The following is a 69,981-nucleotide window of genomic DNA, read 5'->3' on the forward strand; positions in this document are numbered from 1 at the left end:
ATGACATCTATCTCATCCACAAGCATGAGGCAGAGAAAGAGAGAGAATGAGAGAGAGAGAAAGAGAGAGGCCAAATGACTTGGGCTTTTGAGACCACAAAGCCCAACCCAAGTGACATGCCTCTTCCAACAAGACCACACCTCCTCGTCCCTCCCTCCCAAACTGTTTCACCAACTCAGGATCAAATATTCAGATATATGAACATATGAAGGCCATTCTAATTAAAAATGGCCACCCAGGGTAAGTCAATGTGACACAAAGATTGTTTGTTAAAGTGAAAGCACATACTTTAGATTAAGCACTGTCCACCATTAAGCAAGAGGTAGACCTGTCTTAACACCTATAGTCAAGAGCCAGATGTGGTAGTGCACACCTTTGATCCCAGAGCTTGGGAGGCAAGAGCAAGTGGATCTCTGTGAGTTCGAGACCAGCCTGGTGTACAAACTGAGTTCAAAGACAACCAGGGCGGTTACATAGAGACACCCTGTCAAAAATTAAAAAAAGACTATAATGAAGATTAAATAAGGTTTAAAAATTAGGTAAAGCTCAAAATTAGGTTAAGAATAAAAGCTGGCTTTATTTAATTCTCTTAAAGAATTTCCTCTTGTAAATGAAACTGTGTGGCAGTTTATGAAACACAATGTTCAAGTACAGGAATGAGAGAGGAGAGCCAACAAGATTAAACTCAAAGAGAGAGTAGGTTTTGGCTTTAGGCCTGTCCATTTTCACAGTCTTGTTCAAGATATTTCTCAGAAAAGAGAGTATTGTTTTTATATAGTCTACATTCACAGCAGGTTTGAGTTTGTGAGATGTGTAGAGAATTGCTGACTTTCACCCAAGAAAAGAAAACCAGATTCCTGAGGGTGAGGAGTCCTTCTCATGGGCCCCTTAAATTTACCCATCTTTCCTTCCTGCTCAGGAATCTTGCACACCTGTCCATTCAGAAAGGGAAATGTTTACCTAACTAAGGCCACAGGTGAACCCCTAAGGTGTGTTACATATATAGCCAGGTTCTCTACCACAGGGCCTGACAGGTTCTCAGTTCTGCTGCTTGAGTGGCTTGAGTCACTGAGAGAAATAACCATGACAATCAAACTTGCTGGGCACAGAAAGAGCTCTGAGTGTGCCTCTGCCTCCTTTCATTTGAGTAACCACTCATCTGGGTAGGAAGATACATGCACTATTGATGGCTTAACTGGGAGCAGAAGGGCTGTGATTACGCCAAGTAGCGTCTGTTCCCAAACACATTCACACTTCTGAGAACATCTAGCATCATGCTTAACTCTATCTTGGTTAAAATCTTAGCTGGTCCTTTCATTAGCTGTGCATAAGTTTAATTAGTCCTTGAGTTTTTCCTTCCTCCCTGGAAAATGGTCACAGTGTTAGGCCATGTCACCTGCCTTTCAGGAAGGCTGTGATGATTAAATGGGATTGTTCATAGAGGACAAGGGTTGCTCTGTGCAGGTCAGGAACTTGGAAACTTCTCTCTTGGTGGAGGTGACCCTTCATCAAAGCACCACATAGGGATCTAGTGTTGGAAGTGGATTTAATCTTTTTGCTCCTTCCCTCAAGTGCCTTTGTACAGGCCTTAAGCTGCATACCTGCACAGAAGCCCCAAGCAAAGGACTTGATACAATGCTTAGTTATAACAAAAACTCACCAAACACTATCCAACATTATGCTTATTAAGAGACAAACCACCCAAAAACAACAATGCTGAAGTATAATGTAGAAGACTACATGATTACATCTGTTATGGAAAGAGACCAATATTTACAATACATAGCTCCATCCTGGAAGAGCTCAAAATACATAATTGGGAAACAAGCTGAACAGAAATCTATGCTCATGTGTTCATCTCCCATTAGATAGTGTTGGCTTTATTGTGGGAACAGCATGAGCTTTGGTGAACTCTGGCAGACTCTACTTCCCTTAAATTGTCTTCTATTTCTGATAACTCCATAGCCGCATGATACCTATCTCCCCAAGGCTTTGAGCTCTTTGTTGTGGTGGCTGTATCACATCTCTCACAGAGAGTGAATGTTGGACAGTATTCCTAAGCACAGCCTGTGGAAGGCTATGGATCTACAACCGGTGTGCAGAAACTCTCTAACTTCCCAACACATAGAATTTGAAAACAAAATAGCATCAATAATTCATTTATGAAATAACTTTCATTTTTACTATTGTGATCATTGATAATTGAGTAGAGGAGAGGTGTGGTATAACCATTTAATCATGCAATTATAAAAAAATAAATTTTCAGATGCCTACATTCAGGATACAGAATGGGATCCTGCCCTGCGAAAGTCCTAATGGTATATTTTTGTATCTTCAACTTTTGATGTTCTGGCTTCTAAAATGTTTATGATGCTCTCTACATGATAGACAAGTTACTAAATATCTTTTTTAAAAATTGTGTGTGTGTGTGTGTGTGTGTGTGTGTAGAGCTCAACACTGAATGCCTTCTATGGATGTCTACCTTTTTTTTTTTTTTTTTTAAGGCAGCATCTCTCATTAATATTGAAGTTCATTGGCTGGCCAGAAAGATTCAAGAATCCACACCCTTCCTCCTCCTCCACAGCGTTTATACAGGTGCTGGAGCTCAGAGATCAGGTCTCCCTGCTTCATGGCAGGCACTATACCGACTAAGCCATCTCTCCAATCCTTAGTGTTCTTTGATTTGAACAAATCAAACCATGAGAACTTGTCTTTGTGCCTGACACATAGTAATTAATAAATGCATGCTTAGTAGGTGAATGAATACCTTGTATATAAGCAGGAGGTGCATCTTATTTAGGTGGCCAGAGGTGATGAGAGACTTAAGTAAATCTTAAGAAATTATTAGCCTCTTATTCAAAGTATAATTCATACAAAAGGGTAAGACAGGGTAAAGAACATATAATCATTTTAGCAAAATCTCAAACTGTAAAATAGGGGGTGTTTGGAAGGTAGAACTTCAAACAATGACATTCTAGGTCCTAAAATTAAAGAGAAATCCAAGCTCATCGAACTCCAAACCCAACAAAAGCCCAAGCATTTCATGTGAAAGAGAGACTCCAGCCAAGGAAGACAAGGGCCTAGACGCTCGGCTCTGATGATCTTAGGAGATGTTGTTAGGAAGTGGAGACCCTTCTTTCTTCTCTGAGCAGTGCCTCTTTATTTTTATTGTTTGTATGCTCACTTTATGAGCTTTTTCAGAAGGCATGCTAGTGTTACATGCTAGCTTCTTGTTCAAAAATTTTAGTAGAATCTATCCTCCCTCGATATTTCAACACACACACACACACACACACACACACACACACACACACACACACACCCTTTTGACATCCGTAATGCTGAGACACTACACACAAAGAGAAGTTAAGGAAATCCACCTGAAGTCCTTAGACCAGATAAGAGTTCTGAAAAGCAACTGAGTGAAAATTAGTACACAAAGAAGGCTAACTTTCAGTATATGGAAACCCATGGTTTCAGGTACTTTAGAGAATGACAATTTTACTCACAAAGTAGTAAAAATTACAAAATACTAATGAATAAGTAAGGACTGTTCACTCTTTCATTAAGGATCTTTGAGACTTTATTAATTCAAAATAAAAATTTAAATAAAGTGAGACATGTAGTTTTCCTGGGGAGAAGTCAATATCTTGCACATGTCAGTTTTTCCCAGATGAATCTATTTTTGGTGTATCTTCAGTTGCAATTTCATTTTTATTACTGGAAGCAATTCTGAAAATCATGTGTAAGGAACAACGTGTGACATAAAGAATTTTGAAATAAAAATAAAGGCCTGCTCTCCCAAATGTCACACCATTCTGTGCTACTGAGATGATTAAAATACTGTGACACAAGTAAAGGGAATAGACAGGCAAATGAATGTGATAGCATTCTTCGGTGGGATATAATTAACTGAAGAAAGAAATCAAATAACCAAAAAAAAAAAAAAAAAGAATAAAAAATATGTCAAGCTAAAAAAAAAAAAAAGAAGAAGAAGAAGAAATCAAATAACCTTGCATTCGAGTTATATACACTTCCCCTCTTACAGATTCACTGTAGTAGACTAACGGTTCCGAAAAGTAAACTGTTTATTCTTGTTAGAAGTTGAAGCAAATTTATTCATACAAGAGAGACAATTCCTTCCCCTTTGCTCTAAAGAAGAATTTAGGAATCACTAGTATAGACCTATCCTGGGTAAGACTTCATCTACAATACAGCTAAACTAACATTTGTACTGTCTGACCTGGGTTTCAACCTTATTGTCATTTTAATTTTTCAAAGATTTCCAGCCTGAGGACCCCACTGGGCTTCAGTTGGTAGTTCTAATCCAAGGGTTACACTGATGGCCCTGGGTAAACTAAATATGCCATAAAACTAAGTCAAAAGTCATAACCCTAGAAAAGGGATGAGTAGTGGTACCAGGGGCTGTGGGGCCAGCAGACCTGGGAGGGAGATAAAAGTGGGGATACATGTATGAAATTGTCAGATAACAGCATAGATGGGAAATGGGCACAAAGTCCCACTCCTAACCAAGAAGTTATTTGCAATTGATACCTCAAGGGAGAGGGAAAATCCGTTTTCTTCAATGTGTCTATCAGCTACACTTTAGGGTAGACCTCATGCTCACGAGTAGTTGACCAATACAGAATGGACTCCATAGTATTTTGTAGTTGTGGTGGTGGTAGTGTGTGCGTGTGTGCGCGTGTGTGTGTGCACGCATGTGTGTATTGTTTTGATTTTTTAAGAGGAAAAGCATATGGAGCATATGGAGTTGTCTGGGTATGGAGGTGAGGAGGATCTGGGAGGAGTTGGAAAAGGAAAAAAACATGATCAAAATATATTGTATGAATATTTAAATTAAATTTTAAAAAACACTTTAGTTTTATTAAGGTCCCATTGACAAATGAAATTTGTGTAAACTTAGAGTATATAATGTTGGCAATTTGATATATGTAGATAAGTAAAATTATTACCACAATCAAACTAATTAATATCATTTTCATCTGAGAATTGTTTATGATGAGAACATTTATGATCTACTATTTTAACAAGCTATGAGCATATAACATATTACCATGTTATACATTAGAATTCTCAAATTTATTCATTTACAACTTGAAATTATATAATTTGGGGGGCATCTTCCTGACCCTGGAAAACACTATTGTACTCTGTTTCTGTAAATTATGTTTTTTAGTTTCCTCATGTAAGTGTTTCCACATGCAGTGTTTGTCTGTCTGTATCTGGATTATTTCACACAGGTTCTCCTAGGCTCATCCATCTTGTTTCACAAAGTAGGAATCTTTTTTTTTTCTTTTTTTTTTCTTTTTTTTTTTTTTTTTTTTTTTTTTTTTTTTTTGGTAAGTCTGGATAACATTCCATTACAATATGTACTGGACATCTACTGGTGGATATTTGGCTTGGTTGCATATCTTGGTTACTCTGAATCATGCTACAATGAACACAGGTAGGCACATATCCATTTGAGATGCTGCGTTTTAATTCCAGAGTCCGTATGCTCAGAAATAGGATGCTAGATATTGACTCTTCAGCTCACCCGAGCAGATCCTGTCTGCTGGTCCTGGGATCTGAGGGCCTAAAAGGATGGGACGGACTAAAGTCAAATGCTGTAGACAACCTTGCTTTGGTTTCAGTGTACTTCCATACATGAATGAAACAAAGGAAGGTTGAGTTCAGAAGAACATGTAAATAAACATCAGTAAGCGCATACTAAATATTAACAGAGCAGCCCTTCCCCAGAACTTTCTTAGGACAGACCAATTTAAACACAATGCCCAGCACATACTGGAAAAGCGCAAAAGCCAGGCAGGAGGCCATGTCCAGACTCGGGTACATTGACCAGATAGAGTTCTATTGCTATTTCTGACATCCAAAAAGAACAAACATGTCTTATGAATTAAACATAAATGTGTGCCACGGGAGGCACGAGATCACATCCAAGAACAACCCAGGGAACAAAATGCACCTGAGGTAAAAGGTCCTCTGCCTTTCTCCTGGAGCCTCCCTCACAGTTCCCCAAGGCATTGTTCACCGTGGGCCATTCTTTAGACAGTGATCTGACACTGGACCACATGGATTTTTATTTTTAATTTTTTGAGAAATTTCATTAAAATGTACCTCCTCCATTTGAGTTCGTGATGCTGCTTGTCAGTAAAATGGCCAGAATGATGTCAACAGATGTAAGATGTGAGCACTCCTGGAGGGGTTTGGTGCTAAGGCATTTGACTCCGTGTCAGCTCTTTGGTTTTCAGCCTGAGAAAACAAGGTCATTATCCAAGCACTTGGAAGCAAGCTGGAAGCTGATGGCTTTCCTTCCTTGCATTTCTAGTTTGTTCGGAATGGGAAATACACAGGTATTGCTTACTGTCAACACGATGCTAGGGTAACAAACATAAAGTAGGACTGGCCCACAGGTTTTTCAGAAGACAGAGGTTAGTTTGCAGATATTACAGGGCTTTACAAAAATGAGCTAGTCTAGTGGGAGCATGAGAAATGGCTCTGAGAGACAGTGCGTGGATTATGTGTAATGATCGCAAGAGACGTATTTCATTTCGTGATGACAAGCCTGCAGACCTCACACTTGTTTTCAGGGACACACAGTATCTGTGAGGCATTCAGGGCCAGCAGGTGCCTAAAATCTGAACACAGGGATGCCCCACCACCCCTTTGGAATTCCCATTCAATACCACTCAAACCCCCTTATTCCCTAAATAGAAATGGCTGAGTCCAAGGGCAGCCTCTAACAGTCCGTCTCAGCCGTTCTAACCTGAGATTCTCCATGTCCTTTGCTAAAATTATCATCCTGAACCAGGACATGCATGTGTCCCTAAATATAGAGAGAAGGGAGGTGTCTCTGGTTGTCATTCTCATTGCACCTTCATCAGAATGGTGCTACTCAAAATCCTTTGCTGTCCAGTCATACCTCTCCCAAAACACACCCTCTACTAGCAAAGTAAAGGCGTGTTAAAAAAAAAAAATTACTATTTCACAATTTCACAGGTACATTGTTTGAAATCTGAGACTTATTCCGTTTCTACTTTGAGAAAATGCTCAGAAAAAAAATGACACTTTAGAACAAGCCAAATGTGAAGGTAATTATTAATACCATAAGAAGATCACTCTTAACTCAAAGGGTGTTACTACTTATGTGTAAGGATGGTTCACTACTTAAGGGATAGGCCTAATAAAGGTGGTGACCAGTGAGTGATGTGGATGTGGTCACATTATTTTTACAGTTTCCATAATACAGATGAATATATTAAGTATCACTATTTTTTGTTCCTTGGGAAAGGGTCTTAGTCTGTAACCCCAGCTGGCCTTGAGCAAATGATCCCTCTGCCTTTGCCTCCCCGGGCATCTGCCACTACACAAGCCTCAAAACATTAAAGGAAATCCCAGGTGTCAGAAACCATGAGAGAAAACAATATTTATTTGTAAGTCTAATTTTCAGTAGCTTGTGTCATTCACCTAACCAGAAAGTCTCATTTTTGTCCTTTATGTGAGCCACTTAAAACACTAAATATGATTTGGAATAGGAATCTACAGTAACTATTCTGTACATGTGACAGCACAAAATTATTTAAGAGCAAACACATCACTACAGTACACTGAATCAAGTTTTGAAAGTGTTGATTTGTCATTTTTCCATAAATTCCACTAAACTCTGAAGATTTATTTGGAGTTTTAATATGGGCATTAAAGCCGAGTTGTATGAAAATTGAAGTATTGAGCATCTCTTGTGCCTTTTATAACAATTTTTATGGAAAAGTCCCATCAGGTTAATAATTTAGAATATATGCCTGCCTCTTTATTCCCCATCCTTTTATTCTTTCAGTGTTCAGTTAACAGTTATATGAATGTGAGTTGTTTTTCAAAGTTTTGCCCCAAGGATGACAGAAGCATGGCTTGTTTATCACAGCTAACTAGGAGGCAGGAGGACCTCTCCTTTCATACCTGTGTTTTTCTGGAGTGTAGGAACAAAGGCAGATTGGCTACAAAATCCATATTTACTCACTGACCCCAAAGACAAAGAGATGAAAAGAAAAACAATGGGGTCTAGCATGCAGAGGCTTCCAGAACCCTACAGTAAAAGAAGCAGGAAGAGCAATGCCAGTGAATCCAACTTGGAGCTGTGAGATGCAGAATGAGGAGTGCCACTTGGCCCCAGAAGCCAGAAGGCCCAAGATCCTTGGGCAGGGTTGTGTCAGTGGGGGAAGGGAGAGGGACAGACAGAAGCCAGATGGCTTTGTGGATGTTGACAGTGGCCTGGGTAACACAAAGATAGCACTGTCAAAATAAACTCAAGGCAGGTTGTTCCCATCAGGAAACTGGTAAGGTGGCAGATTTTACTGGTTGTAATATTTTTCTATTTTTCTTCTAACATTGTGGTTCTTTAAGGAGATGGCCCCTTAAACTAACCCCCCCCCTTTTTTTTTCTTTTTTCTTTTCTTTTTTTTTTTTTTTTTTTTTTTTTTTTTTTTTTTGCTTGCTTTACATCTGTTACAATGTATTTATTTGTTTTACTATTCCATATACTCACTTTGTTGCCCTGTGCATTTGGGGTCAGAATAGATACAGCTGAGAGCTCTGTCTGTGTTTGTGGTTCATAGTGGCAGTTCCTAAGAGCAAGTCACGGTGAAGACAGTAAATTGGTGTGAGAGGATCTTGTCCACTGTCATTTGATTTGGTTCTAACAGTTGAAGAATAAAAAGAGAAGCAAACAGTGAGACAGTGATCCGCGGACACACAATTTACCTCCTACAGTATGCTTTTGCTTGTGTGGGTGGAAGGTCTGGTTCTGTCATCAAGAAGCCTCCCTGCAGCTGAGTTGGCAGCTCCAGTTTTCTGTAAACTCACTGAACCAATGAGAACACAGTTAGTCTTATTATTCTTCCAGGCTTGTGTTTCTTTTGATGAGAGTCAGCAGAAGTCATGTGTAATTCTTTCCCGTGTGCCAGGGAACACTTGTGTTTTTGCTGCACAAGGTCAGATCTTAATTTAAACACCGACTGGATACTTAATTTTAGATACACTGAGGAACACATTAGCTCCAAGGCGCTTCCCCTGGTTTAGGAAAGCAAGGCCCTGGATAAGAATAACAAGACGATCATTCCAAAAGGTGAGACTATGAAATATTTGATCTGTACCTTGCCAGCTCGCTTATGGAGTACCAGCATTGGAAATATTTGGAGCAGATGGATACACAGGGTGCGGTGGAAACTCATCCTTTGAAATCTGACTAATCACCTATGGGCTCACCTACCTAATTATAGCTTAAACCATGGATTGATTCATTGATTCACAGAGCACCAACTCAGTAATTACTGTACATTACAGAAATATGTCATGAAAAAACAGATAAAGTAGGAATATACTAACACTGAACACCCATGTGGATAATGTAGACCCCCCCCCCAAGGCCTTATCCGTTCCCATGGTTTCTGAGGAGATGGAAATGACTTTTGTGAGTAATTAATACATATTCTATGAGGGCTTATTTTGATCATTACATGCAAAAAGATAGATGTTTGTGTTCAGATTTAAAAAGTCCTTTAAGATGTAAAAGAAAAAAAAAAGCAGAACTCAGTAGAACTGGAAAGTTACTCCTGCAGATAATACCAGAGAATGATGAGGCTGCCAGTCCTACAAATGTAGGAGCTGCCAATGCTCAGTGAGTCTTAACTGAAGAATTTCTGGGAAACAGTCTATGTAGAAAATGGTTTTATTTCCGCAAAATACCTATTACTGTTTCATAGTGGAAGCATTAAAAACATCATGATTTCGTACTTTGCTTTTATAAGAATATCTAATAATTTCAAATGAAAATGTGCCTAATTTTTTTAACCTGGAGTCGGTTAGTTTGTGAATTGTGAAATTGAGAATTGTGAAAACAATTCTTTTATAAAACTTTTATGAAGCTTATGTGCTTTTAGGTTATGAAATGAGACTTGCACTTCATGAGTCCCTTCAGCTGTAGTGAACCAGCTAAACCCATGTGGCCTATTAGAGATGACCAGACTTATATCCGCATCCCCACCATCCGTTTAATGGGTGAGCATGAGCACACCTTCTGGCCAACTTGACTTCGGTTTCACCTATAAAACTGGAGGAGTGTGCTGTGAGCTCTGAATACTCAATCCATTCAATGCATACAGTGCAGGAGACACACAATAACTATGGAGATGGTTAAATTCATCAAATACATAGTTCTTGAGGAGCTACAATGTGTTTGTCTCAGAGCTAAAGCTGAAAGAGAGAAAAGAGAATGGGGTGGTGTCTACCATGTATTGCTTCCTAAAGGTTTTATTTCGTGTGTGTGTGTGTGTGTGTGTGTGTGTGTGTGTGTGTGTGCGCGTGCTGACATCGCACACTTGTACAATTCAGAAGAGAACTTTCAGGAGTGGGTTCTCAACTTCTACCACATGGAAACCAAGGATTGATCTCAGATAATTTGGACTTGGCAGTGAGCAACTTTACCAACTAACCCATTTTGATAGCCCAATTTATTATGTATTTGTACATGCACATGTGTGTATGTGTATACATGTATACATGTCCATCTGAAGGCCTGAGGTCAGAACTGGGTATTTCCCACTGTCATTCTCTACTTTGTATTTTGAGACAGGATCTTTAGCTGAACCTGGAGAATGAGCTCCAGGAGTCCACCTGTCTCCAGTTCCCTAGGGTGCTAGGGTGTTTTGTCTGTTTGTGTTTGGTTTTGTTTTTATATGGGTGCTGGGTATTCTAACTCAGGTCTTCATACTTGTGTGCAGTAGTTGCTTTACTGGTTGAGCCACCCCCCACTATTTAAAATCGGGAAACTAATGATGTTGGTCCTGATGGGTGAGTGTGGTCTGGATAGCTCTGAGTCTGAAACACAGCCAACATTGAATATATATTTTTGAATGATGGATAGCCTGAATCCCCTTGGAAATATTACTGCTGGGAACACATCGGCCTTGGTGTCTTTGTCCATCAGTAGAGAAATGTCCATCCATACTCTGTATCTGTCTTTCAACAAGATATTGAACATGAGTATCAAAAAAAGAGACATGAGTACTAGATGGTAGTGTCTTTAAGAGGATTTGTAAGTGGATAAACAGCTTTTCTCAAGGGTGCTAAGTAAACAGACCCATGCCAGTCTGGAGGCCTCTGTCCTGTCCTAATTTCTATTTCGCATTTGTCCTTGTCAACAGAGCACAAGAACATAAAAGGCGTGCTTACTCTGTCTGCAAGTAGAAGAATAGTTGGGAGGGTAGAAACACATTCAATCTTGGTAGATGGGGATAAAGGTCATACTTTAACAAGATGAAAGACAGCAGGAATAAACAAGGAGTGACATGCAGCATGACTCAGCAAATAGTGTGAAAAATATAGCTTGTAGAATTTGGGGCAAAAGAAGTTCATATCCATTGTGCAACATCATAGTCTCCGAGCTTCTTTGACCTGGCTTAAGTTAATAGATGTGTAATATATAAGAAGAGAGAGGTGAGTGTGCCTACTTGATGGTGTGTCGTTCTGCACACCTGTTGGGCTGCACTCTTAAAGCCTGTTTTAGAAAGCAATGGTTCACAGGAAAGCTGTCAAGACGACAAGGGTTGTTTAATCCTATCACAATGAGACACACTTGAAAAGAGAAGGCTCGGGGAAGTCCTGACAGCCTTCAAGGAGGTTTTGAAAGGCTCAAGAAGAGCCATGGTTTCTCAGCACAGTTCTGAAACAGAGAACTGAGCCTATTGAGTTTGGGTTTCAGGATAGGCATAGGGGTCTGATGCTCCTCCAAACCCATAAACCTAGTCAAGGCATCAAGGGGTCATGCAGAGATAAGGAAGCTCACTGTCACTTTACTAACGCTGAAGTTAGACATGCATTGGGCATGTTGAAAATGGGACTTTTGGTGGACTACATGGTGAGTTTCAACTCTGCAGTGGCTGGTTCCATGGAAAAGGAAGGAGAATAAAATATCAGAGATACTAGAGGACCTGTCCATGGATGAATCAAAATTGCTCAAACATGATAGGCACCTCCTTCCTCATTCCAGAGAAGTCCAGCCATCCAATGACATGCAGTGTTTACTGACTTCCAGGCTGTTGATGTGGGCAGGCTAGGACTGGAGGAGAGGTTCAGCCTCCAGCAGGAGGAAATTAATGATTTGTGCATGGTTTTAACACAGTTATTAAGTTATGCAACAGCTTGGTATTGCTTGAGTGAATCTGAAATAGACTTGAGTACTGTGCTGGAATTTTTATGTCCAGCAAAATGAACCGTGCCTAGCAACAAATATTTGAAGAAGATGTGTATATACCCATGTATGTATGTATGAGTGTGCATATATGTATATGAATAATAAAAGGTTTGAAAATGGCTCAGTATATACAGTCCTTGCCACACAATCATGAGGACTAGAGTTCCGATTCCCAGTACCCCCATAAGATCAAGGTGGCTACAGAGGCCACCTAATATCCTAGCCCTCTAGAGGCGGAGCAGGGGATTCCCAGGGCAAGTTAGCTAGCTAAACTAGCTAAAGCATTCAACTTCAGAAAGAGATTCCCTCAGTGTAAGTAAAGTAGAAGACTATGAAAGAAAACACTCTAGCCTTCACACACATACACCCCTACACACACACACACACACACACACACACACACACACACACACACACACGATACTCTTTAAGAAGTGTTTACTGTGATTATAACTCATTTATGCACTCACCCTTTCCCCAACTGTGTAAGCCAAATGTGCTTTTTCAATTATTTAAAACCGCATCATCTCCCTTAAAGCTACCTCTCACTAACCATCAAAATATAAAACTTTCTCCCCATGCAGACATCTATGCTTAGGTGGATTTATCTGACAGGTTTCTGTTGCTCCCCAAGCCAAGACATACCGTCACCTGCTTTACTGGAATACAGGTAGATCATTCCTCTCAGCTGTCTCCCAAGAGGTATGTGCTGACACCTTCTCAAGAGGGCTTGAAATGTTATGCTCCAAAAAGTTTATCTTGGTTCCTTTGACTATTGATGATCAAAACACCTGAGACCTACCTTTGTACATTTCAAGTGTAGGGTATTGTGTTGTTAGCTGTAGACTCATTGCCATATGACAGATAGATCCTCGAATTTCTTCATTATGCATAACTGAAACTTTATACTCTTTGAAAGATATCTCCCTAAATGCCCACTCTAAGGCCCCTGGCTATTATCATCCAATTATGTTTCTGGGAGTCCAACTCTTTTGGATTCCATGTGTTGAGATCTTCCAATATCTTCCCTCTGGTGTTTTATTCATTTTATGCAATATAATGCTCAACAGCTTCATCCTACTTGTCACAAATAACATCATACCCATCTTTTTAGGACAGTATAACATTCCACAGTAATATTCAACACGTTTTCTTTATCCATTCACCTGGCTATTTAGCTTGATTCCACCTTTGTTTATTGTGAATAATGTCACAGTGGGCATGAGAGTACAGATCTCAGTTTCTCTAGAGATTCCTAGAAATACACCTGATCATTTATCTCTATTTTACTTTTTTTGTGGAACCCCCACACTGTGGAACCCCCACACTGTTTGTATGATGGTAGTTCCAAAAATAAATTAGGTAGCTATGTAAGATGGGGTTTTCAAATTAGCTATATTGTAGTGACCGTTGAATTCTCCAGTTACGTGGCTGTGATGGTTTGATGAGTGTTGCAGATGACACAGCATGGATGGGGGTTTACTCAGGTCCATTGTAAGAAGACTCAGAGATACTTTAAGAATGAACTTAGCCACTGCAAGGGTCCCCAGACTCAGTGAACTGAACTGCTTTCCCTATGCCCAGGGCATTTTTATTTTTCTCAACATTTACACTTTAGCCAGTTGATTACTATATGCTCTGAACAACTTGAACGAGGCTTCCAAAAAATACAATTCCATGTGCAAATTTTCGATTCATCAGGTACCACATTTTTCCGGATTTCCTTAACCAAGTTTTGCATAGGCTTTTGTATCCTTGTGGAACTCTCAGACATGGCTCACACAGGAGGACAAAAGGTATCTGCTCAACAAAGGATGGGTTATGGCTAGATGCTAAGCCAGGTGTGGCCCAGTTGGGGTTAGAGCTAATTGCTATCACTCTGGCACTGGCCAACAGGATTCTGCTTCAGATGAGATGTTCTCCATATTCTCGAGTATTGGAATACTTGGTCCAGACTTTGTGGCACTGTTTGGGTATGATTAGGAGGTGCAGCCTTGCTGGAGGAAGTGTGTTACTAGGAACTGGCTTTGAAAATGTAAAACCTATCATCATTTCAAGTTTGTCCCTACTTTCTGTCTATGGCTTGAGATATGAGTTCTCAGATGTTCTTGCTGCCGTGTTTAATGCCTGCTGCTACACTTCCCTGCCATGATGGTAATGGATTCTTATGCCTCCAAAATAAATGCCTTTCCTTGTAGAAGTTACCTTGGTCACAGTGTTTTATCACAGCAGTAGAAAAGTAGTACGGTGCCTTAAGGATATGCATTTCCAAGGTCATCTTGTTTCCCTTTATCTTAGTAAAACTGAAGGACTAAAAGTCAATCTCATTTCACAAAAGCGTCTGCTTGTATTTGGTTAAACGGTTGTCATTCTTGAGTATGACACCAAGGATTCTTAATATTATCTTTAATAACTGTACTATATCCATTTATCATTGACCATTTGAGTTGTTTCAAAGGTTTTAGATGTTCAAATTCAGATATACATTCTCACATTCCAATCTTTTCCTACATCCTGATCATTTTTATAAGACAGATGACTAGATGGAGAGTTATAAAGGAATTTTTTTAAAAATCTGTGATTGCTTTCTCTTGCAATGGGAGCCCATTCATCCCTCAGTGTTCCTTAGCGCAGAGCTCTTCCCTTTCTGGTAACCTTGCTTTCCTCCGGAAGCCCTTGTGTGTAGGAACAGAAAGCTCCTTCCTACACTCTGAGTCATTTCCTAAAGCTACCATGTTTCCTCCTACCTTTCTGTCATAAATGAATTTGACTTAGAAATTAATAGTGGAGAGGAAAATGTCAACATTTGCAATGTGAAGCTTGAGATGAACAAAGCTGGTGTAACAGGTCCTATTGACAGAGAATCTACATGAAAATCAAATATGCATCAGCACAGTCCCAAAACTGGAATTTGACAAAAAGCAAAAAGTATGTATGACACAAAGAAAAACAAGATAAATCCACTTCCAATCTCATCTTAAGAGTAATGTATATCAACTTGCTTGAGTATTCATTCATGTAGCCAATTCTTACTAAATTCTAACCACATAATCAGCTGTTACATTAGGATTCATTGCCTTTTTATTTCCTCTGCCTTTATTTCTTTTATCTCATGTGCCTTTTTATTTATTTTTCCAAAATATTAAGTTATGTATCTTTAAGGCAACACGAAAGTGATATTTGTTTTCTGGACTAAGGTCTGTGTGTACATGTGTGTTTGTGCATGCTACTGGTGCGTGCATGATATATTGGTGTGTGTGTGTGTGTGTGTGTGTGTGTGTGTGTGTATCACATGTCCCAAAAGGACACCTTGTGCTTTTAAGAAAGACACTATTTGAATTATCTAGTTATTCCCATCATTCATAGGCTTTCTTTTATAGAAAAAGCAAATGTCAAAAAGAATTGTTTCACTGTGCTAGTTATAAAGAAAGGTCATGTGTGAGGCGGAGCCAAGTTCTGACAGGTGTACCTCTCTCTGGAACCACTTCATGGCTAGTGAACTCTGTTGCTCAAATCAGCAATTTGCTAGTTAGTGCTAAAGGGCACTGAGTGAAGGGACTGGAGCCAGCCAGAGCATGGCAAACGTGGCTCTGGCAGACCTCACCCTTCTCCCCCATTTCCTCTGCCTTGCTAAAAACAGTTAGATTAAAATTTTCCAAGCTAGTCACCAAGCTCCATTCCCTTATTTGGTGACCTCCTCCTCCTGAGGCTGACTACCAAGGTCCGGCCATCAAACTATTGATGTCCAGCAATCAGAAACCCCCTTTGGTCACCTAATTACCATGCCCAATACAAATTAAACACTTTGTACCAGCATGGGGTTCCACTTTTATGTTATAAACTGCCATTTGCCTATGAACCACATCTGTCTCCTCTCTATCCAGAGGCAGTCCTTTGTCCCTCTGGAACAAATATCCCTGCCCCTCTCCCTTGGTCCCTTCCCCTTCTCCCTCATCCTCTATCTCCTGTCTTTGTCTCTTATTCCCTGCCCTCTGTCCCTCTGGGACAAATAAATCTCCTTTGGTCTGAGACTTGGGGAATCCTTTCACTGAGAAAATAAGTGTGTATGACCACCAACAAGTATCAATATCATAAAAATATTGTATTTACAAAAATGGCTGTTTAAAAAAATCACAAATACAAATGACATAATGCAGATAAAATAAACATAATATAATATAATAACTTTTCTTAACAAAACCAAAAATTTGAACTATTCCTGCTTAACTCTTGCCTTTCCTCTGGTAGGGTGAATACCCATGTTCCTCTCTGGGATGCCAGGAGACCAGCTAACCAATTGAGAATCCCAACCCTTTCAAGGTAAAAGAGAAATCCCTCTGTGACCAGGCTCAGCATTGCATACAGCAGAAACCCACACTTCCTTTGGAAAGCCAGGGTCTAGGATGGGATATGCGTGCATATAGAAGAAAACCTAATTTTTCCAGGGTACCCCACTGTATTTCAGCCAGTCGCCTCCTGCCATCTTGCCACACATGCTATTCCTGAAACTCTTTCTGGAAATCCTGGCTCTACAGTGGAGACAAGTATGGTGCCGTAGGCATTTTGCTTTTTGATTTGTTTGTGGTTCTTTTAAAATGATCTCTGCTGTATGGTTAGTTCAGGCTGACCTTTGGCTCTCCTGCCTCTCAGGCACTCATATGCTACCTAGGATCAGAAGACTGTACCCCAGTGCCCAGCTGCTACTGGCATTTTCGAAAGGATACTGGAAGAAGGACACTGTCCCTTGCAGGACAGAGTCTCTCACTAATGTGACACAATGATATTGACAGGTGTTGAGAGCAGTATGATATTGATGGATATGGAGCTTTTCCTTGCATCATGGAAGCAACTGTCCACTGAGCTGATTCCCACATCACCCTTGTTATTGACTGATAGAGAGGATTTTGTCTTGTTACGCACAAGACGGAGTCATGGCAGATGGGGCAACAGACTGGGATGTAACCAGGAGTGAGCCTAGAAAATAATTCATGAAAAATGAGATTGTTTTTATCCTCATTATCGGGGAATGGAAAACAATCATTTCATGACACAGGACCTAGCACAATCCAAGGAATGCTCTGATGGGTGTCACGAACCTACCAACCACCTGCACAGTAAGGCATCAGTGCAGTTGTAGGACAGGAGACACCATGCCCTGGTGCTCTCTCCTGAATCATGCCTTGCAACACCATCCCAACCTCCTGACCACTTCAGTCAGGCACCAACCGGCATGACGATTTTTATTTATTTTTTATTTATTTATTTATTTATTTATTTATTTATTTATTTACTTTGAACAATGATTTTTAGACTCCAAAACAAAAAGTATGGAGTGAAGACAAGCTTAGGAAACCTCAGACCACCCTATGCAACACAAAACCTCCCTGCACAGAGCCAAAGGAAGGGATTTACATGACTTTGGGAGCTAGTGTTTATTTTTGGAAGTTATTGTCACCAAGTGCTGACTGTTAAGAACAGGATCAAAGTGTTTTCGTCAAAGACAACAGACTGCAGCTTCTGAAGGCCTTGAAGAGCATGTTCTCCTTGCTCTACTCAGGCGGTTATCATCTGAGACAGTTTAAGTGGATTAAGGCTCAACTTCCACTTCTCAGCAATGATCCGTAATTGCCTTCCACATACAATTAGAGTAAAGGACTGAAAACAGGCGTGTACGCAGAGTGCTTTTTTCTCTTTTTATAATTCGTTAATTTTTATTTTATGTGTATCTGTGTTTGCCCACATATATGTCTGTGTGAGGGTATCGGATCACCTCGAACTAGAGTTACAGACAGCTGTGAACTGCTCGTGTGGGTGCTGGGAATTGAACACTGATCCTCTGGAAGAGCAGCCAGTTCTCTTAACTGCTGAGCCATCTCTCCAGCCCCAAGCAAGGTTCTTGAGACCAATCCAGGCCTCCATGATTTATGGCTTATGTTACTTTCACTACCCTTATTCTTTCCAAATATACTCTACAATTTTCATAGTCACCGAACTTTCCTTTTCTCTCCATCTCAATTGGGGTTCAACTCAGCCCATCTGTAAAAAAATTAATAGCCATTTAAATCTTAACTAAACATTTGAGACTTAGCATTTAAAAACCTGGAATTTAGCTGTTCTTTGTGTGCTTGTTTTGCTATCTAAAACTTAAAAAGTCTTCGGAGTGTTCATGAGATATCTTTACATTCAAAGCTGCATGTCCTCCCTTCAGAGAGAGGGAGTACATAACTTGCCACTAAATGTATTTCTGCTCTTAGCAAGTTTAACCAGTGTTTTAAATGAAATCAATTTACATAAAAGTTCCTTAACAATTGGGCTGGGAAATTGATGGGTAGGTTAGTGCCTGCTGAGCAAGTGTGAGGAACTGAATTCAGATCCCCAGCACCCATATCAAACACCAAGCACCGTGGTGAACATCTGTAGCCTCGGTGCTGAAGAAGAGGGATCTGGATCTTGAGGGCTCCATGGCCAGCCAGTCTATGTGAGAATGTGAGCCCCAGGTTTAGTGAGAGGGTCTCGCAAAAATAATGTGAGAGCCATAGAAGAAGCAACCATCTTTGATTGCTGGCCTACACACACACACACACACACACACACACACACACACACACACACGTGTGCGCACAAGAGTGGGGGGAGCAGGTACTCCCACTATTGGCTTTTCCGGAAGAAAATTAAGTGCACTATGACACATTGTTCTTAAAAGAGGACCAAGTCATTTCTCTAGACTAGACTGAGAAGTGAGGCACTGGATGCCAAAATGCTATCTGGCCTTTCTTCATACTTGAGAAGCTCTTTCTTCAATGATTTCTAATTGATCTGTCTTCCTCCTCATTTCAAGTTTTCAATACAGATCAACCACTCTGGGCCTGCCCTTCTCATTGTTCCTTAATACCTCCAGACTATCCCAACGCACCCCTTCAGGGACACTCTGACTTCACCTCTACAGAACTAACTGTCGTCTAAATTGTCAGCTCTGCTGGAGACAGCTAGTAGGTTGGAGGTGTTCTATCACAGTTTTCCTGTAATTTCATCAGGTTTTTATTATTATTATTATTATTATGGCTGTAGAACAACCAAAAGTATTGGTAGCATCTTCCACCGCCGCCTTTTTTTTCCATTTTGGTTTTTCTAGACAGGGTTTCTCTGTATAACCCTGACTAGCATAGAACTGGCTCTAAAGACCAAGCTGGCCTCGAACTCACAAAGATCCTTCTGCCTCTGCCTCCAGAGTACTAGGCCTGGCAGATAACATCACTCTTGATGATAGTTAAAAGACTATTGAAAAATGTTGGGAAGCCATTTCACAGACAAGCTCCATCCTCGAAGTGTAGAGAGCCTTGCTCCAAACGGCTCTGACAACCTGGGCTCGAGGGCATACAGTGTTTCATGCCTGAGTATTTGAACAAGTGAGAGAGGCTCTCCATCCCATACTGATCTGGTGACCACCCAAGCCCCATCTCTAAACAGTTACATTAGCAAAAAAGGCAGCATCGTGCAAGGCTTAACTGTGTCATCTAATTGTGTTATCTGAAGAACTCACTGCATACTTGTTGGAAATGAGCCAAGAACTTCTGTCCCCCTACTGAAAAGTCATTTGTCACTTAGAAGAGCAGAATAAATTAGGAGTGGGAATAATGAAGAAAACTCTGTAAAAGAGAAACCATGGCCTGTGGCCTAGGGAAACGGTGGAACGTAGCCTAGGGTGTGGTTCAGTACTAGCCTAGCATGTGTGACACCCTGGGTCACTAGCATTGCCAGATAGGTATTCTCTCTCTCTCTCTCTCTCTCTCTCTCTCTCTCTCTCTCTCTCTCTCTCTCAGGAAAGTAATAGTCCAGTGAGAACAAAAACACAAACGTGTGCAGAATTTTCAAAGCAGATATGCAACGCGTGCAAATTCAAGTGACAGGCAACGTTACATAAGAAGAAATATTCACAGAAAGAGGGTGAGAGAGGAGGTGGGGAATTCCAGCAAAGGGCGGCTCTAAGGGGCAGCTTCCCGTGCCAGGCTTGAGGCAGTGGGGGCCAGGATGAAGAGCAGCTGGGACAGCCTTGTGAAGAAACAAACAGATGTAAAAACACAGACCAGAGGAAAATGAAGCAGATATGGAGTCAGCAGCCAATTTGTTCAGTTGGGAAAAAAAAAAAACTGCATTCCTGAGAGAAATGGTCATTTGTAAGTAAGAACAGGGAAGAACTCAGTGACTCCTCATTCATTTATTAGCTCCATCATTTATCATCCAAGGCACATATAAAGACCCCAGACCATGAAGATGTGCTATCCTAGTTCTCTGATCTTTTATAGTCAGTCTATAGACAAGAGACAATGGACCAGCTTAAAATGAATGAATGAATAAATAAATACCATTTGAATGGATTTGGCAAGGAAGATCCCAGATATGCACACTGACCTATGAGGTCACAACTATGCCAGTGTTAGGGAGCATGCTCAGTCGGGCATGGACAATCTCTCATTCAGTCTCATAGCATCACAGTTTATGTCTCTGTTCTAAAACAGTTGTAAGGCTCCTTATACAAAACAATGTGTTGGTGCTGTTGGTGGTATTTTAGTTGTTGTTTTGAGATGAGGTCTTATTACTGCAGCTTAGGCTGTACTGAAACGTAAGGCCATCCTATCTCAGCCTCCTGAGTGCTGGGACCGCAGAGGGCATACCACCAGGAGAGGCTCTGTACAGAAAAATGAAGAACAAAATCCTCACAATGCCAAAGTTTCTGTGCAGTCTGTCCAGAGGCCAGGGACCTTGGCTGTTAGCACCTCTAAAGCTGTCTGTCAAGATTATGTGACCTTGACTGAGAAGACACACAGCAGATGCAACTGTGTCTGGAAATTGCTTGCAGAACTTTGTTTCTGTTTCTCCCCTCAAAAAGGCACAGTGCCGTGTCAAATGTCAGAAGGAATGCACTGGGCTTGGGAATACTGCTAACTAATGATAATTTCATATTGCTTAGTCACATCACAGTCAGACTGTTTTCAGCTTCTATACTTACTAAACATCGTGCCTGAACCGCAAGAGCTGACTTAACATTAAAGATAGAAAGTTACTCTTCTAATTTGATATTTAAAGCAATAAACCAGGGAGCCTTCTGTCTTTCCATTTTTTACATATTATCCTCAGGGGAGTCAGACTAGCCAAAAGCAGTGGCTTGTGATAAGTGGACAGACATGATTAGGGGAATTAATGGGGCATCTGCAGAAGCCCTGGTCAATAACTGACATTAAGATGACCCTCATCTCAAGTGTGCAATTGATCTGAGAGCAGCAGACCTGACATGTGAGGATGGTAGGGAATACGAGAGGATCACTGTTGATGGACCCCTTCTCCTCCAATTGAGGTCTAAGGTTCTAATGTGCTGTGTAAATTGATGGGCCTGAGCACTAGTATCCATTAGAAACTTGAAAAGACAACAAGCCCTTCTGCAGATAGTGCTGGAAAATCAAAGTTCAAAGACCCAGACATTCAAGAGACAGACAATTAAAGGTTTCAACAGAACATTTGAAGTGAATGAGATGGAGTTTGCACATACATGGTTGAGATCTCAGCTATTTGTATGTATGTACCAAGGAGAGGTGAATGAATTCTGCTTTTCATTTTGCATTTGTGACGTTAATTGCACCTATTGTCCTGAATCCCTTGCTGAGAATAGGAAAATCACCTCTTTCAAACTTATTTGCAGATATGGATATTAATGATGACCCTAATGAAGACCATCTTGCAAGTTATGACATTCAGCTCTGTATTCAGGAGTCCATTGAAGCAAGCCAAGCTGTAGTCCATCCTGAAAGGTAGCATTCTAACCAACTACCCTCAACAGATTTCTTTGTGGCAGTCATTTTGCTATAAGACTCACACCTCCTCTATAAAAATGCTTGCTTTCCCCCCCATAACACACATACTCTTTTTTCTGGTATGAAGTCTAACAACTTCAAAATGTCAACTTTGCACATATTTTAACAATCTAATCTCATGTAGAAAATGGAAATTTCCCAAGTGGGAAACTCCTTAGCTGAATTTTTTTGGAGATTGCCTGTATTCTAAATTAATGTGGAGTTAAGAAGGATGATGAGTAGAGTTTGAACAAATTTGTGAAGACAATGTAAAATAAACAGGAGTTTGTATGTAGCACATCTTGCCACCTTGCCAGCTAACCTTTGTGAGTAGACACATTATGAAATTGATGCTACAAACGTAGGAACAATAGAATCTTAAACTGCAAAAATTAGTACCTGCTATTCTTGACACATAATGTAAAAAAAAAAAAATAGACCTTAGGTTACCTTTACATTCTATTTTCACACTAAGACTTTATACTCTGGAACTTAGTATTGCTTGTACTCATTGCTATGAAATTGCTGCTTTTGAGCTATGTGTGTGCAGTGTACTTGTGTGTGTGTTCAAGCATGCAAATTCATGCTCGCACATGAGCTCAGGTGCACATACCTCCGAGGGCAGAGGTCAGTACTGAGTGGCTTTCCCTTGCCTTTCTCTTTGAAAGAGTGAACCTGGAATTCGGCCAGCCTGCCTAGCTAGGCAAGCCCCAGGTATCCTCCTGTCTCCATCTCCACCCCTACTGCTGGGACGCCAGGCATGTGCTTAGGGATCAGGACTAAGGTCCTTACACCTCTGCAGGAAGCACTTGACCAGCTAACTAGTTCTCTGACTCTTCTGCTCTTGAACTTTTGAAAGTGAACTTGTAAGACTCTGGTCTCTCTTCAGATTGTAGAAATCTTTTAACTTTTAAGCATGTGCATGCTACATAAAGGCTCTGGTGTTTGACTGAAACCTCTGAGAGAATCTAGAACCTCAGAGCTCCCACCAGGTATTTACTACCCTACAATGTTAGCAGATGTTTCTGCCTAACCTTTGTTATGAAGAGCCTGTTTCCATTTAAGAAGCACGTGTGTCAGATAATTGCCATTAACTCCTGACCACTGGGCCACCCACCAGGAGTATATTTAGTAAATGTACTACATACTGATCAATTGATTAAATACTTCTAATATGCTCATGGACCATAAACTCCCAAGTGTCTCTCAGCAATTACTAAGAGCCAAGTATCATTTAGTGAGCACACAATTTTGAAAGTTGGAGGAAGGAGTCTTAGCAATATCCCTATTTAACCCCACCCAGATGAAGAAACCAACACCCAGAAAGACTATCGGATTTTCCCAAGGCCAAGAAGTCAGGCCTGCACCCAAACCCTTGACTTTGACTCTAGCCATTTATTCCATTTCGATTGTTGAGAGAGATCTCCCCAACCCTCTTGTATTTGCTCTCTTCACTAGTATACTCTCTGTCTGACTCTTGGGAAATTTTAAGGTGGAGAAAATCAGCTATATGATTTTCTTACAAATTTCGATTATGACAGATATTTACAAAAACTCAAGTATATTGTTCAGATCCTTAAAAATACATCACCAGTACAAATATGTCTGGATTGATTGGTTTGTTTGTTTTTTCTCTGCTAGACTGGTACCACTAAGTGATCAAAACCGAAAGCTTGTAGAAGCCATAAGGCAAGGTGAGTAGGCATGTGATCTACAAAGAGAAGGAACTGAACGTTCACCTTGTGAGGGCCAGTGTGTAACAAGTCCACGCATTTCACGCAGGTCACATTTTTGAGCTCCAGGAGTATGTACAATATAAATACGCTCTGGATGAAGCTGATGAGAAAGGCTGGTTCCCACTGCACGAGGCTGTTGTTCAGCCCATTCAGCAGATACTCGAGACTGTTCTGGATGGTAAGGAATTATGATAACCTTTGGGCAAAGCCAGAGAAAAGGGGAGTTCCACATGAACATAACAAGCAAAAATAAAAAGCAGAACAAAAAAAAACCCAAAAGACCAGCACAATGTGTGGCATCTGCAATTCAGCTTTTGTATCCATTCACCTAAGAATGTTGTACAGGATGGTGGAAAGGCGGTGTTGCCACCTGGGTTGATAAATCACAAACCAGGTGACTAAAATAGGAAGTGTTTTTTTTTTTTTTGTTTGTTTGTTTTTTTTTTTTTTAAGTGAATTTGAGGGACTAGAGAGATGGATCTGCAGTTAAGAGCACTCGCTACTCTTTCAGAGTGTGGTTCCCAGCATCCATACCAGGCATCTCACAAACACCTGTAACTCCAGCTCTAGGGGATCCAACACTCTCTTCCGGCCTGAGCAGAAGAACATATGTGACATATACTCACATGTATTAGCATGCATACACAGACATGCATATTAATAGAGAAACAAAAAGCAAAAGATTTCTAAGAGTTAATTTAAAATATTTCACCTTCAACTATTCTTGATATAGTTTCCAAAAGAACATATATTATATATCTATACATATATTATAAAAAGTGATACAATTGTCTTTATATTACATTAATCTTTTCATAGTGTAAAACATCACTGTGATAAATCAACACATTGTGTTTTAAGTGTTTTTTCACATCTCAGCATTTTATAGAACATATAAGAATGTCTTACCATGTAAGCTTCAGTGTTGCTTCCTAGTTTTGCACTTTGAGAGATAAGAAGTATTTGATAATTATCTAGCCAATTAGAGAATTAGATGACCAGACTAACAGATATAGATAGCACTGATGATATTTCTTCTATAACACAATGAGCTGTCCATTCAAATGTGTTTCTCATTTACATTCATGTGCCAAAACCAATCTCATGTACAATTTGGAGAGTTAATTTACAATGTATTCAGAAATGAGAATAAGTAACCTGTTTTAAGGAAAAACTTGTTGAAGCATTGGTGTTAGTTTCCTAGCTTTGAACTGGATTAGCAAGTCTGTGTGTGCCTGCTACTCTTTGCTGTATTTGGAATTTTTTTTATTGTATATTCTCTTATCCGTACATTTATATTAATTACTTTGCTCAATATTACATGTATAATATTAGGTAGTTCTAATTTAAATAAAATCACATAAGCAGATATGTTTCTTAACTTTTCAACAAAATGCTTTCACATCTCAGCATCCTATAAGACAGTCTGGGAATTCAAGACCTGTGATGGAGAAACACCCTTGACTTTGGCAGTCAAAGCTGATCTGGTGGAAAATGTCAAGACGCTGCTAGAAAAGGGGGTCTGGCCTAACAACAAAAATGACAAAGGAGAGACACCCCTTCTAATTGGTAAATTAGCTGTTTCTAGAATGTTTATAATTGGAAACAAATATAAGCATTTAACAAGTGTTTATTAGAAGCCACTGCACACTGGCTATAATTTGCTGCCTGAATGTCTTCCCTTGTCCAATGTTTCCAGGCTCCCAGCCCTATTGCACCTGCCCATGAGTTATCCTGTCACAAGATGGCCACATAGTTTAACTCTCAAATAGAAAGTACAGATAACCAGTAGGGACCTAAATTAGTTCAGTGACGAGTTGTCAAGTCTAAAGGAATACCCTCAAGCTAGGGTCAAACTGAAAGGGGGAGGGGGAGGGGAGGGGAAATTGTGTGTGCAAGATGCTGCCAGAAGAACAAGGTAGGAAGGAAACGACAAGCGGAGGAATATCAGTTCCACATCAGAGCAGTCACACACGACTGAAGGAAAGAGGCAATTCCGTGGGAGGCACCGAGACTGCTTATAGCAGTGACACTGCATCAACTTCGCAGGCTTTTGTCCTCTGCTAATTGCTGAGCAAGAGTCTGCTGACTGAAGAAGGAAGGTTAGACTGACTGTATATGTATGATCCAAGATGGCATTGCCTTCTCTGGGGGATGGAATAAGAATGTGGGATTTGGTACCTGAGATCTGCGGACTTATACCTTAGCTGTGAGACTGTAATAATGGACTTCACGTCCCCACATATGATGGTTGCCCAGGAAAAGAGAAGTCACATTGAAGCCAGATGCTTTGTCGGATATAAAGATATTGATTAATCCTTTGCTTTAAATGTGTAAGAGAACGAGATAAACTTGAGGAAAGTTAATGCTACAATGAAGCCTCAGTATTAAAGTAAGGGAATAAAAAAGTCATTGCATCTGCAAAAACTCCACAGGGATTTAATCCCCTGACCTGTCTTTAGTAATATTGCGACATCAGCAATAGGACTTTTCAGTTTTCCAAGAAAATGCATCATTCATGTCAGTATATCAGTTTTGCTACTTTGAAACTTGCTACTCATGGCTCATTAACTTGCAAAGGAGAGGTAAGAGGGAGAATGTTCCTGCTTCCACGTAATTCTGGTTTTGACATTTTTCTTTACTTAATTCTTCATCATTTCATGAGGTATGCTCAGATGGCAGAAATAAAACGGTCATAGATCTAGCCAGGGCCCCTCCTCCAACTCAGCCACCTCTCTGACTCGCAAGGCTCTGTGCTTCACAGACGTGTGACCATTCCTGGATGAGTGTTATGTATCGGATTTGCTGTGATCTAACACTGACTGGGGGTTTTCCACTCTTGGATGGACTCCCTGCTCATCCGAGGAATGTGCTGTCACCTTTCTCCTGCTGGACAGTCATGCTTAGCCTTTGCCTGGTTGGAGAAGAAGCCCCAGAAACTGTTTCCCCTGGGGTCTCAGATCTACGGTCTCCATTCTCTATGACTTTCCACATTCACACAGCTCTTTATATCACCTCTTTCTCAATGTGTGAGTTCCTGTCTCTCAAATCAAAGCACACCCTCCCAGGCTGTTTCCTCTCCTACTTATCCAGTCTGTGTCCAGATGTCTCAGAGCTCCCATCCCTGTGATTTTATGAGTCAGGAAATCACCAGAGCTACTATGTAAATTCCATGAATGAAATCCGTGTATTCAGAAAAAAGGGAGAAAGTGACAAATTAGAAATAAAAAATGGAATGCCAGAAAACCACAAATTTCCAAGAAAATCTTAAGTAATACTAAACCATTCTAAATTGGTGGTTTCCAAATTCTATAGAACTTGTATGTAAAGCATACATAAAAGACTAAGTATAAAACTGTATATATAAGTTCATATTTTATTATCAACTATATTAAACTAATAACATTAATTACTTCAATTGGTTATTTGGTTAGACCATTGGTTCTCAACCTTCCTAGTGCTGCAACCCTTTAATACAGTTCCTCATGTTGTGGTGACCCCAAAGCATAAAATTATTTCATTGATACTTCATAACTGTATTTTACTACTATTCTTAATTGTTAAGTAAACACCTGATATGCAGGCTATCTGATATATGAGCCCTAAAGAGGTCATGACCCACAGGTTGAGAACAACTGATTTAGATTATCTGTGAAAGATGATGACTCCCCACTATTGGCATCAGTATTTCTATGGAAAATGCATTCTTCCACAGTATGAAATAAGTGAAAATTTTAAGGAACTGCTTTAAGTTGAAGACTCCCTGCATACACTGCTGTTTTCATAAAGAAGTTAATCTTTCTACCAACATTTTTCTCGAGTGAAGCAGAAGGGTGGCATCCTAAATGGGAAAGCATCATTATTGTGAGATTTCCCCCCCCCCCAAAAAAAAAAAACATTTTAAACCTGAAACAGTAGCACTAAGATTAAAATCAGGCTCACTCCTCTCTGCAGTGAGACCAGCTAGCATGAGGTAATGCACCACAGTTAGAACCACAGTGGCAAATGGACAGGTATCAACACATGGGACATGAATTTTACCTCCCTCATCTGAGGCAGGGTCCAGTTCTTCATCTGTTGATTGTCTGAAATACAATATGTTGACAAATACTGTCTTTGGTGGGGAAAATACTTTGTGCTTCTATGGGAGCACCAGAGCTCTAGATAGGATGCTGGTACTAAGAATCATGTATTGTGTTCATATTTTATACTGGGTACTATACTAAATGGTTTACATACATTATTTAATTTGTATAGTATGTTCCCATTTTTTTTAGAAAATTGGTTGAGGTTTGGAGTATACAAATGTTCTTGAAGTTGAACATTTTTAATGAGATTCTTACCCCACTCTTTTTCTTGAAGACTTAAACTTCACAAATAGAAATTTCAACAAAAAGAAAGTGTTTAAGAAATATAATATCCTTTTAAAGAAGAAATAGAATAACTTATACCTATTTTTATATTAGTTTAATTCCATATAAAGTACTCATGTTGATATGACAACTTCATAATAATATTCCTGTTCTTTTTTAAAAATTATTTCAAGCTATAAAAAATGGCTCCTATGATATGGTATCTGCACTGATTAAATACAATACCAGCCTTGACCAACCCTGTGTCAAGCGATGGTCAGCAATGCATGAGGCAGCTAAGCAAGGCCGAAAAGATATTATAGCCCTATTACTGAGCCAAGGCGGCAACGTTCACCTGAGAGATGGATTTGGAGTCACACCTTTAGGAGTCGCTGCTGAGTATGGTCACTATGATGTATTAGAACATCTGATCCACAAAGGTATGTGAAATGAGTTATTTTACCCTGATCACAGACTCTCCTCTTCATTGCCCATGGGCTCTTTCTACTGAATTTAACTGGGCGAGCCTTTAAATCCTACCCCCTCATTAAACCCTAAAGCCACCACTGAAGCCCTGTTAACTGTGATTTGCAGAGGTCTGTATGACCAGCCCTAATTGCTTTTTGCAGACAGCCTACTTTCCATGCAGATTGATGGCAAGGGTTTTACTGTCATCTTTACTGAATTCCTCCTCTTTTGCCACTTGTTGATGTCATGGTCTCTCTTAACTGGGACTGGGCGGGTTAGATCTACCTGTAAATCTTCTATCACTTTCTTTCCAAACTCAGTTGGTTGCCAAATATCAAAGTTGCTCTTGTGTTCATGTTGCCTATCATCTTGGCCAGGTCCTTCCCATCTTCCCTGGACCATGTAAGCATTTGCTAACAATTCTCCAGGTTTCCATTTTGCCTGTCAGAGAATCCGTATTATGTACTATAACTTAGTTCCTCTCCCTCAAGTACAACCTCAATAATGTATTCTACTCAAAACACCACTGCAACTGTGTAACTTAGAATTGTTTTTTCAGGCTTATACTTCACTATTCCAATCCTGTGTGTCCCACTCCAGTAAAATAGAATATGAGTGTTCTCTCTGCCTCCATTTGGGTCAGATGCTTGCTCTCAGTTGGAATCACATTCAGCAAAATTCAAAGTCAGTCTCTTGAGACATTTTCATAAATTCTTCCCTAAGTCTCTCCAACAGATAGTGTCATTCCTCCCTCCCAAGACCCCAAACACTTCAAGTTTACAACCAAGAATGAAGAAGCTCACCTCCTCTTTATGAGACCCTTGGCTACTTAAGTGCCCAGCCCCAGATTCCTAGTCTATAAGTCAGCCACATGATTCCCAAAGGATCTTGTATGGGTGAAAATTGGCATTTTTGCCTTCCAAAAGCAACTTAATTGAATTATCCCATAGCCCCTAGAAATATGCTAACTAACAGAAGAAGAAATAGAGACACATAAAAACCCTGTCCCAGTGAAGTACGCAGCAGATCTACAATCAAAGATCTCTCTTCCCGTACAGTGTGCTCCTGCCAAAGCTGTCACTCCAGTGTCTATACTGAATGTCCTCTAGTTACATCTTCACTTGGTCTTTAAGCTCCTTCAGTCAGGCTAATTCAGCTTAGGGTTGCACGTAGTGTTTATATCTCCTAGGTGTCTGTAAATATTTGTTGGATTGAAAGAGTGCTACCTATTGTCACCAAATTAAAGTCTCACGATCATAATTCTGCCAGCATGCACCCATCATCGTAGCAGCTGACTTTTATTCAATTGTGCGTTTGTGACTACCTATCCCTGAAAGTATAATAAAATGAAAGATGTTGCCTAGCTGTTGTCGAAACTATTAAAAACAACAACAACAACAAAAGCAAGCAAACCAAAACCAAACATAGATGGTCAAAAGTCTATATTGTCAAGCTTTAACCAGAAAGGAAGATGACAGATGACCTTAACAGACTAACTTAACACTACTCAGCCATCTAAGCCACATGCTTTACACTGCCAGGTGGTGATGTGTTTGCTTTGGCGGATGATGGGGCATCTGTGTTATTCGAGGCAGCAGGAGGTGGAAACCCTGACTGTATTTCCCTCCTGCTGGAATATGGAGGAAGCAGCAATGTGCCAAACAGAGCAGGACATCTTCCAATACACCGAGCTGCCTATGAGGGACATTACCTGTGAGTAAAATACTAAGTTGCATGTGTGTTACAGTACAATCTCATAACATATGATACTCCCCAAGTCTCAAAGGGAAATACTCACACTTTTTATATTTGAATGCTTAGAGTTGACTTGATAGCTTTTCCTCTTTCATTTACCAACTGGCAAGAATGTATTTCTGTGTTAAAAAAATATGCTTCAACAAATGGCTATAAAGTTTCTAAACATTTTGCCATTGACTGAGCATTAGAATCTGTAAGGATACTGTGTTTTATTCCAGTTATTTCTTGTCATTGTCATATGTACATAATACCATATGGCAAATACACCTCTGGATAGAAAAGATTCATTATACATTTCTTTTTGCCACACAAACAGTTGAGTGGACTTTTTCCAACCAAAAAGTATGTCATAACCAACACAGTAATAGAAGTCTAGAATCATAATATTAAATTATCCACCAAGAGATAAAACTTAAGAATATAAGTTCAAAAGCTTTGAAGTCGCTAGTCTTTACTGGCAAAGTTAAGGGGCCAATGACACATAATTGATGCGAAGTGACATGTTGTTAAAGTTTACCTGGATTTACTCCCAGCGTTCATAAATTCACACATGAGAGCTCTGAATTAGGCACAAGAGATCAAGTTATCCTTGCTTGTGGCTCTCGAGGATGTCTAAATGGTTAGTGGAGTGTGAAATTCACAAGTATTCATCACATGTATTTAGAAACATGAGCTATGGACAGTTACTTCGTCTGGATGGAGTTTGATCAAATCTTAAAGATTCTTCTTTTCACTAAGAATTCACTTGTGAGCTGCATAGGAGAGAGAAAAACATGGGCAATATTAATAGATGGCTTAGGTATCAATGAAAAGGAAGTAATAAGAATCAAATGGAACTTAGGACCTTGGATAGGTCATGCTCCCTCTTAAGCCTCCATTTTGCTCATCTTTAACTGAAAGGGTTGTATTGATGCTGTCCAAGATCATTTGCCAAGACTACCTGGTTTCTAATGGTCAGAATTATGTAGTGCATTTATTTCTATGCCATCAGAGGAGCTTGCTCTCTTTGGCATTTTTACAATCGCACCCATTGATCATACAAATTTTTATTGTTTGGAGACAGAATTGTAAAGTGGAGAGAGTTCTAAGGACTCAAACCTAGAACCAAACACAAGATCGCAGGCTGTTCCTTGGGAATTTCTAGAATGGGAATCTAAATTAAAACTCAACTAAATTATATTAAACAGGAGAATCTTGATTTGTAAAAGCTAAACAAGTCCATGCAGGTTCACATGGAGGGAATATGGAAAAGTAAACCAGCTGAATCCACTTACCTAACGAGAAAGTTTTATTTGCTCGCTTGATTTTCTTTACGCAATGGGTGTGTTTAAGGAGTTGTTTCTTTGCTCTAGTGCTCTGAAATATCTCATCCCAGTAACATCCAAACGCGCAATCCGGAAAAGTGGCCTAACCCCAGTTCACTCAGCAGCAGATGGACAAAATGCCCAGTGCCTGGAACTGCTCATTGATAATGGTTTTGATGTCAATGCCTTACTTGCTGACCACATTTCCCAGAGCTACGACGATGAGAGAAAGACTGCACTTTATTTTGCTGTCTCTAACAATGACATCCACTGCACAGAAGTCCTTCTGGCTGCAGGTGCAGACCCCAACCTAGATCCCCTCAACTGTCTACTTGTGGCAGTGAGGGCCAATAGCCATGAAATTGTCCGGCTGCTCCTCTGCTACGGGGCCAACGTCAATTGTTATTTTATGCATGTGAATGACACTCGTTTTCCAAGTGCCATCCAGTATGCCCTGAATGATGAGGTTATGCTGAGGCTCTTGCTGAATAATGGCTACCAAGTGGAACTGTGCTTTGACTGCATGCACGGAGACATCTTTGGGAATTCGTTCGTGTGGTCAGATTTAGAGGAGGAGGTACTGCCAGGATGGACATCTTGTATCATAAAAGATAACCCAGTGAGTTTGCATCTTTTCCTTCATTTTGGGTTGGTATCTTAACTCATATTTGTCTCAAGAAATCTTCCAAGTTCTGATCTTTTAACCCTTTTGATTTGTTAATTGACTCCCCCAAAGTTGATCAAGAGTATGTTGCTTAACTTTTATTTACTTTTAAACTTCCACATTTCTTCCTGTTACTGATTCCTTGATATATACCACTGTGGTATTAAATATTATTGAATGACTTTGGTATTAGAGGCATTAAGCCTTGTTTTATAGCCCAATGTATAATCTATACTGGAAGATGTTCTATGTTCTAAGTAAAATATATAATCTACCATATAAATCATAAAGTTTCACTCACTTAAGGATGTTACAAGCAAAGAAAAAAATCAATTTTAATTTATATGCTTTTTCTTATTATACATAGATAAGCAAAAATGGGCCAAGAAATGAGGCTATCTCTTTTCTTGGATTGGAAATAGTGTCAAACAGTTTTCAAATGCATGCAATTATTCACTTGTGTCAAGTTGGTGGGATAATGGCGCTAGAGGGAAAAGGCTTGGATCTCTCATGTCATGTTCACTTTGATCCAAAGAGAACCATCAATATGCATTTAGCATTATTATTTCAAAGAAATAATCGTGACAGCTTTTCATTTTTTGTTCATCATAAGCAGGAGTAATTTTCTTTCCTGTAACAAGATGAAGAGTAACTTTTTACAGCAATACTGCTTATGTGTATATTAAAAGTATCGCTACATTAACTGTTATCAATTTTCTCAGTTCTGTGAGTTTATTACGGTTCCGTGGATGAAGCACCTGGTGGGCAGCACTGTCCGTATACTAATAGATTACATGGACTATGTCCCCCTGTGTGCAAAACTGAAGTCTGTGCTAGAAGTGCAGAGAGAATGGCCAGAAATCCGGCAAATAATAGGTAAAAGCAAATGTTTCCTTTAGTTTAAGTTTTTTATCTCTGTTTATTATTTACGTGTGGCTGAGAATGTGATTGTGAGTGTGTGTGTCTAGCTTTAGCAAAGCTTACAATTAGCAATGACCATAGTAGTTCCGAGCATCCCTCTCACACAGAATTTGGTGTGGTTATGCCAATACCTTCAAAAAGAAATTGTAAATGGTGGGTCCCTTCCTGAGGAAGGAAATGCAGCAGAATGAGTCTGGAGCATCTGCTCACCTCGGGCAGCCAACAAACTCAGTGGCTACCAGAATGGGCTCAGAAGAGTCCACGCACCAACTTGAAGAAACTCTCAGTGGCCAAAGAGGACCGTTCAAGTTTTAAAAACACAGTAGTTCCAATGAGTAACATAAATATTTCCAAAATGTCTAAATGCATGAAACCTTAAAACCAAAAATGATCATTCCAAAGGAGTTATAGAAAATCAATTACCTTGAAATTAAAAAAACAAAACAAAACATGTAAGCCATTTATCCTGCCTTGTTTAAAGTATACATGCCCCAAATAATCAAAATAGATGAGCAAAAACTCTTCATGAAAATGCCTCAAATAATACATGAAAATTTACATAGCTATCATTTCATACCCTGAATAAATAGAAGGGTATGTTTGTTACACCTCAGCTATTGTCATCATCATATTATAGAGGTCCCAGACAAGAGAAAAGCATTTGCCAAATAGATCAGATATAGGAATGCTCAATCTCTGGATCCAACTACCACCTTCCAAAAACTGAAAGAGACAATAGGACATAGAGCTACACTACTCCAGCCATGGGAAAACATAGGCATTTGGATTCTTCAGTGGTCCAGTGATGTGATTAAAAAGATGGATAGAAAAAGAGCTTGAAGATCAAAAGATATTTAAAGGGTATTGGCTAATCCTCCAGATATAGGAAAGCCCTGGAGGAATGACAGCTGATGCTGAGACTTCTGGCACACACACACACAAACACAACAATGTAGGTACACACACACACACACACAACAATGTAGGCACACACACACAAACACAATAATGTAGGCACACAAACGCAGCACAACAATGTAGGTACACACACACACACAAACACAACAATGAAGGCACACACAACACAACAATGTAGGCATACACACACAACACAACAATGTAGGTATGCACACGCAAACACAACAATATAGGCATACAAACACAAACACAATAAAAAGAAATGGTAGGACTTATTCTCCTCAACAATAAAAGTTGATCCCATTTTTGTTATTTGATTATAACATTTCAAATTACATCCTTTTAATATTAAAACAAATTTAGCCTTGGTGACTTATGCCTGTAATCCCAGTATTTGGAAGTCAGGGCAGAATGGTCACAGTTTTTATCCATCATATAATTAGTGTAAGGACAGATCACTTAGATGACAAAACTTTAAAAATGGGTGATTGCTCTACAAATGAGAATTATGGTGATTTGGAGGAGAAGGAAGAGTGAAGGTTGGCAAGGTTGGGCAAGCATCCCCTATGGCTGACAAAGTTCTATTTCATAACCTGAGAGGTAGTCAGAGATGCTCATCTACTTGACATTTGTAATTTATGAAACCATGCATGTATGTAGGTAGTCTCATATTTGAAAACTTCAAATCCAAAAGGCTTAAATGGTTTGGCTATTTAAAAATGAAACACCGCTAAAGCATAAATTTATTTATTTATTGGGCCTGGGGAGCAACAAAGTCAGGATTTGTGACTTGTTTATCTCAATCGGTAACATAGGGCTTTTTCTGCAATAATCACTGATATTTCTGTCATAAGGAACATGGATTTTGCTAGGAAATGAGAATTAATGGCCCATGTGTTTTTATGGCAAATGAATTCTAAGTTGTGATGCTTTTAGAAAGATATTGCAGGTAAGATTGAACTTGGGATTCTTTTCTGCTATTTCAATAGTTTACTTCAGCAACCAGCTAGCTGGCTGGTTGCTGTGAGCCTGCTAACCACTGGATGTCAGGGCTCCTTCAGCTATAGAAAGGTGGTTGGTTTGTTAAGGAACAATATAAAATTGCTGTTCTATTAAAACGTGGGAGGGTGCCTACTTTGATGATATTTTTGCCTCAAGTTTTTAGAAAACGTCCTAATGTATTTTTGAGATGAGTTTTGCTATGCATCCTACTCTAGTCTGTTACTGCCTCCCTTGCATTAGGGTTACAAGCATGCACCACCATGACTTTTTCCATTGGTTCCAGAGATACCACTCAAAGCTCTATGTTCTCATGGCAAATATATTACCTACTGAGCCGTCTCCTCTCTCCCATAACATTTGTTGAATGTTATGGTCCAGTGTATCAAGGATTTTTCTAGTTGTTTACATGAACTATTTAGCCTCAGTCGATCCTCTATAGGAGGTACCTTGTATAAATGAGAATACTAATGATATGGGTTAAGTCTCTTGTGCAGGGTCACACAAAATAACATAGGCAGGATCTTAATCTCAGCTGACTGGGTCCAGGGCCAACATTTACTTGTGTATTTGTAATTGCTGCCTCTTCACTGGGTCTAATATAAAAGAAGATTTAAATAAATATATTTACATATCAACAGACATGTAAATGTTAGTATGTTATGTAGCAGACACAGGAAACAAGCATCTGATTTGTGAATGATTTATGAAATCATGTAGTGATGTTTTATTGATAATTATTCATCAGAAAGACTAATAGAAATGAGGGGAAGTAAAGAAATATGTCTGTATAATATTTAGCTATAAAAATGAGAAATATGTGACCATTTGCTTTTAAAAATCAAATCCCTTTGTTCACAAACTGTAGTTGGACACCCATTGGGAGCCATGCTTGGCTCCTGGCACAGATGCAAATGGAACTCCCATCCTCTTGGAGCTCAGATCATGAGCACAGGGCTAGGGTACTTAATTGAAATGCAAATTGGGTCATAACCATCAGCTGCTGATGTGTGTGTTTTCCAAATAACATTCCTCATGCTACTCTGAAGCAATCTGTATCTTCAATGGACTTCTGAATTTCCTGCTTGTTTTCCCATTTCTTTCAGAGAATCCCTGCTCACTAAGGCATCTGTGCCGGTTAAAAATCCGCAGACTTATGGGACTTGAGCGACTCTGCCAGCCAGCCTCCATGGAGAAACTCCCTCTCCCAGCAGCGATTCGAAGATACTTACTATTTAAAGAATATGATCTCTACGGACAACAGCTAAAGTTAACATAACTTTTAAAAATGATATTTTAAAATGTGATTCTTAAAGTACTTTAAAATGTGATTTCCCCTAGAAAAGTCATTGGAATCTTTTATATTCTTAAGTGTATCCAAATCCGCTGAGAATTTTGTAGTTGTGTCCTGTCCTTATGGGAAGAACAAGGACACCCCTAAAGACTTTTAGGTTGCTAAGATAAGCAATATCCTGTATTTGAATTTCTGTTGACCGTCTTCACTTGTTACAGGTCTTCAAATTCTCCCTATCAACTGAATGTCAGTGATTGAGAGTCTAGGCGAAACAGCAAGAAACCACTTTCTCAGACCCCTGCATGTATCTGCCAGCTGTTGCCCAGTTCTATTGTTAGAACCCTGTTCTATTGTTCTAGAAAAGCACCTGCGTACTTGTAGATTCACCTGTGACCTGGCTTCCTCTGAGCCCTCCTCAGATCACGGTCCCTAACAACTTCTTTGTTGCTAAATTTGAAAAACAACTTTCACTCCCTCTTCCTGTTGATTCTTGCAGCATCTGACTCCATTTCCTGTACCTTCCTTGGTTTCCTTCATAGGGCTATCTCACTGTTTGCCCTCTCAGCCCTCCTCCCTGGCCTGTGTCTCTGCTTCTTTATGCTGTTCCTCTTCCTCCAGTCCTCTAGTGACATGTCCTCTGCTCTTTTGGGTCATGCTGTGCTCTCTGGGAAACCCCATTCACTTGCATGGTTATAATCATATTGCTGGGGACAGAAGAAGTTCAACCTTTAAGTCTCCTGTGCTTCAGACCTGACAGACATCTAAACACAAAGATACCTTCAATTCAACATGTCCTCAAATCCTTCCTTCATGAAAGACTTCTCTTCACATTCGGCAGTTCAATATTAGCACAATCGATTCAGTTTCCAAACAAAAAAGACTTGACATCAGTCTCGGCCACCGCCACCCCATTTGCTCACCCAGCATGCCAACTCACCAAATGCCAGTGAGTTTCTCTCGTAAAGCTACCATTTCCTATTCAGTCCCACAAATTCCACTCTACAGCTCACTGTGATCTTCCTTTTCCTGAGACAATACAGTGCTGCTTATCTGGCTGGCGTGCCTTCGTCTTTCACGGAGTCTACTACACACACAGCATTCCAGAATGATCTTTCCTAGACTTAAACATAGCTCATTCCCTTGCAGAAAATCACTCCCATTTTTGTGGGATGTAAATCTGGAGTTCTTACATGGCCTCCATGCTTTAACTATCTCCTTCCTCTCTAGCCTGTCTGCATCTCCCCCCACGCCCCTTAGCAGTGGCATTGTTACTTGACTTTTATATTGATTCCCAGGTTTTATAGTTTTATAAGACCAGAGTTTCTGTTTCATTAATAAAAAAATAAGGTCTTCATTATTATTATTATTATTATTATTATTATTATTATTATTATTATTAAGTATGCCATCTATTATCACCATTTCATTTTTAAAGGGGGTTTATTTCTTAAATGCTAGAAAACAAGATAGTGGTCAGCTCAGCTTTTAAAATGGATTGACATTAGCTTTGAAACGACTGACCATACTGTTCTCCTCACTGACAAGCAAAACACCACTCTGGTCTACAAGTCAGTGGTCCCCATCCAACCTCAGGATCTTTAGGTCTCATCACCCTCTCCCTGAAGCTCTTTTTTTTTTTTTTTTTTTTTTTACTCCCTATGCCCTGCTCCCATTGATTATCTCACCCTAACACTGCAGATCTTGGCTCAGCTGTTGCTTCCTCTGGAATGGAAGCCACTGTCCAAAGCTGCTCATACGGTATTGTAGTAGTCTATGTCCCACTAGACTGGAAGCTCCATGCGGGCAGGATCATGTCTGCTTTGTTTCCCAGTGTTTGCTCGGATCCAAGCTCATTCCTTAGAATATGAATATTATACAAGAACTAGACAAAAGCAGTCAGTGACTTCATGGTGAAATCATGGGTTTGAATTTCTGACTTGGCGTGTAAAGGTATTAATGTAACTATTAAAATTGATTAGTCTGACATTTTAATAGAGTATTTTTTTCATTTATTTTATTGTAAGAGTGAATATTCTCTTGGTAAAAATATCCCAGTAGTTTGTAAATTTTCTGCATTGCATTTGCCTTCGGTTATCTTTGAAAAACAAGTTTGGAAAGAAACCTGTATAATTAGGGTTTATGGTTCTAATGTATTTTATTTCCTTGAATATTTTTAATATAAATTATACCATAATGTACTTACTTTGGACTGTGATGCTTCATGTACAAGATTTCATAATTATGTTGCTTTCTTCATTGTGCTTAAAATTTATTCTTCTTATAAATACTGCTCTAAATAAATGAAAAATAGAGCTGAAGTTGTAAGTGTTCTGACTGATATTTCAGATATTAAATGTGTTTGGGGTAAATAAGTACAAGGACCACTTGGATATAAAGATATGAACTGGATGCACATGGTAAAGGTTTTAAAAGTTATTGTCTTGACTTTTTGAAGGGCAAAATTTATCGTAAGAGTTAGAAATGATACTGTATCCAAAACACATTACGATTTGGACCTTTCCAAGAGTGTTTTTGGTTTTGAGAGAGCTAGGTGGAAAGAGGAGTGAATTTCTATCTAACTAGCACTGTGTATACCCTCCCGTGTCAGTTTATCTGGAAGAGGATAACAGCTGCTCCCCTTCAACCAGGCTAAGAAGCCAAGTTTTCTACAGTGGTACCAATGTCCCCTCTGTGCACTGACAAGACAGGATATGGATGCCAAACTGCTTGTGGCTGTTTTAGTCACTGTAGCTCTTGTTTAGTCTCATTCAGAGAATCTGGGTGAGAAAGAGTGGAAATGATCTCTCAGCCAAATGAGTTGTGGATTAATTTTTCTATAGGCTATAGTCAAATCATACTTCATTTCTGGTTAAACATGTTTAGTAGTCATGTTGAAACCTTGTTCTTCTTGAAGAATATTATAGTTTAATCATTTTATGTGATTATACGACATGTTTTCAAACAAAAGGAAGACAATACAGAAAATGAGGAAACAATTATTTAAATATGCAACACACCACTCAATGCAGGCTTTTAAAAACATCAATATATGCATCAGACAGCATAAAAAATACAAAAGAGTCATGAAAGGGAAAATATTTAATCTTTTTATAGTACCTTTTGTTAGAAATTCCTACATAAATTTGGGGTTTAAGTCCCATTATTCTTCAGTATGCACCTACCTCCCAAATCATAAATTATTTAGGATATATTAAAAGTTATATCTGCTTCAACTTATTTTTTAAAAAGTAACATTACACACACATATGCTACAGTACCTGTGTATGATACATGTGCACTTAATGGAACACTCATGTACAAATATGCATTCTAGATATCATACTACTATGATGCCATATTGCCTTAGTTAATGCTTAATTGATGTGATAAAACACCATGACCAAAAGCAACTTCAGGAGGAAATGGTTTATTTTCTTATAGCTTGTAGCCCATCATTCAGGGAAGTCAGGCAGGAAAGGTGCAGAAGCTATGGGTGAATGTCCTTTACTGGTTTGCTCTCCATGGATTGTTCAGCATGCTTTCTGTGTCATATGCAGGGGTGGCACCACCCAAAACTGATACAGATCAATCTATAATCAAGAAAATGACTGACAAGAGTTGCCTATAGGCTAATATTATTGAGGCATTTACTCAGTTGAGAGTTCCTCTTCCAAAATGATTCTAGTTTATGCCAAGTTTACCAAAATTAACCAGTACATGTATATAATACAAGAATACGCACATTATATTAAGCAGCTATTACCTTAAGTGCAATAAGCCAGACACTGAAAGACAGAAATCAAATGATCTCATTTATATGCAGGACCTGAAAAGTTAAAACAGAAGCAAAGAGTAGTAGTTACCAGAAATTGTTTGCTGAGAGAGGGCATTGGAGATATCTCAATCAAACAATACCAAATATCCATTAGACATGACTATTTTTTTAAATGCTTATTATACTACATGGTGGTTATCATGAATAACAACGCAGCATAAATTACTTTTCTCCTTTCTATATTCTATGGAATATTTGAAAGTAGGCAACATATGGAATGAAGGGTTTATTTTGGCTCATAGTTTGAGAGGGTCGTGTTCATTTTGATAGAGGAGGCATAACCATAAGAGCATGAGGTTGTTTTCTCACATCTGGATGAATGAAGAGTTGGTTGGTACTCATCTGGCAATCTTTTGGAGTGTTCACTGAGTCTAGATCCCTATCCCATGGGGTAATACCACAAGCTTTAGGGATCTTCCCTCCTATGTGAATCCTCTCTAGAAATACCCTCAAAGACATGCCCAGGGTGTGTGTTTTCTTCTCCTCCTCCTCCTCCTCCTCCTCCTCCTCCTCCTCTTTCTCCTCCTCCTCCTCCTCCTCCTTCTTCTTCTTCCTCTTCCTCTTCCTCTTCTCCTTCTTCTTCTTTTGTTTAATTTAGAAACACTCTTATTTTACATATCAATCCCCCATTCCCTCTCCCTCTCATCCTCCTATGCCTCCTATCGAACCCCCAACCCATCCCCCTACCCACTCCCCAAGAATAATGAGGCCTTCCATGGGGGATCATCAAAGTCTTTCACATCATCTGGGAAGGGCCTAGGCTGAAATAGGGTATCTGGGCTGAAATAGTAACCCTTCATAGGGAACGGGCTCCCAAAGTCCATTTGTGCACTAGGGATAAATACCAGTTCCACTGTTGGATGCCCCATGGACATCCCAGGCCTCCTGAGTGGCACCCCCAGCTTTAGGACTGGGATCCATGTTATCTCACTTGCTCAGGTCAGCTTTTTTTGTTGGTTTCTCCAGCACAGTCTTGACTGCTTTGCTCATCCTGCTCCCTCCCCCACCCCCAACAACTGAATTCCAGGAGTATGGTTCAGTGTTTAGCTGTGGGTGTCTGCTTCTGCTTCCATCAGCTACTGGGTGAAGGCTCTAGGATGGCAATTAAGGTAGTCATCAATCTCATCATAGAGGAAGGGCATCAAAGGTGGCCTCTCCACTACTGCCTAGATTCTTAATTGGGGTCATCTTTATGGTTCTCTTAACATTTCCCTGGTGCCAGAATTCTCTTTAAACCTATATTGGCTCCCTTTACTAAGGTATCACTTTTCTTGCTCTCCTCTAACCCTCCCCTGATTCAGTCTTCCTGGTCCCTCTTGTTCTTGTCTCCCTCCTCCCCTTCTCTTTTTCCTACCTCCCTCCCCTTTCCCCCCATGCTCCCAATTTGCTCAGGAATTCTTGTCCCAGGGTGTGTCTTCTAAGTGATTCTAAATCCAAAGAAGTTAACAATGAAGATTAGTCATCACAATGTAAAAGCTACCAAAAGAGTTGTCCTACCTGCACATGCATCCTCCATGAAGTCATCCACTTTCATGGGGTGTAGAAGAGTCCCAGTCACAGGTTCATACTCCACGAAGCAACCTGCCAGTATGACTCCTCCACTTTGATGGGGTGTATCTCTTCAATCATGAGCCAAATAAACTCTGCATCTCTCACATTTCTTCTTGTTTGATATTTGGCCACATCAATTAGAAAACAACTAATACAAAAAAAAAAAATGGTACCAAGTAGTTGAGTCATTGCTTTGCTAAAGCTGGTGAGGTGGGTTGTAGACTTTCTGAACTGGCTTGTAGGAGAAGTGAGAAAGTTTGGAATTACAGGCTAAGCATGTCAAAGAATACTCCAGAGCGTTGATTCTAATGACAGCTTGAAAGCTGGAATTTCAACAAAAAGACGAACAATGCAAACTTCTTCATGAACATTCATGAAGATGAAGGACTATATCTGGACCTGGGATAGAGAGCATTGGTGTTGAATTATGGCAAAGCATCTGACTGCATTCTGCCCATGTCTTAAAATTTTGAGTGATGCTAAACTAAAAAGTAATCAACTAAGTATTTCAGCAGAAGAAATTTTAAGACAGCATAATATTCAGGCTGTGGCACAGTTTGTACTCACTTCTTTTAGCCAGATGATGTTGAGTAAATAGAGTGGAAAGATAAAAATGTGATGTTTGACAAGGAAAGATATGTGGACCTAAGACTAGGTCAGTGCAGTAGATACAAATGTTATAGATTTTAACCACTATAGCTATGATCTAAGAGGCCCACATATGTCTGGAGCTGGTACCGAAACCTGATGTAGTGCTGTATTTACAAAATGCAAGATGAAAGACTGGGAAAAACATGTAAGCTTCCTTCAAGCTTCTGAGACCAGACAAGATGTAGCAAGTTGGGATTCTCTACAAGAACTCTTGGATAGGCTTGTGTGAAACTGTAGATAATGTAACCTAAGGTACTATGGAGTTCTTAGGATACTGGAGATGCCAAAATTTGGATATGTGCTGAGGAAAGCTGAAAGTACCAAGTAGAGCTGGCCTGAGGGATGCAAGCAAACTACGTGTAAGGGAAGGACTGCCTAAATCCATTAGTGCCCAGATGACACCACATGACCTGGACCAGGAGCTGCAATGCGTAGTACTTGCCTTGCTGGATTATTCACTTCCTTTGGTGTGATCTTTTCTCGTTATGTCTCTTTCCTCCCTTTCAGAATGAGAACTTTTACTCTGTGCCATTGTTTGATGGATGTATGTGACATGCTCTGTGATTTATTTTTAACATGGGTTCACAGTTAAGAGATCACCTTGAGTCTTAGAAGACGCCTTGGACTTTCAAACAGTATTAGAACTATAAGACAAAATTGGATTAAATACATTTTGTATGATGAGATGGTCATACAGGGGCAGGGCGAGAATGCTATGATTTGAATGTAAGATATACCTCACCTCCTTGAACACTCATATATTTGAACTGAGGTGTAGCTGTTTTGAATGTGGAAGAATTTTTAGAAGATGAGGCTGAGCTGGAGGAAATATGGGGTTACCTTGAGACTTTTATAATCAGGTCCATTTTCCCAGTCCAGCTGCTGACCCAATGTAACCAGTTCCTGTGTACCCTCATTGCTATGATGTCATTTGTCAAACCTATCCCAACATGGTTGACTATAATCTCTCAAACCATAAACCAGAACAAATTACCCTCCAATCCCTCCCTAAAAAAAGAGAAAGAAAAGGGTAGTTTAGGTTTTAGGTATCCTCACCATAGAAAAAGGTAAGTGTGCGAGACACTATATATGCTAATTGGCTCAATTTAACCATTCTTATATATAATTTTGTCAACTAACAAGCTTAAAAAATATGTACTGCTTTAGCACTCTTAGATGAAGCATGCAAATATGTCCGATCATTGAGACAGACACTGAACCAGATTGAATCATGCTTTGAACATTATTAGCTTCTTGATTTTGCACAAGATATAAGCATATCGTCATTACACATACATAAAATAGGTACATGAGAAACCTGCTTTCCATTGCTGTAACAGAATTAGCACTGAAACAGCAGACGTGAAAATGTTCATCTTAAGGAACAGGACTGCAGACTGTCATGGTGACATCGGAGAATATTCAAACCTATGTTAGAGCCATATGTGGTACCTCACTGTTATCGCTAAATATTTTGACAAGATTCACAGGATGAAAGTTTAGCACTGAACTTTTGAACCCAGCACATAGAAACCTCACATCATCTTTGGTTTCATGAAGTCCTAGTCATCTATTATCGCCAAGGAAAGAAAGGGGGTTTTGGGGGGAAGAACATGTGTAGGAAAAGGAAGAGCAGACTCATTTGACCTCAACAGTCCATGTTATATAACCTTAGGGATTGCTGAGGATGTCTGGGGATTTGCTGTTTTTATCGGGAGACAGTCTAGTAATTTGAATCGGGGCACTGGGAGTGCCTGAGTTCTAACATTGGACTGACGAGCAATTCCATCACACGGCCTGAACAGGGACACACATTCTGCACTTCAGATTCCAGGAACAAAACAGCTACTACTTTTACCTTGCCAGTTGCCCCTGCTGGGATTTCCCCAGGAGATTCAAGCTGGTGTGTTCTAGAAGTCACCTGTACTATTTAAGTTCAAAAGTGTGGGGACATTAATTGGGACACTTATCTTTGAGGTAAGTGGGAGATGCCAGTGTCTAATTCTTTCTGTTTGAGGTCAAGTCCATGTTCTCATTTCAAGCACAGTATTTGTTATACTCTGAAAATTAAAGTAGGCATGACATCCAGGGATTGGCAATCTCTGTTCCTGAATGTCTGAGCACCTCTGAAAATTTGAAACTTAATTGCTTTAAAATTATTTCAGTGCAGCAACATTTCTAACCACCTTTGGATAGAAGGAGGCTAACTTTAGCTTAGGCTTTGCTTTGACTCAGTGGGCCCCCTCAACTTGTATTCTGGCCCCTCATTGGAGGTACTTAAAAGGCTAATGGGTGGCTGCAGGTTGAAGGATGTCCTAATAAAGCCTGAATATCATTTATTCTGAATTGTATAATCTATGATTATTAAATATCTGCTCTTACTTGGCAGAAAGTTTAGACCAAGAGTGGTCGCATTTACCTTTAGTCCCTGGACTTGTGAGGAGGGTCATGAGTCAGAGACAGGCTTGGCTAGCCCATGCAAGGTTGTGCTGTCTCTAAAATCTTAATAAAAATAATTTGAAAACCAACAAATTATTAGAAAGTGAAGGGTTTCAAAACCTTTAAAAACAACAGGTTTTGCAAAGAAAGAATGAGAACTCTAAGGCCATCAAAGATCATAGATTTTTTCCAGCACCTCAACAGCATCATCATTTGATCTGCAAATGAGAAAGGAACCTAGAGAAATACCCAACCTGTTCTAGCATATGCTGAAAGACCACCTCTGTGCAACACCCTTCACCTGTCCTGTGGCTCGCAGGTCACAAAGCACTTCACAATGTCCCTCTCATTCGATTATTGTTACTACTCTAAAAGCAGAGCAGGACAAGGGCTAATTACCTCCACTCCATATGAGGAACTATAATTAGTAAGTTTGTGAAAAACAGAAATAAGACTGTACCTTAGAGCTCTGAATGCAAAGCTCCTTAGTTCATCAAGACTCAGGAGCCTGTCCACTCGAAGTGTTCCAAACAGCAACAGCTCAATGTTCTTCAGCAGAATATACACAAAGTGGTGAAAAAAACCTTCAGTCAACATGTCCTAGGTAGGTGAATTGAAGATGCCAGGTGGCCACAAACTATATGGTTACAGTTATTTAAAATATTTAAACATTGGAATACTCACATAAAACACATTAATTTGTCTGGGTCTGTGTGTTAGGAAGAGAGTTAATTACAAATGGGCATAAGAAAATCTTTTGGAAACAAAAGAAATGTTCAGAACTTGGTTTTTTATGATGGTGAAGCAACTTGATTAATTTGCTTTTTTTTTTTTAAGTCATTGAACTTACAACTGGTGAGTTTTATAGTACATAAATTGCAATCTAAGAAAGTTAGTTTAAAAGAAAGGCCCGGAGGAACACATCTCTGATAAACAGTGTTTATAGCCTGTTCAGTACCCGTCTAAACAGTGGGATCTTGTGGCTTGGAGGAAAGTGTTTGGTCTTTGTGCTGGTAGCACATGATTTAACTTTTTTTTTTTTTTCTGTGCTGATAAGATCACTAAGAGCAGAAAGGGCAGCATGCGCCAGTTGTTTTCACAGATCCCATTTGTCCCCAATCCCAGATAACAAAAGTGGCTTTCCCAGCCTCTGGTATTTTCATACTTGTTCTAAAAGAACATTTACACACACACACACACACACACACACACACACATCCAAATACATGTAAACTGAAGAGCTAAAAGTGAGGGTTTTCCATCCTGTGAAGGGTGTGACTTGGCAAAGACATATTATAACCTTGAAAAGCAGCTCCAGATAGGAAACACAGGAAGATGGAGATTACAGGAGCAAGTGTTGAAGGAGAACCAGTGAGGCCTGGATCTCAAGAAGTCAAGAGAACTTCGGATACAAAGGTCGGTTAGAGGCTTGAGTCTGACAGTGCAGTGCTTTGGATTTTCCTGACGGAACTGCAAATGAAAGGGACCCAGTGTCTGTGGAGAATTCGCATTCCCCACATTCCTGTGCAGTGTGCTGATCCCAGTGCCCTCCCACCCTCTTCGAAGCAGGATCCAAGTACTTCAGCTGCTGTTTCCCAGCTGGACTGGCTCCTAAACAGAGGCTGTCGTGAAGCCGAGGAGAAGGCTGCCCAAGGACAGCATCCATGGTGTAGATAACACGTCCTCCATACTTTCCTCCTAACATCACAAGAGAGCAAATCTTCCCCCAAGACTCTTGGTTATAACTCGGGTTGCTGGGGAGACAATGAAGGAGCTTCACCTCCACCCCAAGCAAAACTTGATCATTAGAACTTCAGTTGATGACTATACCAATCAGCCTGTCTCCTAAGTGGAACTTCACAGGCCTGGCATGGTCTGTTGTAAGCGATGATAGGCTTGACTGAAGGGACTCACTTAATTCTTTCTCGTTTTTAGTTTTTTCCTTTTTCCTCAAAATTGTATTTTTATTTTTTTAGCGTCTCAGTTTTGATGCTGTTAGCTCATCTTTTCTTTTGCATACATTACAATTGCTTATACATATTTTAGTCAGATAAACATAGGATTAGCTATACGTGACCAACCACAGAGGCTCCGTTCCCCAGTTCAGTCTTTCATTGCGACTGCCTTTCCTTTTGATACATATTAAAATGTCAGTAACACCAGTGCACAAAACAGCTTGGAATTTGACAACACAATCATATGCATTGCTTGTTAGCTGGATGAATATTAAGGTATTTTTAATTCTCAGACCCGTTTTTTTCTTTTGCAAAATGGGGTAAGTCACATTTATCCATCAAGTGGTATCTCACACACGGTGTTAAAATAAACATTAGCAGAGGGATATCATATTATGTTATCCTGCCTGGCACCGTGGCTATAAAAACCATTTCGTAAACTATAAATGTTATACACTTGTGAGATGCTATTATAAATAGCCCTAATAATTTTAAATTTGACTCACACTCTCTGCCACAGGTTGGCAAAACTGGGAGATTTGCCGGTCTGCCAAGCCTGAGAGTGCAGCCTTGATAAGGGAATCATCAGTTCTCATCTGATCCCTGGAGCATGTGTTTGCCCTCTGTCCAGAGCCTGGCCGTTCCCTGACCTTCTCCCCTGGAAGCCTTCCTCTGCTCGTTTGAAAAGCTCCAGCAAACAGCCTGAGCAAAGTCGGAAGCTTAACTTCCTTAGGAACTGCTACACGCTTCAGCCTTATTATAAGCCATCTGGAAGAAATGTTGGAACGCGGGCCCTTCTGTGTAAAGTGGGAAGCATGGTAGACTGATTGCAGGAGGCAACTTTGCATCTAGTCAGGAAAGGGTTAGGTAAAACTTAGTAATTATAAAGGAGGCAAAAAAAATCCTTGACATTTGTGAAATTAAATAATTTTCCATTTTTCCTGAGTCACAAATGCTGTGACTCCAAGGCAACTTAGGGATAATTAAAACAAAACAAAAAGTTATGTCTGGCCTAGTGGCAGTTGCCTGAACTCCCAGCCACTTAGGAAGCTCACAAGTTCAAAGTCCATCGAGGCCACAGGTTGAGTTCAGCGAGATCCTATCTCAAAAGAAAATATGGCTGGGGATGTAGCTCAGTGATAGAGTGGTTCTTTGAAGTAAGCAGGGTTCTGGGTCCAACTCACAGAATCACTATAAATAAATAGGTAAATAAATTAATAAGGCATTCATAAAATGAGTAAACATACCACCCTGAGGTTGTACCACAGCCTACTAGGCAGATGGGCTGGTTCTTAGGTGTGAATTAAACCATGAAGGAACAGTGACCAAAAAGCGTGGACCTTGGGCCCTGAAAAAATTTGGGTGACCCAGAGCAAAGACAATTAGAGGAGTTGGTCATTGTGTTACAAATAGGAAGGCTTTCCTGAAGACAGTTCTGGGCAGCAAAAAGGCTGAGGGCTACACAGTGTGGCTACTCCGTTTACAGTGTTAAAATGTTTGTTTGTCTAGCAGGCAAGAAGCCTTGAGTTTGATCACAAACAGTGAATTAAAAACTGAATAGTCAGCCAGGTTAGTGACTGCAAGTGCCTTTAATCCCAGCACTCAGGAGCCAGAGGCAGAGAGGTAGGTGGGTCTCTGCAGGTTCCAGGTCAGCCTTGTCTATAGAGCAAGTTATGGAACAGACTCCAAAACTATACACAGAAATCCTGTCTCCAAAAGCTTAAAAAAAAAAAAAAAAAAGTCTCAGAATAAAACAAAAACTTTTGAATCACCTCAGATCCAGTAATTATCATGATTTCTGTCAGTTTTAAAAACTACATTTTCACTTTGACGACTAAATCACTTCTGTCCTGCTGCTTTGTTTGTGAGATACTCCCAAACACTTAGTAACTGTGGTAGGCCTTGGAGACAGCAAGCCTCCTGCCTTGGGAAACGCGTTCTCTCTGTGAAGACCTGTTTAAAACAAGCAATCCCAAATGCCATGGTCTGTGAACCACCTTTGTGGGAGCCTAGAACTCCATCTGGCCTGGGGCCTCAGCGCCTGGGCCCAGTGCAGCTCAAGAGGCAAACAAAGGCTTAATGGGCAGTGCGAGATGAGCAAGTGCGAGGGACAACGGGCAGAGCAGCTCAGAGTGGTTCAAGGTCACTCCAGCACCGCTCAAGTGCGGGTTCTGGAAGGTGACCCACAAGAAGCAGGAAAGGTGGGCAGAACTCCTGGCTAAAGGTTCAGTCTGAAGAACGGTGGGTTTTAGGTAGGAAATGACCTGGTGACAGCTGTGCTCTTTCAAAGGTTTCTCTGGCTGTGCTGTGGAATGTGGGGGTAGGGGGTGGGGCAATTGGTGAACCACAAGTAGGACTTAAGTCCATGGCTATCTCCAGCCCAGAAAATGAAAGCAGCATAGACTCACGTTGAGACAAAGCGGAACAGCCCAATAAAAAGCAGGAATTCGGAGGCCGTTAGAGCCGAGGAGCCTAGACCTATGCCTACACACCACTGCACTGTCAGAGAAGCAACTGAAACACCCACCGAGGCCCTAGCGAGCGGTGGCTGAGGATGTGTGAGCCACCTGGGGGTGAAGCTGCAGAGAGAGAAAGCAAGAGGCTGATCTTAGGCAGTCTGAGACACTCGGGGACTATCTAGGTGTTTTCACAGCACGTCATTCAGCTCAAAGATTTTAGCTGAGTAAGATGACACATTGGTGTCCATCTTGGACTTTTGGGATACCTCATACATACTGAAATTAAATACCGTATATTAAATCTCGTAGTGATGGTGTCTATTGTACCATAAAGCACAGGGCATATTAACTAGTAAATAGATACTGTATGTTATATAACATGAATATTAAATATAATTTAAAATTAAATTCACACAATGCATATCTTGAGCTGTCTTTTGTGGTTTCAGATAGGAATGCCTATAGCAGAAATTGTTTTAAAAAATGAACAATTTCCGAAGTTTTCAAATACTCCCTGAAATTTGAGCCTAAAGCAAAAAAGACAAAGAAACAATAATACAATCTCTTAATAACCCTAAATATCAGTCACTAATAGTACAGAAACCATCACCAAAATAGTCTTTAACAAGTGGGGTTTTCTCTGTGTAGTGTTAGGCCAAGATCTGTGCACACGGGTGTTTAAGAGGACACTGTTACTATCTTTATATGAAGAATCCACACTAAAAGGGAAAATCAACATAGAAAGAGGAAAGAAGAGGGGGCTGGTGGTCAGGGGAAGCAAGAGTATGACCAAAGCATACTATGTATATGTATAAAAATGTCATCATAAGGGCTAGAAAGATGGCTCAGTGCTTAAGAGCACTAACTGCTCTTGCAATAACTCCAACATGCATGTAACATATTCAGATAGACTCAAAAAGTAAAGAGACAAAACAACAAGTGGAATGTCAGCCTTCTGGAAAGACTGGTACTACCAACCTCTGGCCATACTGATGATGTCCATCCCCCATCTTCTGGAATCCCTATGGGAATCATGGAATCCCAATACAACAGACTTTCGGGCAACATGACACATGGCAGAGATAATATGAACACATTGCTGGATGATGATAAAGACCCCCGTAGCATGATCCACAGAGCTCTTCATATCAAATATTCAACATTTGTGTGCTCAGCATGAGTAGGGCACGGTGCTGGCAGCTATTAGAGAATGTGGTGGGTGACTACCTCCCTAAGCAATTCCTTGAATCTAGGAAGTTTCTGCTTGGTCTCCATCCCCACCCCCACTAGCTGTCAAACAGTGTCCACTCTTGTTCTCTCTCTCTCTCTCTCTCTCTCTCTCTCTCTCTCTCTCTCTCTCTCTCTCTCTCTCTCTCTCTCCTGGGCCCTTACTCAGAGGCTGCTCTCTCTGCCTGGAACTTGTGCCTTCTCTGACTTGGCCAGCATCTTGCTCTGGGCAGGGCTCTGGCTCCTCCCCTGGCGCCTGGCTGGGCTGCTCTGCATGGATGTTGCCAGCTGTCTACTCTCTCCCAGAATCTCAAGTCCTTGAGCGCAGAAATTGAATTGGTTTCTCTTTTCCTGTCTGCAGTCTCGCAGCAAGTAGGGAGTGGACAAGCAACCATCGACATTTCCATGGAGAAACAGGAAGGGAAACCCAAGAGGTTGAAAGAGAAAATTCAGTTTCCCCTGAACAAGGAATTAACGTTATCATGAGATAACATCTTAATGAATGAGTGAATTAAGAACAACAAAAAAATTCCATCATTGCTTCTACATACAATGAACAAAAACACCAAGTGAAAATTCCAAAATATAAAATGCTGACTCTTAGAACACATGCCCAACTGGATTTTTTTTTCCTTGAAATTTTTTTTCCAAGAAAATTTATCATCCGTCATATGTTAGTCGAACAAGGCTGGAAGGCAGTGTTTAGTCACATGGCAGAATTTTAATGGATTTAAAGTTCGTGGGAAATAATTCTGAGTAGATATCATGAAGTCTGGTGGGGGGGGTGAGTTGTGATTGTTACAGTCAGACTGTTTGACAGTAAATATACCAAGATGTCTGAAGGAAGAAGTCTTTGATCTGAAGAAACAGGCATTATCAAGAGGCAAGTTTTTTTTCAATGATGCTGCCAAGTGGTAAGACATTTTAATGCCAACTCAAGACTTCATAGAAGAAAGTCATTTATTCTGAGTCATTCGAAGGAACAAACTAAACATACATGAAGTAAGTTTATACAGACCCGAGCCATTTGTCAAGGAATATTTTGATTGATGATGTTCAAATACAACACAGAAATGACAGAGGATTGAGTATTTCAAAGGTCCTTTGAAATCTGAGTCTATTATTCTAAGACTATCTGTGCAATTATCTCATGGTCACACATCATATATGTTATAATATGAGTGTATAGAGCCCTTTTCCAGCTCTGTGTTCAAATTCAATCTGACTGTAGAAATCTTCTGAAATGAAACATTGCCCTCCCAAAAACAACTTGCTTCTCTTCCCTTGACTAATCATCTCTATAGCCCTTCTTTTTGTTGTATTCTGTTTTTAATATGCTTATGTTGTTCTCTATGAAGAAAAGGACTCAGCTGGTTTCATTGATTGCTCTAATCCAAGTAAATCAATTGAAACCTAACACGTGTATTCAGTAAATTTCAAGACAAAAATGAGTTAAATATATCCAAAACTTAAAAGAAAGGAATCACAGTTCTCCTAACTGCACATAATTATTTACTCCCAAATATTCATGTGCCACGTGTCTGATGTGTCATTAATAATGACTTTGTGCTACAATTTATACACATTTTATTATCTTAAAAGCAGTTGTTTTTAACATACTTGCTATTGTTTTTATATAAAATGTCATTGTTCAGCCGATTTATATATATATCATAACTTGATGGCACTGCCAAAACTCAAATCCACCTTTTAATTTTAAAAAGTGCCATGTGTTCCACAAAAACATATGTGTGATATTGGTTCAAAATAAGAAACAAACTCAATGCTGTTAATTATCTGACCTAACCATCACTCAGCATGTTAATCACAACCACACTGAACAAATAGTCTGTATCTTCAAAATAGAAAAGTAATTTTACAAAGTTAATCATGTATAGTTTTATTATCCTCTCTCTGAATATCATTTCAGATCAATATCAAATGCATGATTTGATTCTGAAGGCAGAATCCTATGAGTTAAAATAAAATGTATTTAATTGCATCATCCATTCAGAAGAGTGTAGCTAGAGAACTAACACTCTCTGACTTCAGCTGTGCTACAGAGCTACAGAAAATGAGACTAGGGAGCATTGGCAGCGACTCACACACATCAACATACAGAACCACCCAGACATCTACCCTTACATCAGTGCTCAGTCCCTTTTCTATAATTACCAAAGGATAGAGTTTTCTTGACAAATAGTGCTGAGATGAGTAGATATCTCTCTATCACCAGTTTGTCTGTCTGTCTGTCTATCTATCTATCTATCTATCTATCCATCTATATATCTCTTTATCTACAATATATATATATATATATATATATATATATTGTATATCTTACTTTATACATACACAAAAATTTAGTCAAAATGTTTCATGAGCCTACACCTAAAAAGCAAATCTGAACTTTTGAGCAAAACACAGGAGTAAGTCTTTACACCCTGGGATTTGGAAATGATGTTTTAACTGTAAGCACCAAGAAACAGCTGATAGATTAAAAATGATAAGGTAAACCTCATTTAAAAAAAATATCACTCTTCTAAAAACACTAAAAGGGCAAACCAAAGAATGAGAGGAAACATATATAAATCATTTGTCTCATTAAATGTTTGTTTCTCAAATATATAAACAACTCACAATTTAGTAAAAAGACAACTGAATTTAGAAATAAGCTCAAATTTTGAATATTTTACCAAGGGCAATAAGCATGTGAAACTACCCTAGACATCATTAGTAACCGGAAATCTGAAAACTACCATTTTGTCTTCTCTAAAATGGCTGTGACCAGAAAAAAAAAACAAACAGTAACAGGTGATGTATGGAAACTGGCACTCTCTCCACCACTGGGAATTCAGGGGTGAGTCATTTTAGAAAATGGTCTTGCAACTTCACTAAAATTGAGTTTGCCCTATAACCTAAAAACCTATAAAACCTATAAAAACCATATGAGTATTCAAAGACCTTCAGGTAAGTGTAATAGGCAGCATTATTCCTAGCCCAAGTCTAGAAACAGCCTAAATATTCACCAGCTGAATGCATAGATACTATATGTTGTGCATGTTGTATTGATATATGTATATATCTGTGCACACATATTACTAAAGCTATAGATCTGTGTCCTAAAATTATTATAAAATTCTACAAACTCCATAGATAGTAAGACACCTCAAGAATGAATACAGAGGCATAGTTAAAAATTAATGTCTAATTTTTAGTCCAGATACCATCTGAGTTGAAATTCTAGACTTTTCTACTTCTTAGCTTTGTTTTCCTGAGCTAGTTATTCATCCTCTCAGGGATCAATGCTTGTCAGATATGGATAATGATAATATTCTTCATACAATTGTGAGATTAAATGATATAAAATAGACAATGTTTAGAATTGGGCTGTCACAGTGTCAGTCTTTGATAAATTGACATAATCCAGTTTCTACTCACATATAGGAAGGAGAAGTCAGCCATTTGTTGAAGTGGAGAAGACTCCTTCTGCCCTTCCAGCTGTCAGCCTTCAAATGTTCACTTAATCTCTCAGTCTGAAATTGCCAAAATCTGTAAATGAGGGTCAAACTGTTAGTCTAAAGTACATACAACTAGGCAGTTGTATGACAGGGCTTTGTATACCGCAAAGCACAATAAATTATAAAACCCTGTATTATCATAGCTTCTGGCCCCATCATACCAAAACTCATGATATGTTTCTAGAAGAACCAAACTAACTACCCATAGGACATTGTTGAGTTGTTTCTCCACCCTCGGTTCATAATAAAAGAGTCGGTTCATGGCCGTTAATGTCTGTGGAGAGACATCTTGAAAAGAATTTATGCTCCGTTGTTTGAGCAAAGAGTGAGGAGAACCATGTCACCTCCTATCTGAAACACTCCGCCTGTCCTCATCAGCTATCAGGCTCAGCTAAATATGGCTCTGGCCACTCTGCGAATAATCCCTGCTGGTTCTGAGACCTCCATCCACCACTGATGTGACATTCTTTGTGTTCAAATGTCTAGCTGACGTCTGATGCTTAAAACAGCCCATGCTTTCACCCTCTCCACATTGTCACAGCCCTGCATCACCACTCTTAAAAGGTCCCTGAGGCCACTCCTCACACCAGCTGCCGACCAGCCTGACACTTGCCTCCCTGTCAGCCTCTGCTCGCCTTGAATGCCCAGTTCTTCAAGTTCTTGGGGAGTCTGACGAGGCCGGGACCATGTCTACTTTTGGCTACAGAAGGGGACTTAGTAAATATGAATCCATCGACGAGGATGAGCTTCTGGCCTCCCTCTCAGCTGAGGAGCTTAAGGAGCTTGAGAGGGAGCTGGAAGACATTGAACCTGACCGAAACCTTCCTGTGGGGCTAAGGCAAAAGAGTCTGACGGAGAAAACCCCCACAGGGAACTTCAGCAGAGAGGCGCTGATGGCTTATTGGGAAAAGGAGTCCCAAAAACTTTTGGAGAAGGAACGGCTTGGGGAATGTGGAAAGGTAGGCTCTGAAGGCTGCCCTGGCTGTGGCCATCATCCTCATCCCCACCCCAAGCCAGACACCCCTGTTTTCTGTAGCTTCTCAATCTTCCTCACTTAAACTTTCTTACAGCCCAATTGTACCCATTACTGAAATATTTTCCAGGCCAAAATGGTCTTGGTGAGAGAGGTTTTATTGACTAAAAGTGGGAACCTGGAAAGGAAAATGCTTCACAGCCAGAGTGTTGGTTTGAATGATTCATCAAACACTCTAAGACACTGATGGCGCATAGCATGTTTCTGGAACAATTTCCTTTCAGTTAACTACATTTATTTCCTGATACTTGATGTCAGTAAAGGCAGCAGTAAACATTTTATATTTCCAATGCCTAAGTTCAAGGCTATGGCAAGAGCATGGGAATAAGAGTCAAGAGTTCTCTTTCCTCCTCCCATTTTGTCCTTAAGTTGTTAGCTTGTAGAGACAATCATTCCCTTCAGGGTTCTCTTTCCTCCTGTCCATTATGAGACTTCAACTTTTTGTTTCTTTTGTGAATCAAGCTTCCCCCTCTCCCCACTGGGATGTCAACAAGTTCTTGAGTTTTCCCACATAGAAAATGCAGGCTTTAGCATAAAATCTAAATGATGAAAGCCACCAAGGATGCAGGTGGAGCCTGCATATACAGATGCATTTCTGAGAATCTTGAAGGGGATTCTGAGACTAGGCATCTCTGTAAGGAAGCTCAAAAGGCTAACGTCTGGGAAAGCCATTATGGCAGTAGAATGTTACTATAGGAAAGAAACCCTGAGTTCATGGAAGAAAACAGACTGCGAACAACCATCTGCAAGCCTGTGTGCTCCACTGAGATCACTTAGAATCGAAATAAGTAGGCTTGTGGTGGCCAGCCCTTCCCGGAAGTAACCTGAGAGCTGGGGTGGTCGTGGTGATAGCTGCACTGTATTTGCAGAGAGATTGTGTGAGTTTTGCCCAAGTCGGTCATTGTAGGAATGGCCACTGGGACCAAGCCAGGATCTTCCAAGGCCACGATGGCTGCAGTAGTGAGAAAACATAGGGAAAGGTGAGGAGGGACCAGTTAAGATTTGTGCTAGTTGGTTCCTCCCCAACCATCACTGAAGAGTTGGATTTCCTTATTTGTTTTTGTTTTTTTGTGAGGAATGGAAATGAGTGTCGACAGTCTGATGAAATGGAATGACATCTTATTACACTTGCTAAAGAATTTCCTTTAAAATGTGAATACAACTACCTCTACGAAGCCAGGACATAGAGGTCCCTATGACAATAACAGGACAAAGGCATTTTAATGTCATGGTGTTATGACTTCAGAGGGAACCAAAGGGCAAAGCCTGTTGTCAGCTGTTGTTGACACCCACCTCAGGCTGCCAAAGGTTTTGCTGATCCTGCCAGTGGCTTATCAGACCAATTAGAGAGGCTGTCTTCTTTATGAACTTTGATTCCTTTCTCAGCTGGTTAACTTTTCTCCCATTTCACAGTCCCAGCCAGCTGTCTCTGCAGTCACAAGGGTGTTGAGCAGAAACCGACTGAGGGAGTAAATCCAATCCCACTGCAGGGAAAACTTCCCAGCAGCTGAGGGGAAAGGGGGGCAGGTGCTTGCCTCAGTGACTGTGCAGAGGTTCGATGGGGAGGAGCCGGGGTCTGGATGGCGGCTGGATGGGTGGTGGGGATGGTGAGGCTACTGGCTTTGTGAAGAGTTAGGAAGATTCTGTGCAGCACCTGGTGAGTGGCAGACTTTTTTCTGTCCACCTAGGTTGACACAAATGTGTACTACATCAGCTCTGGGGCACCCTGGGTGTGCCACAGTTCAGCTCTCCTCACTTGAGGAGCTGCTGGATCGAAGCCACAGGTGCCAATGACTTTTCTCATATTAGCTCATCTCATCTTACCTTTCTTCACTCGAGAGCCGGGACCAGGAAAAGTTAAGGAACCTAAGTGAGGGCAACAGCTTGTCAGTCAAGTTGGAATCGAAACTAGAGACACAGGCATGAGGCAGTTTCTCAGACATGTAGGTCCCTGCCCAGCAGGAAGAACACGGCCTGGTACTTCAAAAGGATCTGAGATGGGAAACTATTAGGGTAGGCCCAACTAGCTATGGTCTTAACTCCATCTGGTGACTAGGATATACGCTAACATTAGGACTATGAGAATCACTCATTTTCTTGAGACCCAGAAAGGCTCAGTGGTTTGTCTAAAGTCAACCAGTTCCTTATAGGGACAACCAGGATGGGGACTGAAAGCCAAGCCTCTTGCTTCCTTACAGAAGTGATGGTGTTGTGGAGATATTCAGAAGCGGCTGGCTGTCTCCTCCTTGTGTTCCATCTACTCCATCTACTCAGTCCCTCCCACCTCTTCCTCAATGTCCATCTTTCCACTTCCATTTCCCATAGGATCAGACCTAACTCTAAAGCAGATGTAGGAAACCATTGCCCATTCCCCTCCAGTGCAGAACTGATTCATAAAGAAGCAGGGATGGTCCTGGGAGCCATTCTTCCTCTCCCTTTCCCTCTTGCTGTTGTTTTTCACCCACGTGCTCCCCTCGTGGGGTGATCAACAATCTCAGATTGCCCTGGACTGCGTTAGAAAATTCCTGTATCCTGGTAAACGCCCCAGGCTCCGGTAAAGAGCCAGGACACTTGGTCGCCTTACCACACCTGACCTTACCAGTATTTTCTTCCAAGTATAGGCAGGCCTATGAGATGCTGTTAAACAACATCAACTTGGATCATCTACGCAGTAAACAAATGTTTAATGAGCCTCTGTAACATGCTAAGCGCTGTGCTAGGTGAGGAAAACACTCTATGGAGAAAATGGCAAACAAGTAGTTAAAGTGTGAGACATAGCTTCTGGGGAGAAGTGTCACAGGAAAGCACCTCAGGGATGAAGTGTTAAAGAAAGCCTCCTGAGAAGAGGCATCATTAGATATTACGTAACAGCTCACGTTGCTAGAGAACTGATGGGGTTTTCGGCTGTGTTTTGAAGGCGAACAGCTTTTGTAGCGAGCCCTATCTTTAAGGACTAAAGAGTTCATGGTCGTATGAAAGGCAGGATACTCGGGATTTTGAGAAAAGGCACACCCTTAGGTAGCTGATGGGGAACCCAGTTACAAGCACTTACACAAAGCAAAGGGACTTGGGGTGGGGGGTGTCAGGGCTCTGTCTAAATGATCCATTTACTTCCTTCCAGGGTTTTTTGTGTCATTGAGTTATGTCTCCTGTCCCTCCAACCCTTTGATAGACAAGTGGCCAGACAGACAGACACCCTCTCCCTTCTCCTAATACATCAAGTAAATTGAGACTGGACAGGTCATCCCAGGAGAGGCTGACCTTTCCCAGGCCACCACTTGGTGCCTGCCACTCCAAACAAGTGTAGCTAACTGGAAGCTATTTTGTGACAACAACTGGGCAGACAAACCTGGAAACCAACAGAGTGTTTTCCAAAGCACCATTCACATGCGGCAGACAGCCACGCCCCTTGAAGTTACACAAAAAAAGCGCTTCCAGAGGAAGTAGAGGAAGGAACAGGCTGGGGGGGGGGGGGAGGGCAAGGGCCATGGGGCTTCAAAAGAGGTAAGGAGGAAGACTCATAAAGACAGTAAGGAAAAGGGACCCTTCCAACATTTCCAAGATTTTTTCTAATAAAAGAAATCACGAAGAAGAGAAAGTAGTCTTTGAGAGTGAACAGAGGTGTCAAAGCTAGAATCAATCTCGTTTACCCAAAAGCCTTTTACAATTGATGAATGCTAAATAAGTGTAAAGCCCCAGGCTGGCCTGGGGCTGATGCTTTCTACTGTTGTCTGATACTGCACACTGCTTGGTTTGGACCTAGGGAAGCTAGTCTTCTGCAGCCTGTCAAGTTTTACCACGGCTTCCACGTGGATTTTGCTTGTTTGTTGTTTTTCCAGAGGGCAGTGTTTGATCTGCCCTGATTGGCAGAGGCTCTAGGGAGTGTGGAGTTCCCAAGTTCAGGTGATGGGTGCAATCACACAATAGACAAATGCTAGAGCTAGCAGCAGCAAACAGCATGCGTGTGCTTCTCTACCTGGAGACAAAGAGGACAGAGGGCACTTGGCTTGGTCACAGCTGCAACTGACTGACCATTTGCGGAATAAACAATCTGCTACCGGGCTCTGTTCCCAGCCCTGGACCCCTCTCTTTGAGACAGTTTCATTAAGTTGCCTAGGCTGACCTTGAACTCACTCCCCACTTGCTTCAATCTCCCAATTAGCCAGGATAACAGGGCCTGGTAAAATTTTTGAGCACTAAGAAAAGGGAATTCATTGCCGTATCCTTTTGGGGTTTTTTGTTTTGTTTTGTTTTGTTTGTTTTTTGTCAGACTTGTTTGGTGTGAAGAAGTAGGACAGGACGGTGCACTGATTCCAGAGGGAGGTATAGATTTGCAAAAGCGGAACAACATGAGTCGTGAATATGCTCAAGTGTCTTATTTTATTTATGGTGGCACATGTAGAGGTCACAGGACCTGGGGACTGAACTCCACTGGGCTTATGCTGAGAGTACCTTTATCTGCTGAGATGTCTTGCTAGGCCTAAAATGCTGAAAGATTTATCTGGCACTTTCATAAATAAGCTGAAGCTCTGACTTATGTGTTCAAACTAGAAAAAAAACTGATCACATAGTTGATTCAATCAATGCCTGCTGCTTTGTAGAGGATAGAGGTTTACAGAAAAGCTGTTAGTGGTTATGCAACAAAATGTTGACCTTGGTCACTTGAACTACAGAGGTTGGAAGCAAAGGCTTGCTAGTCCTGTTCACTCCAGACCATGTTACAGGACTTTTGGAAACCGATGAATGTGCGTCTAGTGAAAACCTTAATGGTGTCTAGTGAAAACCTTAATGGTGTCAATACACTCCTTAGGTTGCAGAAGAAGACAAGGAAGAGAGTGAGGAAGAACTGATCTTCACAGAAAGCAACAGTGAAGTCTCTGAGGAAGTGTGTACAGAAGAGGAGGAGGAAGGACAAGAGGAATCTCAAGAGGAAGAGGAAGAAGAGGAGGAAGAGGACAGTGATGAAGAGGAAACTACAACGGAAGCCACAACGCATATTAATGGAACTGTAAACTACAACAGCATTAACTCAGACAACTCTAAGCCAAAGACATTTAAAAGTCAAATAGAAAATATAAATTTAACCAATGGCAACGGTGGAGGGACACAGAGGAACACAGAGTCACCAGCTGCCATTCACCCTTGTGGAAACCCCACTGTTATCGAGGATGCCCTGGAAAAGATTAAAAACAATGACCCCGACACAACAGAGGTCAATCTGAACAATATTGAGAACATCACCTCGCAGACCCTATCCCGCTTCGCTGAAGCTCTCAGGGAGAACACTGTAGTGAAGTCTTTCAGTCTGGCCAACACGCATGCTGATGACGCTGCGGCAATCGCCATTGCAGAAATGCTCAAGGTCAACGAGCACATCACCAGTGTCAATGTGGAGTCCAACTTCATCACGGGCAAGGGGATCCTGGCCATCATGAGAGCCCTGCAGCACAACACGGTGCTCACGGAGCTGCGTTTCCACAACCAGAGACACATCATGGGCTCCCAAGTGGAGATGGAGATTGTCAAGCTGCTCAAGGAGAACACGACGCTGCTGAGGCTGGGGTACCATTTTGAGCTCCCAGGACCAAGAATGAGTATGACGAGCATTCTAACAAGGAATATGGATAAACAGAGGCAAAAGCGCATGCAGGAGCAAAAACAGCAAGAGGGGTATGATGGGGGAGCTACTCTTAGGACCAAAGTCTGGCAAAGAGGAACACCAGGCTCTTCTCCGTATGCATCTCCAAGGCAATCTCCATGGTCATCGCCCAAAATCTCCAAGAAAGTCCACACTGGGAAAAGCAGGCCTCAGTCTCCTGTAGCTCCTCCTGCTCCTCCACCCCCTCCTCCTCTCCTTCCCCACATGCTGCCACCTCCTCCTCCCCCTCCCCCTCCCCCTCCACTGCCAGAGAAAAAGCTCATCACCAGAAACATCGCAGAAGTCATTAAACAACAGGAAAGTGCCCAGCGGGCCCTACAAAATGGACAGCGAAAGAAAAAGGGGAAAAAGGTTAAGAAACAGCCAAACAATATCCTAAAGGAAATAAAGAATTCTCTGAGGTCAGTGCAAGAGAAAAAATTGGAAGACAGCTCCCGGCCGTCCACGCCACAAAGATCAGCTCATGAGAACCTCATGGAAGCCATTCGGGGGAGCAGCATAAGACAACTACGGAGGGTAAGTGACCCCAGATTAGACCTTAAGGTGAAATTGATTCAATGAATCAGCCTCCATGGATGGATGCTATCTATCAAAGCCACCTCTCCAAATTCTGACTATTCTTTTAATCATCTGTGCATGTGAGAGCAAGCATGCCAAGTGTCAGCATTCAGGGTGGGTACATTGAGTGAAGAATGAACACATTTCCATTCCTGCCAACTTATTATCTCAGCCAGGATCATCATCTTATGACACTCCTACATAGAAAAACTCAAGAGTTGCCTAATTGGAAAACAAAACAAAAAAATATTATCTGCATTCTAAAAAGATTCATCACTTGTCAGAATTTTTTACCACAAAACCACAAGTGATTCACCACCAAATTTATAAATGTGGATGCCATTCTGTGATCATAATCTATATTCAAATTTCCACTCAGGGAATACCGCTAAAGATAAACCCTAGGGGAGGCAGCAAATGATGATGGTGATTTACTTTAACTTGCTTGCTGCTTCACTGAAAAGCAACGCCCTGTTTTTGTAGGTGGAAGTTCCCGACGCTCTGAGATAGAAGCAGGAAGCAGTCTGTAGAAGAGGACCCGGAACTGTTTAGCGGTGTGACCTGAGATGCATTGTAAGCTGTTTCCAAAATGCCTTCTTTAATTTGAGATACTCCCCGACTTCAAAGATAGTACCACTATGGAATTCCAAAGGGAATTTTAAGAAACAAACAATCAGCATGTTCCTTCTGTAAATATGAAAATAAACTTTTTTTTTTTTTAAATGTCATAAGTTTCCTATGGGCAGAAGCCTTAGAAGATCTCTTTGCATCTCTGGTGTCTTGGTGACTGAGCTCAAATCACTTAAAAGAAATTTGCTATTATTTTTGTAATCCCAATAACCTTAGATTAAAGTTTTGTTTTGTTTTTTTTAAAGAGAAACTAATATTTTTCTGTGAGTTAATACATCTGCTGGCTATGTATGTAATATTGGTAAATATTAAAATCATTATGTTCTCACACCAAAAGGGCTCATGCCCTTATCATTTGCTTTCTTCATGCCCAAGAAATTCTGACCAAATCTCTTTCCAGAAGATGAAATTAAAGAACTTGCCATCTCCCTGGATTCGTTGTTATGCAAACAAGATGGCGGCCTTGGTCCCTGTGTTTTCTTTCGTAAGTCCAATAGACAGCCATAAGTCAGTCTAATCACACTATTAATCAACAGTTTCTAGAAAGGAGAAGGTGGGATGTTAGAAAGTTTTCTTAGGGTGTTTCCTCCCTAAGAAACTCAGGAAATGAGGGAAGGTAAACATGCAGTTACCTTGGATGCTGAAGAGGAACTTCGGCTCTCCCCTCACATCCAGCCTCCGTCTCTCTGTCTTTACATTTACACTTACTTTCCCCCTAGCTCCCGCTCCCAGCCTTTGCTTTCTCCCTTCCCTTTCCTTCCCCTATCCCTACATCTCCCCCTTTCTTTCCTTTGTCTTCCTTTTCTCCCTATGTCTCTCTCTCCTTCTCTTCCTTCCTTTTTTATCTGAGGCAAATTTGAGTGATGTCAACATCCACAAAAGTGCACTTGGGGACATAGGCATGTTTGTTCCTCATTCAAACAGTGATCCCACCTCTTCCAGAGGCCTGGGAATTCAAGTAAGAGGAACGTGGTATGCAGCCCTCCTCCTCTGCATGTTCCTGATCCTTTGTAGTAACTCAGATTTGTGCCATCGCTCGTGGCCTACAGGTGCTCTGAGCCATCTAAACAGCGCCTGGCTTCATGGGCAGAGCTTTCAGTTCTTTCCAATGAAGATGATCATGTTTTGCACTGAAAGACTTATAGTAATCCTCCGGATTATTTCTTCTGCTCATTCCATCTCTTAATAACTGGAATCAAATAAGGTTCCAGAGGCTGTTTAATCAGTGCCTGAAATTCACATCAGGGGGCAGTAGATGAGGGTCATTTTCTTAACTAGGTTAGTGTTTATTTCATGACATTAAGAGGTACTATCGCCACTTGATAGGTGAGAAACGAGGGGGCAGAGGTTATTGTGTGGCTGGACATCACTAACCGCAAAACCTATGCTGTTGTGCATTGCTGCTCACTGCTCTTACGCTGACACTAGTCTCCTGATAGCTCTTCCTCCCAGACACTCAGTGTAAACTGCTGTTTCCTGGGGTAGAGTCTACACGGTTTTTACCCTTTCCACTCGTGTGTGAAATCATGTTTTACTTAGGGTTAAAGGTATGTGTATGCTTATGTTCCTGTGCATATGAATTCAGAACAGAAAGCTTTTTCCTGACCCTTGCTTGCAGAGACAGGTTCAGGTAAGGGGTGAGAGGGAAGGGAGAAAGGAAGAAAGGGTCCTGATAAACCACATCATTAGTAAGACCACACAAGGACTTCCTAAAGGAGGAGGGAACAGCTAATAGTGTTAGAGTTACCAGGAGATGCTTAGCTTGTAGGGGCCGTCTCCCTAGAAGCAAGGGACTAAATGACAAGTTACGGCTTTGTGCTATAAAAGCCTGCCTTGTGAACCTGAGGAGAATACAGAATGACTTATGAGGCATGCCACAAAAGAGGAATGTATAGATATGGACCCTCACAGCTCACAAAACAGCATATTGCAAAGTTCACAATAAAGACAAGTATGGCGTAGTTAGTGCCCAGTGAGCACATTAATTATTAACGAGAAGTTCTTGTGGAACATGTTCTGTCAAATAGGCAGGGCACTGTCGCAGTCATCATTCAACAGCCTAAAAACTCACAACACTGGTGTCAAAGCCAATTAGTTCATCTTCTATAAAAAGCATTCAGCTCCCCGAGGGAAAGACTGCCCAAGATGAAGTGTTGAGGTGATGATTTATAGGTGCACATGGGTCTCTGAAAATACACCTCATCCTGATTTACATTGGGGCCAAAAACACCGAGTCTCGCACCACTGCCCAGGCAGTGCTCCACGGTCGCAGGTGTTTAGTAACGATGTCAGCAAGATCTTGCCTTGCCTCCTGCCCTGAGATGCTACCAAGGAGTGAGAGGAGGCAGTGGGAACACCCTGCCACGTCTACACTGAGACGATCCAAAGGCTGGAGTAAATAGTATGTCCCTGTGAAGATTTCCTAACCACGACTTCCTTTTGTGAATAAGCCTTTCAGTGTGTGTGTGTGTGTGTGTGTGTGTGTGTGTGTGTTAATACAGTCTCTTCCTTCTATGAGGATCTTAAAGCAGACTTTCATTTCCATTAATCACCAAATAACTTGATAAAGGCTAAGGATTTTTCCGAAACTTCAGACAATGGCACCGACATCCATGCACTCGGTTTCCACGAGTATCTTCCAAGTGCTTGTGCTACATATCCAGACATTCTTCCAAACACTGGAGGGACCTGTATTCAGGGTTTAGAGGCACTTACAGCATTCCTCACACACTGTGTGCTTATGGACCCAGTGGTTCCAAGCATGAGCTACTCTGCTCTGTGCTGGGATATCACTGAGTCAGAAACACCCTCTGTATCAAAGCTGTGGAAATGCCAGGGACATCAACCCTTTCACGAGATAAAGCCCTTCTTTAATTGACATGTTCAAAACCAGGCATTGGATGGCTTTTGTTGGTATGCCCCCTTTTACCACAGACCCTTTACCTAAAACAGACATTTCTCAGATAGGATGTCAATTTGGATTTTTAAATACAGATGTTACCAGGCTCTTATAAAAACAAACAAACAAACAAACAACAACAACAAAAAACCCCATAAACATTCAGTGATGTGGGGTGACATTTCAGTTTGAGGGTGGTATAAAAAGTGTCCAGAGATCAAGATTTAATGTTATTTTACAAAACAGCAACTTGATAAAAAGTCAGTGTTTAAATGAATTTTCCCCACTTAAACTTTTAAGGGCAGAGGGGTCAGTTCAGTCAAAAATGTTTGGAACTTAGAGTCTGCATAAAAAGCATCATATGGTCATTCCAGCACTGTGAGGCAGAGACAGGGAGACCCTGGAGGCTTGCAGGCCAGCCGTACCAACTGAACCAGCAAGTCCCAGTTTCCTTCTAGGCATTCGGTCCAGAGCAAACTCCTTGTAGTAGTAGCAGCTCAGTCCCTCACAGTGGAGGTTAGGATGGTACAAAAGGAAATGTGCACAGCCAAGTCTTGGCACATCATGAATGACCTGAAAACAGGTTAGTTGTGTTCAATTCACAAATTCAAAGTTGTTATGCTGGCTGAAAAGCTTCATGGCTGAAACGTGAGGCTGTAGGATTGGTCCATAGGTCTTCAAGAGCGAGCTGCAAAGGCGCAGCCAGATGGGCATTTCTCTGCACACACTTCAGGACCCTTCTGAGTGCCTCCACTCTGCCTCCATGTGTGGTCTAGAGCAATGGGCAGGATATGGCTGGGAAGCTGTGTAGAGCCGGGAGAGGCAAGCACTTTCAACTGGAAAATGAAAATTTTGATCTCCAAAGAAGCCATCCTGAGGTAAGCTGTTACCATAGGCTTTACAACCTTATGTTTTAAGGTCATTAAACACATTTGCGCCTAAGGCTGAGGCTTTTGACACTGGCTCTTCTGTACTGATTTTTAGAAGTAACTGAAACCCTGTAATTAGCTGGAGGGTTAACTACCCCAAGTTAAATGTTTGTTAACAACATACAATTTTGGAGTCATCTATTTAACGTTTAAAAATTAGGCACCTAAATGAAAAGCATTCCCAACCCACTCTAGTCAGAGTAGGCAGTTGTTGGCACAGTACTAAATTTCTCTTCCTGAATGAAATCTGATGACCCCATTACTCACTGTTACATAAAGAACAACAAATGGCCTAGAGTCACTTTAGGTTACAATATTACAAGTTGTCTTCTGTAAGTTTATCAAAGAATAATCCTCATTCAAGTCAGGGCTTGGAGAGCCATTATCCAAGATAAAAAAGCAATAATAATAATAATAATAATAATAATAATAATAATAAAAAACAAGACCAGAAGATTCAAATAGTAGTACAAAGTTGTACTTGACCTATTTGGATAGTTTTAAAGTAGATTACATTAAAAGAGAAAAGTCAAAGAAAAACACATTTGTTTATACCTATTTGTGAGTATCTTCCTAGAAGTTGCTTTAGCCTTCTAGAACGTCTGCTTTTTCAACACACCTCTAGTTGAAAGATGTTCAGGCTACGGGAGACCAGTAGACAGCAGAAAACCACTCAGGAGAATCCAGACACTGTCAACATTTCTTCGCTGGATGTCGCCAAGGAGCCCCGGTGACTCTTGTCAAACACTCAGGACACTTGACTGCAATCTTAAACTGTCAGAACGTGTGATGGACTAAGGTCATTTTCTTACAGTGTCCCTATGTCCCTAGTAAAAACTGTTTTAAAGAAATACAACTCAAAAAAAAAAAAAATAAGAAAAAAAACAAAAAAACAAAAAGAGTCTTACAATCCCTCTTCCCAAATAAACAAAACAAAACAAAATCAAAGCAAACCTTTAAGTGGCATTTAGTTGCTGAAAACTATGAAATGGGTTTACTTTAAATTCACAAGCAGGATCCCGAGAAAATTCTAAAATTCTTACATATCAGTTATTAGGCATTTGGGATTACTCAAACATGATAGTTACCTAATTTGATATTTCACAAGAAAAATGTTTTAATTTCAATGGAGGAGAGAGTGGGGGTCAGGGATAATCAAGTCAAAGATAAAGCATTTAAAAAATAATTCAAAATTTAAACATTCAGTGGCACATTTTGATCTCAGCACTCAGGAGGCAGGCAGATCTCTGTGAGTTTGAGTCTAGCCTAATCTACTGAGAGAGTTCCAGGACAGCCAGGGATACACAGAGAAACCCTGTCTCAAAGATTAAAAACAAACAAACAAAAAATAAACAAAAAACTAACCAACAACAACAACAACAAAAAAAGGTAAACATTTTATTCTAATAAGTGCTGTCCTAATCTTAGAACTTGCTTTTGTTTGCCATTAGAAGTTGTTGGTTTAGTTTCATGGTTATAACACATTTTCCTTTCTGCTGCATTTTGCTGTTTTGGAAACAGTACGATGGCATTTAACCCAGGTCTTTCTATCTGCAGAAGCATGAAAAAGAAAACACCAAAGCTCCTACATCTAAAGGTACTGAAGTAACATTTTAGTTTCTTAGTCAGATCATTACTGATAGCTAATATCATCTGTGCCAAGGTCCCAAGGCAGTTAAGACCCAGCTTTGCACTGACTAGGTATTTAACTTTGAACATATTAACTTCTGCAAGTTTCATTTGCTATGGCTGAAAACAGGATAGGCGACCGCAAGGATGCTAAGAGAACAATAACATCAAGAATTATCTGTTAACATGACACTAACGTCAATGTATTATCTAATATTTAGTGTCAATCATCTAGTTCTAACTTCACTAATGACTATCTTTTTGTCACTCTTAACTGACCATGAGCACACCTCCAAACCTGTAATTTGATAAGTTACTGAAACCTGCTAAAGAGACAGAAACAAAACAAACAAACAAACAAACAAACAAAAAAAGTGACTCAGTAGGTTGGGCATGGTGGCACACACCTTTAATCCCAGGATTTGGGAGGTAGAGACAGGAGGATCTCTGTGAGTTCAAGGGCAACATAGTCTATATATGAAGTCCCAGGGACAGCCAGGGCTTTGTAGAGACCCATTCTCAAATAAGAGGTTCTCAGTGGGATTAGCTTTATATATGGCCTAATGAATTTGATCCATTACCATGATCTTATAGAGTATCAATTTTCAACTCTGGGTCACACAACCCCTAAGGGATGAAGCACTCTTTCACAGGGGTTGCACATCAGACATCCTACATATAAGATATTTACATTATGATTCATAACATAAGAAAATTAGTTATGAAGTAGAAACGAAGTGATTTTATCCTTGGGGGTCACCACGATATGAGGAACTGTAGTAAAGGGTCAAAGCATTAGGAAGGATAAGAACCACTGTTACAGAGGTTAGCACATGGAATGAGAGAATTTATTCTGGTATTTACTTTCAACTAGAGTAACAGTATCATTTTCAATAACTTTGCTTTATTGTAGGACATCAGGATACTAACAAGTGGTTCAAGTGCAATTGTCTTTGGTCTAGAAAACATTTCAGACACCTGGGAACTTACAAAGACAGGGATATGACATAAAATGCTTCATGTCTCTATTTCTTCTTATTCACTGGCTCACCACATTATAAAGGGAGAAAGGAGGAAATAAGGATTAGATGAAGTAGGGAGTGCCAGGGCAATGTAGAGGAGGATATACAGGGATACTTTACCTCAAATGGTAAGCCATATGGAAACCTACTACTGGAGAAGATCCTAAATATACACATATGTGGCAGTAATTTAAACAGAGGTTATGAAGTGGGAGACAGTACCCTAAGTAGACACTATATGCTGCCCCCAACCAAAGGCCTACTACTAATGAGTTACTTCTTTTTGACTTGTTGGCTAATGGGGTCCCATAGACCTCCAAACATGACACACACGCTACTGCCAGCGCTACTGGAATCCCTCCAAAAGTTGGAGGTAAGACCCCATTGCTGAAGACACCATGCGCTTGAATCATAGAGAATGGAGAAATTCAGTTGGTACTCAACTAGCTCAAAGTGTTATCCCTACTGACTGCAGTGTTTACAATGCTGGAATAAGCTATGCAGGCAATGGAGGAAAGGATTTACCAGTCTCATGAAGCTATAAATGCTGTGAGTTATAATCAACATGTCAAAATGTGCTCACCAGTGCAATAGTGGCATGGATGATAGGGGGATAAACAATCACTTTTTGAACACATTTAAGGCCTGTTTCATGAGACTGAACCCATACATAAACACTGTCAATGACACCAACAACCTGTTAGATAGGGTCATGGGCCCCAGGGGAAAACCTATTTACTATCATCCCACTAAATAGACGTAGCTTATACATCACTCAATCCTCATCAGATAAGCTCCATTTTGCAACAGATGGCAACTAATAGAAAACCTCTCTACTGGTCAACACGTAGAGAATGATGTAAATGCACACTCCTACCCCTACCCAAGAAGGCCCAGGGATCTATGAAGAGGTGGGGGCCGAGAGGTAGTAGATGACTTTAAGAAAAACAGGGCAAATACACGTATGTGGTAGCATGTACACAACCTACACAGGTGCACCACTACAAAAGTCCTACCCCTAGGCAAGGAGCTGCTGGCATTTTATCACTGCTGGAAGAGGGAAAACTGGTTTTCAATGGAATGGCATTTGGTGCACTGTTTGCTCCAGTTGTTTAGTTAGGGTTTCTATTGCTGTGAAAACACTGTGACCAAAAGGAACTTGTAATCACCTCACCCATTACAGTCCATCACTGATGGACATCAGAGCAGAAACTCAAGCAGGAACCCGGAGGCAGGCCATATTTGTTTGCTTTTCATATAGCATCCTGAATCACCCACCCAGATGTGACACTTGCCTTCTGTGGGATGCCCACCCACAGCAATAATTAATCAAGAAAATATCCAATAGGCTTTCCCACAAACCAATCTGGTGGGTACATTTTCTTAATTGAGGTTCCCACTTCACAAATGACTATCCAGTCTGTGTCAAGTGTCAAGAACTAGCCAGCATACCAGGGCTG

General features: G+C 40.6%; 2 protein-coding genes across 2 annotated transcripts; both read left to right on the forward strand.

Annotated features, from left to right (window-relative positions):
* The first annotated feature begins 8,998 nt into the window (after positions 1–8,998).
* On the forward strand, positions 8,999–36,561 carry Asb15 (ankyrin repeat and SOCS box containing 15). Its single transcript, XM_051175766.1, has 10 exons — positions 8,999–9,139; positions 21,960–22,068; positions 23,752–23,804; positions 23,893–24,024; positions 25,257–25,415; positions 28,393–28,638; positions 30,208–30,379; positions 31,777–32,347; positions 33,115–33,268; positions 36,337–36,561. The coding sequence occupies exons 2-10, from the start codon at positions 21,962–21,964 to the stop codon at positions 36,507–36,509; spliced, it is 1,767 nt and encodes a 588-aa protein (XP_051031723.1). The 5' UTR covers positions 8,999–9,139; positions 21,960–21,961; the 3' UTR covers positions 36,510–36,561.
* Positions 36,562–54,657: 18,096 nt separating this feature from the next.
* On the forward strand, positions 54,658–61,946 carry Lmod2 (leiomodin 2). The gene is made up of 3 exons (XM_051175767.1): positions 54,658–55,121; positions 60,006–61,370; positions 61,896–61,946. Exons 1-3 carry the CDS (start codon positions 54,849–54,851, stop codon positions 61,920–61,922), a joined length of 1,665 nt encoding a protein of 554 aa, XP_051031724.1. The 5' UTR covers positions 54,658–54,848; the 3' UTR covers positions 61,923–61,946.
* The last annotated feature ends 8,035 nt before the right edge of the window (positions 61,947–69,981 follow it).

This window comes from Phodopus roborovskii, unplaced genomic scaffold, assembly GCF_943737965.1.
Source record: "Phodopus roborovskii unplaced genomic scaffold, PHOROB, whole genome shotgun sequence".
Taxonomy (NCBI): Eukaryota; Metazoa; Chordata; class Mammalia; order Rodentia; family Cricetidae; genus Phodopus; species Phodopus roborovskii.

What these genes read in the sequence shown, in the direction of transcription:
- Asb15 (XM_051175766.1), top strand. Translation starts at nt 21,962, where the DNA reads ATGGATATTAATGATGACCCTAATGAAGACCATCTTGCAAGTTATGAC. An exon ending in GCCTATGAGGGACATTACCT is followed by an intron (nt 30,380 to 31,776) that starts GTGAGTAAAATA and finishes TCTTTGCTCTAG; the next exon opens with TGCTCTGAAATATCTCATCC. An exon ending in GTATCATAAAAGATAACCCA is followed by an intron (nt 32,348 to 33,114) that starts GTGAGTTTGCAT and finishes CAATTTTCTCAG; the next exon opens with TTCTGTGAGTTTATTACGGT.
- Lmod2 (XM_051175767.1), top strand. Translation starts at nt 54,849, where the DNA reads ATGTCTACTTTTGGCTACAGAAGGGGACTTAGTAAATATGAATCCATC. An exon ending in GGCTTGGGGAATGTGGAAAG is followed by an intron (nt 55,122 to 60,005) that starts GTAGGCTCTGAA and finishes TACACTCCTTAG; the next exon opens with GTTGCAGAAGAAGACAAGGA. An exon ending in GCATAAGACAACTACGGAGG is followed by an intron (nt 61,371 to 61,895) that starts GTAAGTGACCCC and finishes CTGTTTTTGTAG; the next exon opens with GTGGAAGTTCCCGACGCTCT.